This window comes from Tasmannia lanceolata, unplaced genomic scaffold (genome assembly GCF_043159265.1).
Source record: "Tasmannia lanceolata isolate RefF3 unplaced genomic scaffold, GAP_Taslan_0.1 ptg000018l, whole genome shotgun sequence".
Taxonomy (NCBI): domain Eukaryota; kingdom Viridiplantae; phylum Streptophyta; class Magnoliopsida; order Canellales; family Winteraceae; genus Tasmannia; species Tasmannia lanceolata.
In genome coordinates this window covers 59,785,590-59,857,678 of record NW_027518695.1, presented here as the reverse complement: position 1 = coordinate 59,857,678, position 72,089 = coordinate 59,785,590, and the positions used below count along the sequence as shown (strand labels likewise).

Below are 72,089 nucleotides of genomic sequence, written 5' to 3'. Positions count from 1 at the left end.
CTCCCAAATCCAGCAGATACCAAACCTATCCAGAATGAGGCCCCAAATCTCCCTTGCAACCTTGCAATGAATAAACAGATGATCAATAGATTCACCATCTTCCATACAAAGCGAACAATAATCTACCAGCCACATTCCCATTCTTCTAAGAAATTCAATGGTCTGAATCCTCCCCCAGCAGACTGCCCAACCAAAAAAGGAAACTGATGGAGGCCGAAGGAATTTCCAAACATTAGCTGCGAGAGGAGAGCCTGAAGCATGCACCAACCAAGAGTAAAATGACTTCACAGAGAAGAAGCCGGATGGATCCCAGATCCAAATTCTTTTATCCACCCCACTTCTTTTTATATAGCAATTCTCAATCAAAAAAAGTAACCGAGAAATGGAGTTTAACTCCCTGTAAAAAAAATTCCTTCTGAAGCTAGGCTTCCAAACCACCTGGGTGTCCACCCTCTCAAAACAATCACACACCAACACATCTTTCTTCAAAGCTGCCGAGAACAAATCAGGAAAAAGAGTCTTCAAGGGTTCCTCAGAGCACCAAGCATCCACCCAAAATTTTATACGATCCCCTTTGTAAACTTTAAACTAAATCCCCTCCTCAAATCTTTGCTTGAACCTCAAAATGTTTCGCCAAACAGTCCCACATTTTTTACTATATGAATCGTCCGAGAACCAATTCCCATTTAAAAAGCCATATTTGCTACCAATCACCTTTACCCACAAAGAAGATTGTTCCATACCAAAACGCCAAAGCCACTTCCTAACAATGCACGGTTGAACTCTCTCAACTTTCTTATCCCCAGACCACCATTCTTTATCGGCATACAAACGTTTTCCCACTTCACTAAGGGTATACCACCCTTACTATCGGTACCTCCCCAAAGAAATCTTCTTTGAATCTGTTCTATTCTCAACACTACACTAACCGGGCAGTTGAACAAAGATAAGTAATACACTGGTATATTAGCTAACACTGCTTTGACCAAGATGAGTCTCCCCCCTTAGAAACAGGATTTCTCTTCCAAGTTTCCAACCGACTTTCTATCCTTTCCACTATAGGAGTCCAGAGCGCTTTTCCAGGTTTTCCCACCCCCAATGGAAGCCCTAAATACAAGGAAGGCAGGGAATCCAGCCAACACCCCATCACCTTAGCAAACTCCTCAGCTTCGGAAGGGGGAAGATTAATAGCAAGCAAGCTAGATTTCCTAAAATTTGATCTTTGACCAGTAACCAATTCATAGCATCTTAGAGTAGCCTTCAAATTTAATATCATCTTCCTATCAGGGGCACAGAAAAGAATGGTATCGTCAGCAAATTGCAGAAGAGAAACTTCCACTCTATCACATCCAATAACAAAACCTTCCAGCAGACCCGAGCAACAACCTTTACTCATCAACCTACTAAGAGTTTCCGCAATGATAACAAAAAGAAAAGGAGAAAGGGGATCCCCTTGCCTTAAACCCCGAGAAGACTTGAAAAAACCTTTTGGAGAACCATTTACCAAGATGGAAAACCACGAAAAGGAAACACACTTTCTCATCCAACCTCTCCACCGATTTCCAAAACCCATTCTTCCAAGCAGAAAATCTAAGCAATCCCAATCCACTCTATCATAAGCTTTTTCCATGTCTAACATACATAGCACACCTCCAGCTTCACTTTTCGAGTAAGATTCAATAACTTCATTTGCGATTAAAGAACAATCCAAAATTTGCCTCTTACTGACAAACGCACTTTGACTATCCGAGATAATATGGGGTAGGACCACTTTAATTCTATCAGCTAACACCTTAGCCAATAGCTTGTACAAGCACCCCACCAAGCTTATTGGCCGAAAATCAGTCACCTTAGTAGCACCTTTGATCTGGGGTATTAAAGTTATAAAAGTAGCCCCTGGGCCTCGGTCAAGAGTCAACCCCTCATAGAAGTCTCTAAAGAATCTTAGAATATCACATTTCACAACCGGCCAGCAAACTTGGAAGAAAGTTAGGCAAAAACCATCGGGTCCAGGAGCTTTATCTTTAGGCATCGAAAAAAGACCTCTTTCAACTTCCTCTTCTGCAAACGGTTGTTCCAAATTTGAGCTAACCTCCAGATTCAAACTCTTAAACTCCACTTCTTCAGCAATAGGGCGAAGAACTCCTTCTGAAGCATACAGAGCAGAATAAAAGTCTACTATGGCTGAAGATACCTCTTCCTTAGAGCTAATTAAAGCACTATTTACTCAAATAGACTCAATTCTGTTCGACCTCCCTCGAGCACTAGCCATCGCATGAAAATAAGCAGTATTCTTATCACCCTCCACCAACCATTTTACCCTTGATTTTTGCCTCCAAGATATTTCCTCCTGCAGCAATAGCCCTTTGTGTTCCTGTTTAACATTCCCTAACTCCTGCTAATCTTCCTCAGACCTTAAACCACACTCATCCAAAGCGATTAATTCTGTTATCCTATTTGCCAACCAAAACTTTCTACTATTTACCTGCTGATTTTGCTCCTTAGACCATTCTTTTAACTTGATTTTAACAAATCTAAGCTTTTTTCCAATCACCACATCCGCCGGGCCCTCAAAACTGCATGAAGACCACCAACTCCCCAATCTATCCTCCATCTGGGGGAAACTAAGCCAAGCCAACTCAAATCGAAAAGGTGGAGGACTCCACGACTCAAGATGAGGGTCAAGAAGAAAGGGACAGTGATCCGAAACCGAATGCACCAATGCTTTCTGAGAGCTGTCAGAAACTAAATTCAGCCACCCTGAGCACATAATAAATCTATCCAGACGACTCCGACTAGGACCTCTGGACCACGTGAAGGAAGCACCCGCTAAAGGAAAATCGATTAGCTCAAACTTTGTCACAAAATCAGCAAAGGCTTTGATCTGAGAATTGGTTCTTACACAACCTAATCTTTCTCCTACTTTCATAATCTCATTGAAATCACCCCAATGCACCACGGCAGAGAACAAGCATCTCTGACCTTCTCCAGTTCCTCCCAAAACAAAGCCTTTTCCACTTGAAGAACCGGACCATAAACTCCAGAGAACAACCACATCGAATTATCTGCCTCCTTTTTCAAAGCAATCAACAGAGAATACCTTCCTATCCATTCCTCCTGCTTTTTCCAAACGTTCTCATTCCAAGCTACAAGAATACCACCTGAGGCACCATTAGATCCTACAAAGGAAAACTCCCACTCAGTCCGAATCCCCAACCCTCTAAGATCTCCCCTATTAACTGACTCCATTTTGGTTTCTTGCAAGCAGATGAGATCCGGCTTAATCTTCTTAACCAGCTCCTTAACTTGAATTCTTTTGTCCTGATGGTTTAGGCCATTGACACTCCAAGATACAATCTTCATTATAAATCTAACTTGGCAGACGGCTTCCCCTTCCTCCCGCTAGGTTTTCTTTTTTGCATATCACTAGAAACCCCGTCCCCTACCAAATCATTACCAAAGTTAATGTCCATCCTCAGCTTCTCAAGTTCCCTGATCTTCCTCCTTGAAGACTCGATAGGACCCTTACGCAAAGACTCTTGTTCCTTTGAATCCCTTAACTCAACGCTTTTAATGTCAGATATGAAATCCTCCTCTGACCTAGCATAAACCAATCCCAGATTCTTGCTAACTCCCAGAATATGAGACACCAAACCATCAATGTCCTCCATATTAACGACCTCCCCGACTTCATCCCCAGATAACCCTTCCACCGTCTCCGAACGAGCCTTCAAAGGCTTTATTTGAATATCTTATGAAACACTATTTGATTCCGCATCCAGTTTTTCTGGGCTACTTGCTACTTTACCCCCAAAAACCACCACAAGTGAAGAATCGCCAATAGTTCCCCAATTGGAACTTCGACTTTCTCCAGAAAGGGCTTCAGAGGCTGCTTTGGAGAAACAGGCATGACACCGTCTGTATTCATTTCCATATTTGCAGATAAAATTATTCCTTTGTCGCGACAAGATCTCTTCTTTCTACAGTAACTTAGGCCCGACTTTGGCTTAGGACAGCCCTCGATCCTTCTTAGCTCCCTAGCCTCAGATGGATAATTATACCGAACCATAATTCCTTTAAACTTATTTACCATTTCCGAAAGACAAACCTGCTCCACTGATTTGTCTAAAAAATACTTCCGAGATTCAAAGAGACCACCCCTACTTGCTTAAAAACCCAAGGATCAATACATTCTCTTATCACCACAGCCCTGGACGCCGAGCACACACTAAAACGGAAAAATTCCAGGGACTCCGAGGTACCCTCAATGAGCAGAACATCATCCCTCTATAGTCTATCCACCTCCACAGAGATATCCTCCTCTGAAACTGATTCAAAATCTAGATGCCTAACCACATCCGCCAGTTCTTCAGAAAGATCTTCAAGCTCCGTGCTACAACCGTGGGATAATGTCTTTGATCTTAAAGACTTTACCTCAGGCGAGAACGAAAGACAAGCAACAGGAAAAAGGGCATTCCATTCCACTTGTAAAGAGTAACTGATTAGACAGGAATGGAATTGAGATCCCAATACTCGAGTAACCCTCAGGGGATTCCAAAGCACCCCATACGCCACACCGACCCACAGGCCCAAAAATAGATGGAGAGGGTCCACCCCTAACCCTCTCCGGAAGATGGGCCACCTCCCTTCGTCCGGAAACCACTGAGGGCGATTGGGAGCCCACCATCCCAGGCCCACCACCACCAAGCTCCTGATCCACTTCCCGAAAAGGATTAAGGATTTCTTCAATAGAGCCCACCTCCCGCAGCCCATTCGGACTTATACTTAGATCCATCTCCCGATGAAATTTAAAAAAGTCCTCTGAAGAAGATCTTGGAGAAAGCGCCTCATAAATATCCATATAGCTGTTAATACGGCAAGTGGGGTCCACTAGATCTGATGAGACAGGCCTAAAGTCACACACACTCCGCCATCTGTACTCTATGGGAGACAGGCTATTTTGAAATTCAAAATTTCCGCCAGATGTTAGAGGGCTATCATGCCCCCCATGTAGCGCAGGATAGCATTCAATGCTAACGTAAACTTCTTCTTCTACTCTGGGCACCTCTGCAACCTAAGAATCATCATCATTCAAAAACCCCTCCTCCGACCCACCACCCAGACCCTCGCTACTATGACCTCCTTCCGAAGCTCCCACCTCAAAAAAAACATCATCGTCCAAACCCTTGCCCGATAAACTGTCCTCATCTACAACCACATTCCCCACCTCCTCCACCATCCTTACGCTCACCCACCTAACTGCACCATCCAGAGAGACTTGGATAGGTACTTCCTTATTTATCACCCCAACTGTAGAAATAAGCACTTTTGCAAGAGAGTACCCCTCCCCAGCCTAGCACGACTGGTCCAACTCCACCACTCTTCCAACTTTCTCCCCAATTCTACTAAAATTTTCCTCACACCAAACCTGAGGTGGCACAGCTTCAACACTCCACCAGTGTGCACTCCCTTCACGACTAAATTTTTCCCCACAAAGTAAAAGTTCAAGAAAAGGAGAATTAATTGCCTCTGTCCAGACATTAATTAGATTTTGTCTGTCAGCTCCTATCTGGGCAGAGATCAGAACCTCCATTGCTGATATTTTGTGAACAATAACTTCACAATTAATATCCTTCCTGCTACTCAACCAATTTTCCAACGCTTTTAAATCACCTGACCACCCTTGTTTGATCCTTCCCCAAAAACCTAAATCAACATTACTTATAGACTTCAGAGGAACAGCTTCCAGGTTATAAGATACCCCCTCCGATGAGAGAGGATCCACTCAATCAACACCTAGATTTTGAGAAGGCTCTTCCCGATCTACTTCCATCCCAACGAAGTTTTCTGCCACCGGAGTTACCCTTCCTTGGTGAGGGGGGAAATTAAAATCAAAACCTGACCATATTTTCTTACACTCCCAGCAAACCTTTCTTCTCTGAAAATTCCTAAAACCACATCTACAACATCTCCAGTCCCCAAAGGCTTCTTGCATTCTTCGCCTCGCTACCCTTTCAATTCTTTTAGTTCTCTTGTCCTTCACCAAAGACCAGTGGTTCTCAGTGGGGGTTCTGTAGACAAGATTACCTCCTAAAGGGACCGCATTTGCTCCAGTGGCTCTTTGGATAGGATTTCCTCCTAAAGGGATCAAGTTTGCACCAGTGGCCACCCCTACGGGAACCCAACCTTCTACTCGAAACCCTCCAGGACCAGCAAAAGATCTAAGTCCACCTCTCCTCATAAAGAAAAAGCCACACAACCACTCCTCGAATCAAAAAAAATGTGCAGGTCACTAGATAGGAGAAATCCACCAGACTCCGGCTCCGATATCCACGATGACACCGAGACGGAAAATGAAACAGAAGAGGAGTACGATGAGCCCTACGTGTACGACGTAGAAACCTCTACATCAGAAACTTCAGCAACCGGGTCGGAGATGGAAGAAATCGAGGCTGTAATGGAGAGAACTAGGGAAGGTGACCAAGCCACACCGAGTAGAACTCGCCTGAGAAGAACCCCCTCTCCACTTCCACCCAACTCCGAATCTCTCCGAGCCGCTTACCAGGCACCCATCAATCGCCGAAGAAGAAGATCACCACGCCCTCTAAGTCCCATGGCATTCATAGATCTTTCTACAGATTCTTCCTCAGATTAAGCTCTCTTTTTTTTAGGTTCAGATAATCATTGACTTTGTGCTGAGTCAACGATGGGAGTGGCTAAGTCAACTTACTGGTTATTTATGAAAATTATTGCTTTGGTGATTTTTTGGGCAAAAAGTCTTCCTCAGTTTCAATTTGTTTCAGCTTTTGATCTATGGGAAGGTTGGAGAATTGTGTGTTGGGAAGGGGTGAGGAGAGAGAAGATAGTTCAAAGATGGGAGGCTTCTCCTGAAGGGTATTTGAAAATAAACTTTGACGGGTCTAGTTTGGGTAATCCGGGTTCGGCAGGTATTCGTGGACTTGCTAGGAATTCTGCAGAGATGGTGTCTTGGGCTTTTGCTGGCCCAATTGGTAGAAGCGACTCATCTAAAGCGGCTTTCCAAGGTATACATCGTCTGAGTAGGGATATGTTCGATAAGGTGGTTGTGGAAGGTGATTCTTCTAACGTAATCAGTTGGCTATCTGGGAAGATTGCACCTCCGTGGCGCTTTCTTAGCTTCTTTGAGGAAATCGCCGACCTTGTTTCAGGTTCATCCATAGTGTTTAAATTTGTTAGAAGATCAGCCAATGGTGAAGCTGATTCCCTTGTGAGATCGGGGGTCCATAAAGAGGGTTTGGAATGGTTTGATCATCTCCCTCCGTGAAATGTATTTCTAGTCTATTTTGATGTAATTTTTCTTTTCATTGTATTTTTTGGACCATCTCGGTTCCATTCTTCCAATATATTGCCATTTAAAAAGAAAAAAAAGAGAGCTAATGATACCAAAAATATAAAGATATAAAGAAGTCCAGAGATTAAAAGGACTATCTTTTTTTTCTTTTTTTTTTTGCAATCTAATCAAATGAAGAAATGCTACAATAATCAAATACCAATTGAAAATTAAAAGATCCATCTATACCATACAGAAAGTTCAACAGCAGGATAAATCTAAATAATATGGTTTTTCGGTAAATTAGATGTAACTAAATCCTAAAGGAAAATGATATTCCACCCCCCTCTTAAGTGGATAAAATCCCCCCCCCCCATTGTTTATGTGAGAACAGTTCACTGGATGAGGATAAATTCACCCCCTTTAACGTTTTTGTTTGCCTTGAAAACTTAACGAAAAACTTTAAAAGGGGGATTATGATTAATATAGAGGGATATCAACCTAAATTGAAAGTGCCTCTTGATAAAAATTGAACAGGGTTGGTCCTTTTTTCTTCTTTTTTTTTATGGGTAAGATGGGTTAGGAATACCCCTATTAGTGCGTTAATTACATCCGAATGTACAGAACTCTAGAGGAGTCATCAACAATGATTTCAAAAAAAGGTTAGGGAAAGAGATGAACAGGTAGAGTGTCTCCTTTGCAAGGTCAATCTTGTTTGCATAGGTAAAAAATCAAATATAATCTATATCAAATATTAAGAAAGGTGCTTACCTCTTGGAAAAGGAGAAGAAGAACTCTGGCTTCTATTACTAATGCTGGTACTTCTGAGAAATGAAGAGAAAGTGAAAGGCTATTAGTAGTGGCCTAGAAATTGGATGATTTCAAAATCAAGTGAATAGGCATAATGGAAAGTTGAAGTATCGACCATCTCGGTCCCCTTTTAACTACAATAAAATTGGCTACCATTGAAAAAAAAAATCAATCATGTCTACAATCAACTTCTAGAACACTTTTTTTTTTCTCAGTCCCCTGTTTTTCTTCTTGTCACCAACTCTGAAGGTTATCTAATAGAGTGCAGGAGTTAGCAAATAAAGTCAAGCTACAATGCAGATAAGTAGTAGCATGCAGAAACCGACAACCAAAATATAAAGGATGCCAAGATAGATCCGTAGGTTCGCAAATGATGTAGTCTCTAATTATTATACTAATGCATGCGATGAAAATTATCTTCTGGCACTGATGATGAGACAGTGGTTGTAGAGGGTATCTCAGGCCTAACAAAACACAAACTGCATGAAGGGCTTACATCAAGGATAAACTCAGTTGTGGTATGGAAGCCGCAGTTCCGTCGTCACTTTTTTGATAGAGAGTTGAACTCTGTTCTTCAATTAATGGCCTTGCTCGAAGGATGTTATATTAAGAAGAGTGGGATTGACTTCCGAATATGGCATGGGTGCTCATCCGGAATTTTCTCTGTTCAATCGTTTTATCGTCAGCTGGTGAGTAGTGAAGTAGAGGTTCCTTTTGCATCGATATGGAGGTTTTCTTGCCCCCCAAGGATATCCTTCTTTGCGTGGTCAGTTTGTCGTGGTCGTATCCAAACAATAGATTTCCTGAGGCAAAGAGGGATGATTTTGGTCAACCATTGCCCTTTATGCTATTCGGCGGGTGAATCCGTGAATCCATAAACCATCTATTCATTCACTGTAAGTTTGCTCGAGATATCTGGGGTTCTGTTCTCTCTCGCTTTGGGGTATCTTGGGCTCTTCCTTACTCCATCTCTGATTTCATTAAAAGTTGGGAATGGTGCCCCTGGCAAAGGAAGGGTAAGCTGCTCTGGAAGATGTGTTTGGTGGCTTCATAGTGGTTCATTTGGAAGGAACGCAACTCCCGAATGTTTGAGGGCGTAGCGAAATCGTCTTCTTGGGTATTTATATCTATCATCTCCGCGGTTATCTCTTGGGCTAGATGCCTTCCTTTGTTTCATTTCGTCTTTCCATATGCTCTTTGGGAAGGATGGCTGACTATTTGCAATAAGGGGTCTTCCAAACTTAAAATTTCTCAACGCTGGCTCCCTCCTCCTGATGGAATGATAAAGCTGAATTTTGATGGATCCTCTATTGGCAATCCTGGGGACGCAGGCATTGGGGGATTATGCCGTAATTCCAAGGGGGATGTTCTCTGGGCGTTCTCGGGCCCCATTGGAGTGGCGGATTCGTCTGAAGCGGAAGTAAGAGCTGCTCATTGTGGGCTCAAACTGTTGGATCCGTCTGTCTTTGATAAGGTGATAGTGGAAGGGGACTCCTCTAATGTCATTCTCTGGCTTCGGGGGGAGGCCTCTCCTCCGTGGCGGTTTTTATCTCTTTTTGATGAACTAAATGATTTAGCTCTTCTCTCGGCTATATCCTTTAGGCACGTGAGGAGAGCAGCTAATTCAGAGGCTGACTCTCTCGCTCGGAGTGGTGTATTTCGCTCTAGCCTGGAGCAGTTTGATTATTTACCTCCTTGATATTGTATTTTGTTTTTTTCTTTATGTATCCTGATCGAACCAGCTCGGTTCTTAATATATTCTTTTACCGTCTCAAAAAAAAAAAATCATGGAGAAAATTTGTAGTCAAACATGAACACATTTTCAAAAGTATCATAAGCAAAGAAGCAACAAATAATGATCATGGTATACAGACCCATGTTTTATTCCAGTTATTTTACTTCACTTTTTTTTTCCAAAACCACAAAATTCGATTTACAATTCCTCTCACAAATTTCTTTTGAAATCCACAAAAACCTTTGATCTTGGCATGCATATCAACAATAAATTAGAAATAACGAACAAAAAAAATCCACCGGATTTTCTTTCTTCTCCAAATTAAGAGGGAAATAATATGGTTATGATTAGTATAGAGGGATATCCACATAAATTGAAGGTGCCTCTTGATAAAAATTGATCAAGGTTGGTTCTTCTTCTTTTTTCTGTGGTGTAAGCCATACTGTAGTTTTTGAAAAGTACTGGAGACCAATTAAAAAACAACTAAATTGACTACTATAAAAACTGAAGTCACATTTAGAGTTCCTTGCCAATGAAGTTATTTATAATTCAAACACATATTCTGTTTCACAAAGCTTATCTGCTGTTCAAGTCCTTGTGTATCCTAATTACTACTAACCACATATTTTGGTGAGAAGGTTTCTCTCCATGCCACAATTTTGTATGATTATAAATGATTACAAATTCTCTGCTGTTCATATGGTGGACCATGCCACAGATTGGATGACCTCACTGGTTCAACCAATTGCCTTCAAAAGAGTGGTTGATGACAAATCACAAACAATCTACCGTTATGGGTCACAATGAAGTTTTTTATAAATCTCACTTTCGCACAAATAAAAAAGGAAAGGAACACTTTATATCTTTCTATATTATGTAAGATGAAACGGGGGAGAAGGATTTAGGGGTGAAAGTAGACTATACCTAAAACAAATTGAGGAAGATAAATTACCGTCACTTCCTTACCTCTGCAAGTGCCAAAACCTTGAATAGAAGATGCAGTTTCTCTCTTCGAGCAATCAATGGGATAGTAGGAATGATGGAATGGTGGAGAAGTCAAAGAGATTGGAGAGAATTAGAAAGGAATTGGAACGAAGAAGGGAAGAGAAAACGTTTTGGCTGCCCTATTATTTTGGAAATAAATCAGGGATGAAATGGAAGGGAAGAGAAAACGTTTGGGCTGCCCTATTACTTTGGAAATAATCTGTTTGGTTGCTTGTTTTGGGGGGGATTGTCGGAGTTTCAAATGCATGAGATCTCCCCAAAGCATGTTTGGTTGTCATTTACACATTTGACTGCTAGACAACTTCTAGACATCATTATTGGTTTATATCCTAGGTGTCGCCTACGTGGAGGAGATGTTCCCTCCATAATCTTCTCCCCTTTTTTCACCAAAATGGAGAAATTTGTTAGGGGAATTAAGAGAAATTCTTGTCAAAATCTCTCTCTCTCTCTCTCTCTCTCTCTCTCTCTCTCTCTCTTACTTTTCTCTCTCTTCCACTTATATTTTGATAATGACGCCCTACATCTTCCGCTAATTTCCTCGCGCAACCAAACACTACTCGCAAATCTCCCTCCTAATATTCTCCCCATCTTCCATTCTTGTCTAATTCTCTTTTGACTTATTTTTCTCCTATTCTCCCAGCCATCTACGAGCAACCAAATTTTGGTGCTACGTACACATATGACATATCCCGTCATATATGGTAACATTTAATTATAAAGGCCATATTTTTAAAGGATACTAAAAACATTTGGTAACGTTTTGGAAGGAGATTTAATGGGACATTTGGGAACATTTTGGAATGAGATTTAATGGGATTTTCGGAATAAGAAAGGGCTCGAATCGTTAACTAATCGGCATCAGTGCTATCGAATCGGTTTGTATAGGGCTTTTGGACGGAAGTTTTTGCAAAGCAAAATTCCACGTTAGAAATTAAATGCCAAGTAGATTCGATGGGGAAGGGGAGGGCCGCTACATCAGCGGTGAATAGTAAACCCCCCTTCCTCTTTATATAGATATAGATACTAGTTGCAGACCCGTGCGATGCACGGGGCGGACCCAAAAAAAAAGATTTGTAATTTTTTGTTCAAAAAAAAAAAAAAAAACATTCATAAAATAGAAAATTTCAACGGAAGATACCATAAGAAATCCATCCAAAGAAGCAAGGACATATATCTTGAACAAAAAATAATGAATAATTGAAATATATAACAAATTTAAGCCCAAAAACAAAGGAATTCATGATATTTCTCCAAACAAATCATGAATCTGAAACCAAATTAGAAATTAATTAGCTGAAAGGGGAAAATAAAAATGCTACTAAGGCATTAAAAAAACCTGAACGCTTGAAAGAAACAGGTTGCAATATTTTGCTATTATAGAGGCTAAGATTCATTGATATAACAGAAAAAGTTGACGTATAATTTCTAATCAACCATTCGGTGTTAAAAAACAAAGTCATACAGTAGCTGATCAACTTTTCAATCACTTTATTTTCAATCAAATAGCGGGATCCACTATTTTATGGGCCACCATGTAAATATGTTTTGCCTGGAAAATCATTTCCATATAATCAATTTCCGTACAGATTAGAACGGAGGCTATGGTGTAACCATAGGATGATCCAAACAGTCCATTTGACTGGCTACCATGTAAATATGTTTTGCCTGAAAATCATTTCCATAATAATCAATTTCAATTTCTATACAGATTAGATTGGAGGGCTAATAAGGAAAAAAATTAAAGAAGCGGAAAAACTTTTAGAAAGTAGAAAAGCAGAGAAGTGTAATTCTCAATGGAAATTCTCAATTTGGAAATGCAGGTTGTGATGAAAAAAGATGAACAAAACTTAAAATGTGAAATTAAGTGGGGATCCAATCATTTTAAGAAAATATGATTAGAATATTGAAATGTTGCAGCGAATCTTTATTTTACCTTTGATGTTGGATCCAACGGATACATCCGATGAAGATTGTCCTTTGGCATGTATCTTTTAGTTTTTTTTTTTGTGGCTTGAAATTTCATTTTTTGTGGCTTGAAATTAAAAGGACTGAAGTAGGGGTGCAAGTTTGGCCCTGTCAGCCCTGACCCGCCCTGATATATTTAATAATAAAAAAAACATCTCCTACACTATTTTTTTTTGAAGAAGATCTCCTACACTATTTCGGTTCAAATATTCAAGCTGCTCCACCGTAGATTGAAAAATGTAGTTTGGGGGTGGTTATTAGTTGTGATTTTGTGTTATTGACAAAGAATAAAATTGCAGCAGATATTCCATCTTTTATTCATTTTCGTTTTTTAATCCTGGATTTATTTCTCAGTTTTAGGCATTTCATCTAAGAGCAACCGATGTTCTTTCTTGTTTCTATTACATGATTGGGTGTGTTTAAGTTGGTGTCTCATGGCCTCTGGATCTGACATCAAAATTAGGTAGAAAGAATCGTTGCAACATTTCCGACATCTTCAATCTCCTATCTCCAATTCTTGAAGGTGATGCCCCTTTTTCAGTTCTTATTCACGGCTGACTAGGCATATATCGTTTGCTATTTTGTGAAAAAACAGCTCGATGCTTCTTTCTAGGGCTGCAACAGGGTCGGGTTTTTCAAAACCCTAGCCAAACCCTGTATCCCATTATCTCGGGCCTGACCCACCCTGACCCTGAGTCAGGGCTGAAGAACCTCAACCCATGGCCCGCCCTATAGGGCTGGCCCTAATTGGGCCGGGACAGCCCTAATTGACCCTAGTGCAAATACCTGTTAACTTGTTAAGCGTGCCAAAAATAAAGCAACCACTTATCATATAGAACAAAATGATCAATAAACAGAGAAAGGGAACAAAATAAGACAATATGAATTCAACAACATGACGGGTAACAGAGACAATTAATAATAATAATCTAAAGAAACATCAATCCAAGATAATAGAAAACATTAGCAAAAGAAACATGCATAGATGGTTCAATTCTATAATAGAAAACTTAGGGTCGGGTCGGGTCAGGGTACCCAAGGCATTAACCCAGAATCCAACCCGACCTAAGTCAGGGTCTAAAAAAATGAACCCTGACCCACCCTCAGGGTTGGAAAATCCAGCCCTGATCCTGTTCGGAGATATGGTTATATTTTCCAATTGGATGTATGATTCCCATCAGCACCCCAATTCAATGTACCTGGCAAAAGTCCCTGCCTCATTCACATCCATTTCTCTGGCAATCCAAACAGGGCCTTTTAAAAAATCAACAAAGATACAACATGAAAGCAGGAGAGCAAGCCCCCTCACATCTGTAGAGGAGGCAAACAAAAGACCAAACAAGGTGGCCAAGGGACAAACAAAAAAGCAGATGCAACACAACAAAATAGAAAAAACCGAACAACAACGATATAAGGAGACCAAAAGAACACAACACAGCCTAGACCAGGCAACCAAATACAAGCAGCACCAGAAACAACACAGCAGGCCAAATCTCAAGATTTCAAACCTCCCGGAATGAGCCCACGAAATGGGACCCGGGTTCCAGGGGAAGAGATAGAAATCCAAACAGGGCCTTGTGTGTGAAAATAAATAATAAATAAATAAAAAAGATTGCAACTTGATGCTACTAAATACCCCTCTTCAAGACTTATATGCATGAAGTGAAATTAAACGACCCTTGCAGCACACTTTTCCAACAATGAACAATCATCTCTAACCCAAAATCAAAAGTTGTCGAATTCACATAAGTCCCTTCCAAATTTGTTTGGCATAGGACACTTGTTTGTCAATGAAGCGGAATGAATTAGCCACATATATTGAAGAATTGAAGAAAATGTTAAGAGCACTGTATATTTCTTTACATAAAACCAAAGGCGGCCCCCAATGAATTTATAAATAGAAAATTTCTAAATCGATGAGAGAGAGAGAGAGAGAGAGAGAGAGAGAGAGAGAGAGAGAGTTTAGAAAAGATCTCCTGTGTAGCAAATACCATGGCATATGGGGGAAGCGAATTTGCCATTTTCGCCAGACCGTAGAACAATACCGAAACAAATTAGCAAAACTTAATGGGATAGGAAACAAATGGGTGAAAAGGGTAATAAATAACGAAAAACTCCTAGAAAAGGAAGGTGGTTTTGGGCAATTTAATTGGGCTGTTACACTGTCGTATGGGAAATTAAAAGAGTAACTAAAATATTTGTTTTTAAAGGCGTAAAAGAAGAGGAAAATCCCGTAATTATAGCAGTATTAGAATCCGCCGGATGTGGAAATGTTATCGTCAAGGAAACCCAAACGTTTACTCCTTCTAATGTGAGTTGGAGGGCGCTTGGGGAATGCAGCCACCTAAGAAATTTACTGATGGGCTACAAAAATTCAGCTTTTGCACAGCACAACCCTAGAGTCTCACAGTAATCTAATATAATCTCATCTAATAGTGCTAATGGTGGTTTGGAATACGAAGAGGAGTTGTAAGTGGGTCGTTTCGTTTTTTAGATAATATTACATACTGGTTTTAAGTCTTTTTTAAAAACGGTTATGTATAGATTTTATGAAACTTGTGGGACCAACTGTGTGATGCACAGTTAGCATGGTTCAAAATTTCGACCGAAATCCGAAATTTGGGACCGAAATTTCGGATTTCGGTGGAGACAGACACCGAAACGGTCATTTATTCAGGTCGAAATTTCAGAATTTCGGTTTTTCCAAAATTTGACCCAAAAAAACTTTTTTTTTTAATATTAATAATATTTTGCCAAAATTACGGAAATTTCGGCCGAAATTTAATATTAAATAAAATATTAGTTTCGGGTTTGGTACCAGATTTCGACCGAAATTTCAAATTTTCGACCAAATTTCGAAATTTCAAGGTCCGAAACCGGTACCGAAACCGAAATTTTAAACCTCGACAGTTATAAGAAACAAATATTAGTAGTAAATAGAAAGGAAACTACCTGATGGAACCAAAGCCTGTTTATTTCAATATAAAATGGGAGTAAAACAATTTTTTTGCCCATTTGGAAGGGAAAAACATTTCCAACAATGAATTTATGACTCTTAACTTATAGAAAAAATTCAAAGTAGGAAACAGATGAACATTAGAAGAAAGATATACTCTATCGTATAGACTTCTATTTTCCTCGAGAAAATCTTTATCCTACAAATAACTAATAGGGTTTTTCCTACATTAGCACAGTAGAATGTTGACAAAAAATATTACTCCAGAAAGAAAACAAATATTTAGTTGAAAGCATAGTGAAAATAAAATTGCTAGCCAATAATATAAGCTTATTTTCCCCATCAGAGATGTCAAGCTTATGTATCAAAATCTCAAGTAACAATCGTAAAACTTCATCTAGAATATCTTGTGAAAAGCAAAAACAGAAACATTGCAAATGAACATATAATAACAAAGCAACAAAATGTAATTCAACAAATCATGAGCCTATAGCTCAATAGCTGTCATAATCCCTGATTTACACAATTACTTAGAAGTAAAAAATGTTGATAGGTTGAAAATTTTATAGAAGTAAAAAAAAATGAAAGATGGACTAGAAAAATAAAGCAACCATGTAAAAAATTGCAAGTATCCTTCCACAGCCTTGCGTGTTTCTGGCCTGTATTTTTAGGTCACGATCTTATTGGATGTGATGATTTCAAGTATTCAGTGAAACATGTCGATAGGTTGAAAATCTTATAGAAGTTTTAAAAAAAAAATGAAAGAAGGACTAAAAAATAAAGTAGCCATGTAAAAAATTGCAAGTATCCTTCCACAGCCTTGCGGCCCTGCAAAAGAAGAAAAATAAATAATGATTAGATTGGTAAAAAAAAACCAGAAGATGGCACGAAGAAGATATCAGATATGGAGTTCGAACAATCGAACCCATTGATTGGGTTTCTCCATTTCAGAGAAAACAATGGAACAAAAAGGAAAACAGCGTCATGTTTCAATCCTTATGACTATTGACCTCTAAGCCTCTAATTTACCTGTCTTTTTATACACATATACTCAACCATCTATACCCATTGATGGAGAGAGATCGAGTAAGGTTTTGCTTTTAGATTGAGGAAATGAAGACTGTGTCCTTTGAAGTCAGCAGTGGCAAATCCGAGGCCAGGGATCCACGACTCGAAAATCTCCGGCGAATCTGTTGAAAGGTGAGTATTTGGAGATGGGGCTGTTGAAAGAGAAGAAGAAAATGTCTAAATATGTAAAGAGACAGACAGCAAGTTTTGTGCAAATGGAAAATGAGAAGGGAAATTGGAATTCAAAAAAGGGGAAATGGAAGGAGTCTATGCAATACTGGCAAATAAGCAAAAAATGAAAGATTTGGAAACGTTATGCGGTTTTCGGAATCCCATTTACAAAATATTATGCCGTTACGACCGACTTTTATTTACTTCTGATTTGGGAGAAGGAACTGTGATTCTATAGTTGACGTTTGGGGAAGATCATCGTTGCCTAAAATATTGGAAAAACGTACTTGCAGTTCATTTTTATAACTAAATGATCTTTACATATATAGATGAAAAGTTAAACGGGATGGAGAGAGGCTGACATGTGGCACCACCACCGCTTAAGGATTCCGCTTTATATATACTAGTAAAGACCCGCCGATGCACGATGCACGGGGCGGCATGAAAATTTATATATTTTTCGAGTGACCCAAGAATTAATTCAAATACAAACTGAAAATGTATTTAGTATAAGACCGAAAAGAGAAAACATTGTTATACGGCTCTTCATCATTTTGGGCTTGAGAACTCCTACATCCAGGATAGAACGACCCATACTTAGTTGTTAAACACATAAATATAATCAAATTGAAGAAAGGAAATAAATAAAACTTCACAATTCCTCAGCCGACGAATGAAGCACACCTAAACCAATCCTTGAGATGGATTTCACAAAAGTTAAGATTAGGATTTATAAAATCCCCTTTGATGTTACCCAAATCTCTGCAAATCCAAGTCCCAAGTCATTCGTTCCTATAATCAATTGAGAAAAGAATAAGAAGAATCAAGGGAATGTTAGATAGAGAAAGTAGGGTTTGTAGAAACCCCCAAAACCCTAGAATCCTAAAGTAAAATTAAAAAAAAAAAAGGGTTTTGGGACACACACCCAAAATCATTGTGGGGAGATGAAAGCCCAAGAAACCCAAACAAAATCTCCACAAAATTGGAAAGCCCTAACAAAATTTAATGAAAAACCCAAGAAATCTTAGAAAAACTGAGAAAGAACACAAATGTGTTGGATAGTGTTTTACCGATTCGCAAGATCTTCAAATTCGGTGTTTGAGATGCAGAGACGTTGGAGAGAGAGAAGGGAACTGAGAGACGTAATAAAATATCTCCGACGATGAGAGGTTTTTTTTATTGTCTTTTAGACACGTATCGGAAGAGATAAGGCTGATGATGTATACACAGAAGCTGCGTGTACAGCGACGTGGCATCTAATCTCGGTGCAAAATGCGCATGGCAAATGTTGGTAGCAAACGAAAAAAAAAGGTAATCATTACACATCAAAGCCATCCTCGGTGAAAAGATGGCACGGCAAATGTTGCAAAAAAATAATCATTACACAGAAAAAAAATTAGCTAAAGTATAAAGTTTTCAATGAAAAATTATGTACAAATGGTTACAAAGTTTTTAAACTACAAAAAACATGTATTAATATATGACAATTACGGGGAAAAAGTCAAAAATCTTTGACAATAGTAATGAGGGTAATATGACAATGAGTATTAAAGCTCTTCTTCTCTTTCAAAATATCTGCAGGAGAAGTCTTCTATTTAAAAATATCTACAAGAGAAGACGAAAGAGAAATATCTCTGAGGGAGGAATTGGGATGGGTGGGACACGTGGAGAAATCAAAATTTGTTGGAGGGCTGAACCGTAAAGAAGCAGACAAAAAGCAGCTGGGGGAGGAAGGGACGATGACACGCGGCAGGGGTGAACAGTAAAAAAAGCTTCCGGCTTATTATAGTAGATACTAGTGGGACCAACCGTGCAATGCACGGGATTTATATCCAAAAGAAAATGTGAGAAATTGAAAGTTCACAAGTTTTCATTTAGTGTTAAGTATGTAAGGATATTATTATAATCATTTTATAAAATATATTTAAAAATTGTATTAAAAAACTGTATGATAATTATAATTTTATTAAAGTTAAATTGACGAAAAATGGATTCTTTTTTTTTTTTTGAGTAAAATGGGTTCTTTACATGGCCATTGATCCACCTAACCCAGCGAAATATAATTTCGAAGCACAAGCTCCTCTTATTCCAGAAAGGTAGCCATGATTCCCCACAACCAATGAAAGGCTTACATGAATCAGAGAAGGTAAAAGGAAGAGGGAAATTTCCCATTCTCGTGCTTTCTCTATTTGAATTGGAAATGTAATTAACATGAAATGGAGATCATAATTCCACCCTCTTTCATAGAAGGGAAGACCAAAGGAATGTAGCAGATATCACTTTCTCAAAAAAATGATGTGGTGGCTACTTGAAAAATGAAAATTTATATCATCTCCAAAAACTAAATCTTCAATTTCACTGAATAGAAAATAAACAAAATGGTTGTTCTCCTTCTAATCAAAGAGTAAGCTATTCTCGACAACATTCAATAGAAAATACTGCTGTTAATGAAAAAAATAAGGAAAAAAGAAAGTGACGGAAGAAAATAGAGAATTTCCAATAACCTTATGGAAATGGGAAATGACTCTTCTATTTAGCGAAAATGGCCCCTTTCTTCTACAATTTCGGCGATAAATTAGCTCTAAAATCCTTCTTTCCTCCAATTTTGGGTATCGGATTAAAGACATTCATAGCAGTGTCAAAAAAAATAAAAAAAATTGCTTGCCGGATTGTGTGAGCCTTTGTACATTATTTGCAAAATTGTTTGCCGGATTTGGGCAAGAGAATGAAACGGGGGGATGGGAAGAAGATAGCAGGGTAAGATGGGGAAAATAAAGGAGAGTGAGATGGGAAGGGCTAGCGAATATTGCTCTTCGGTTGCCGTTGGATCTGGTTGGGGAGGTGGCGATGGGAAGACGTTCCAAAGACAGAGGTTGGTGGAGAGGGCTTGAAAGCTTCATCAAGCTCAAGGAGACCCTTAATCATTCCCAGAGAAATGAAAGCTATACAGGACGGATGAGAGAGAGAGAGAGAGAGAGAGAGAGGTGCTTGGATATGAATATGTGTTCATTTTTCAAATTAAATGGGCGAGAAAAACTAAAACAAAATTATGTCATGCATAGCGGAAATTAAGTGCATTAGTGGAAACATCCGTTACAATTGGAAACGTTTGAGTGTGGAATTGGTAAGGGCTAGGTTTTTAATAAATGCCAATAAATTCTGGAATCGGGATACACGAATCACAATTCATAAGTTTTTGAAATAAGAGTAAGGGCACGTTTGGAATAAATTGCCAAAATTTCCTTTCAATTTCTAACATGCAACCTAGGAAATTCTGATGCCACGTTGGAAATAGGGTGCCAAGTAGATTCGAGGGAGGAAGGGGAGGGCTGCCACATCAGCAGTGAACAGTAAACCCCCCTTCTTCTTTATATATATATATATATATATATATATATATATATATATATATATATGAGCATGCATTTACGGCGCTCGAGCGCAGAAAAAGGGTGGGGCCACATTTTGGGTGGGATCCGAAGCATTCATTTGATGGACCCTTTCATGGGTAGTGTGGCCACCAAAAATCAGCTCCGTTGAATTACCTTAGGTTGTCCATTTGTGGGGCAAAAAATGCACAGATTTGTGGACAAACAGTATCTGTCCATTTTTTGCCCCACAAATGGACACCCTAAGGTGATCTAATGGAGCTGATTTTTGGTAGCCCCCCCCATCCATGATGAATGCCTAGGATCAACCCCCCCCCCCACCAGTGGCCCCACCCCCTGTTTCTGTGCTTGAGCGCAGCAACCCTTCTCTCTCTCTCTCTCTCTCTCTCTATATATATATATATATATATATATATATATATATATATAGGAAACTGTTGATGCGCTTAAGCTCACCAAACTTATGGTGCGCTTAAGCGCCCAATCACATGGGGGCCCACTTTGTTAGGATGGTCCAAAGCATTCATTTGAAATGCCCTTACATAGATGGGGGGTGTACCAAAAATTAGCTCCATAGAATCATCCTAACCCATCCATTTTTGGAGGTCAAAATGGAGATACATCGTTTGTCTACAAATCTGCCCAATTTTGTCCTCCACAAATGGAGGGGTTAGGATGATCCTATGGAGCTGATTTTTGGTACACCCCTATCTATGATAGGACCTTGCAAATGAATAGTTTGGATCACCACAGAAAATGTGGGACCCATGTGATTGAGCGCTTAAGCGCACGATAAGCTTGGTGAGCTTAAGCGCACCAACAGTTTCCTCATATACATATATGGGGAAACGTTTTCTGCGCGATACCTCAGATAAGTTATCTGAGCAAGAGCTCAAAATAAGCTGCACGTAGATTTGAGGGAGGAAGGCGAGGGCTGCGACGTAAGCGGTGAACAATATGGGGAAACATTTTCTGCTCGATACCTCGGATAAGTTATAGAGCTCAAAAAAACATATGGGCCCACATTGTTTGACTGATCCAAAGCATTCATTTGGATCGTCCAAAGATAGATAGAGTGTGCACAAAAAATCTGCTCAACAGGATTATCCTAACCCTTCAATTTGTGGAGGTTAAAGTAGATGGGTATAAACCTCCACAAATCTGTCCATTTTTAACCTCCAAAAATCGAAGGGTTAGGATGATCCTATGGAGCTGATTTTTTGGGCACACCCTATCTATGTAAGGGCCTATCAAATGAATGCTTTGGATCATCCAAACAATGTGGGCCCACATATTTTTTGAGCTCTTTTGAGCTCTTGCTTAGATAACTTATCTGAGGTATCGCGCAGAAAACGTTTCCCCTATATGTGTGTGTGTGTGTGTGTGCGTCTGTGTGAGTGTGTAGGACTAGTGGTACCATCCGTGCGATGCTCGGTTTTTTAAATTGAATAAAAAGGGTGATATATAAATAAAACAACAAATTGAAGGAAAAAAGGAAAGATAATGTATATATATCATTTTCACAGTGTTGCCTCAATTGAAGGGGTATGGATATTTCAACAGATTTTTTGGGACTGATTTTAGGGAGTTTTTTTCGGGAGGAGAGAGAGAGAGAGAGAGGAGTGGATGGTTTCTACATATATTTTTGGGGCTGATTTTTAGGGGTGAAGTGATTTTTTGGGATCGATTTAGAAAATAGGGACGTGACTAAAAATCAATATGGTATCGAGAAGGGGCGAATTTATAATCGTCCTATTTTTATTGGCCGAATCTAAATGTAGAAAATGACATACAGAGGTAGTAAATTCAAAACCCAATTAGGAAAACAAAAAACATATATTAGATATGGTATAAAGTGCCCAAAAAAACATCAGTAATTTTGTGCCAGCAGATAATTATGAGAAAATGGTGTAAATGATGTTGATTGTGCAGGAAGGAACTGAATGCAGAAAAAGTCCATCTAAAACACAGATGGATAAAATACAAAATAATCATAGCACAATAAAAGAGTACCTGTGTCTGATAATAATGGTGGATCCAAAGCGAAAGAAATGAGAAGGAGCAGATATGGGATTGACGAAGGGTAGAGGCAAGGAAGATGGTGTGGACGACTCTAGATTAGAATATTGAAGTTGAAATAGAAAGATTTAATGCTGGAATGTATTTAATTTGGTAGAGGAGAGGAGGCATTTCTGAAAAGACATAATGTTTGAGAGATAGAGATAGAAATGCAAAGAGAGGGAGAGAGTGATGAAAGTGTATGGATATTTCGAGAGGTTTTTTTTTTTTTTTTTGAGATATATATATATATATATATATATATATATATATGAGAAAAGTGTACCTACACATACGTGTTGCTAACTTAGCTACACCGACGACTTAAAATACAGTCGGCCCCATATTGTTTGGGTGATGCAAACCATTCATTTGATGGGCCCTCACATAGATAGGGTGTTCCCAAAAAATCAGCTCCTTAGGATCATCTCAACCCTACGATTTGTGGGGGCAAAAATGGACGTGTAAAAACCTTCACAAATCTGTCCATTTTTACCTCCACAGTTTGAAGGGTTGGGATCATCCAATGGAGCTGATTTTTTGAGCACACCCTATCAATGTGAGGGCCTATCAAATGAATTGTTTGGATCACCCAAACAATGTGGGTCTACTATATTTTAAACCGTCGGTGTAGGTAAGTTAGCTACACGTATGTGTAGCTTCACTTAACTCTCTCTCTCTCTCTCTCTCTCTCTCTCTCTCTATATATATATATATATATATATATATATATATATATCTATATATATAGAGGTGTGTTTTTGGCTGATTTTTAGGGATTCAAACGATTTAGAAGGGCCTATGAAAGGGTGTGTTTTTGGTTGATTTGTAGGGATCTATAAAGGACCTAATTTTTAGCGGTGCGAACTGCGAACGCAATCTTTAAAAAAATTAACACATACGGAGAAGGGACGTATGGGAAAAATACAGAGAAAACGTGATTGGAATGGTGTCCAGTTAAGGAGAGCTTTCAAAGATTAAGTGAAACGTAGAACCTAATTTTTAGGGGTGTATTTTTAGCGTTAAAGAAGGGCTGATTTGGCATCTCTTCGGGAGGATGGGTGCTTTTGGAAAACAAACCGTGAAACGGTACATTGAAACATCCATTATTATCCGTTGTTAAGGAGATTAGAGGCTGAGTTGGCAAAAGAGGGGATGTCCACATCAGCAAAAATGGTTGAAAGTCAATCATCTTTAATATAATAGATATATAACGTTTTCTACGCGATACCTTAGATAAGTTATCTGAGCAAGAGCTCAAAAAAACATATGGGCCCACATTGTTTGGATGATCCAAAGCATTCATTCGGATAGTCCAAAGATAGATAGAGTGTGCACAAAAAAATCTGCTCCACAAGATTATCCTAACCCTTCGATTTGTGGAGGTTAAAGTGGATGGTTATAAACCTCCACAAATCTGTCCATTTTTAACCTCCAAAAATCTAAGGGAGAGGATGGTCCTATGGAGCTGATTTTTTGGGCACACCCTATCTATGTAAGGGCCTATCAAATGAATGCTTTGGATCATCCAAACAATGTGGGCCCACATGATATTTTGAGCTCTTGGTCAGATAACTTATCTGAGGTATCGCGCAGAAAACGTTTCCCCATATATATATATATATATATATATATATATATATATGTATAGACACACACACACACACACACACTAGTGGGACAACCCGTGCGATGCACGGAGGGAAAAGTTATTTTAGATCGAAAATAATGAAAGTTGAATGAATGAAGAACAAAATATATGAGTTATGTATTATGAGGTTTATAAGCAGGACATTTGGGAAAAGTCTTTCTTTTCAAAACTTTCAAATAAATTCTTGCAATATAAACAGGGAATTAAGGATGCCTAAAATCTGATCAAGATCAAATGTGTCGGCGATGACGTGGAATACTTCTGAAACTTGGGTTGCACCTTAAAAGCAAAATGCATGTCCCCATCGGTAAGTTGGTTCCAATGATGTGGTTCCTAAGACCCGGACATCAATTCTTGCCAGAGAAGTTGGTTAGCACCATTGTATTAGGTCTTAACACCGCCGCCCCAGAGGTTTCTTATTAAGTTCAACCGCTGCCAGAAACTCAGCTTCACTCTCCTCGTCTATCACTTTCTCCCGCAAGTGTTAAAAAAAAGAACCAAAGGACCAAATGATTTCTGGTCTAAAAGAACACCAAAATTCATGAAACATCACCTAACTTCAACAAAAACTGTGGTTGATGCCCCTAATCCCATCCCATCCCATCAGATGATTCCAGGTCCCCTATTAAACAACCAAAGCTATCTTACCTAAGCTTAAAACATCAAACATAATGGTTGCATCCTTTTTTTTCTACGATAGTTTGAAGTTTACTTTTACTAAAATGCATGCTCAGCATGAATAACAGGAAGGAGAGAGAGAGAGAGAGAGAGAGAGAGAGAGAGAGAGAGAGAGAGATTTACTTCACCTTGAATATGATAGCCATAAATTGAATTTTCAGGCTACTGATAGCTTAAAAAAAGTGAAAACAAAACCCATGACCAAAACAAAACAAAAAATGGCATTGAAATCCACCTAATCTATGACTTACCCAAATTCAATTGTCTCCTCGTTTTCAATCAATGTTCAGCAAGCACTTTGGCCACATCTTTCAAACTGCACCCCCAAGATCTCATCCCTGTACATTTCATATGTGCATAAATCTAGTGAATAGGCACTGTATGGTGTGGAACATTGAAACCATATTTACAATGGAATGAAAAGTAAACCCAAAAATATAAACAGAGCAAACAAAAAATGCTATTTACCACTCAAAACTAAAAAGAACAGAACAATCCAAGTTTCTCAATCCTTACCCACATTAATCCCACAAGTAAGAAGAACAAAAAACAGGCAACTGAGAAGTGTATTAAAAATAGCCATAGCCTAGCTATACAATGTTTTATCGTAAAAACAGCCTTCCGTTCACACATGATCCACGTATTAGAGGAGGGCATAAACGAATCTTCAAGACTAAAGGCCTTTCTATCAAGATCTCAATGATTTACGGATGGAAATAGGCAGAGAGAGAGAGAGAGAGAGAGTAGGGCTCTGTTTCTTTACACCCTTTTTGCGCTCATTCCTGCAAAAAAATGTCTTAAAATCTCAATTTCTCTCTTTACTCTCTCTCTGAGTAAAGAATTGGAAAACCAGCAAAACCCCAAAAAAAAACGGGAGAGTTCAAGTCTTGGAAATCTATTTGATAAATTGCCTTCAACAAATTTACATTCAACAAACGATGATAATTTGGTAAGTTATAGGCTAGAAGAAACCGATCCAATTAAATATTGGACAAATTTGCGGGCGCTGGTCTAGAAAGCAAAGCAATGGGCAATAAAAGAAGGAAAAATATACATTAACCATAAAAAGAAGGAGAAATATAAATAGGACGCCCAATAGAGAGGGCAACCCAGACTAAACACCAAACACTTATCACAAATAATCATTGGATAAATAAAAGTATCGGTCTCTTGGGTTTTTTTGCTTGCCATTAAGAAACCATCTTCAACTCAAATTGTAACTCTGCATAGCGAATCAGCCTACAAATCAAAATCAGGGGAAAAAATCATAAAAAAAGGATTAAGAGTGAATCAGCCGACAAATCAAAATAAGGGGAAAAAATCATAAAAAAAGGGATTGAGAGCAAGAGCCAGAGTTCAGCTTTGAAACCATAAAAAAAGTGATTGAGATCAAGAGAGAATACATAGGACTGTGAAATGGGTGTGTTTATCACCCATGTTCTGGTCGTTCTTGCACGGCCGGTTTTCTGGCTGCCATAAAATGAAAGAAAGATGGCCATTGTAATTGGGAATAGATATCAAATGGAAGAAAGATTAAGAAATTACCTTTCTATGATGTTCTTCAAACCCGAAATGCTAAAGAAATGCTATCTTCTCCTAGAAAAATTCTTGGAATATTAATAGAAAGAAAAAGGAACATTTCTATCTCTGTTTGATAAAGAAAACGAAATTGAAAACCAAAATCAGAGTCTTAAATAAATACCTCAAATAGCTAGGGTTTAAAGTCATCCGGACAGGCTGATGACCGACGATTCGTAGATAGCAGAGATTACGTAAAACTCTTTAACAGGAGGGATATAAGAGAGGTTTCTGCTGGATAGTCACAAAAGATCAAAAACGAAGATTCTACTTTGATGTTGTAGATAAACAGAGACAAAAACAGATCTACCGAAATAAAAAGAACGAACTTAAAGAAACAGACCAAAGATGGGCAAGAAGATAGGAGGAAATCCCTTAATTCTAGCTTACTTAGAATTCTCAGGGAAAGTGGGAACGTTAGCGTTGAAAGTTGTGAAGAGAAATAATTATAGGCTTTTGGAAAACGAAAAGAGAGAATAGAAGGTGGGGACGCTGTGATGGGGATACCAACCGAAATCGAGAGAGAGAGAGAGAGAGAGAGAGAGAGACTCGTCAGAAAATATCCAAAATCTCGGGCCGAGATTTTAGGCCTATCGCGTGCAATATTTGTTTCGACTCTATTTTCTCTCACTCTCTACATGTGAAGGCGAATGGGAGGCTGACACGTAAGGCAAGGGAAACTGAAAAAAATAAGCAAAAACTAAAAAAATATATTTGAGGACGCAGGGGAGGCTGACACGTAGGCATGAACAGTAACTTGACCTTTCCTCGTTATTATAATAGATTTCCTCCTATTATATATATATATATATATATATATATATATATATATAGACACACACACACACTAGGGATCCCAACTTCGTATATATATTCTAGGGATCCCATATTCTATCTTCCTTATACGTGTGTCTCTTCCTCGCTTCTATATTAAAGGAAACGGAGAGAAACCATTCCTCGCTTATATATTAAAGGAAACGGAGAGAAACCAGAGCCGATCTCTGCACCAAGGACCAGATCTGAAACCCACTCTGTCTCGAATAAGGCTTCCTTGCAGGGTAATTCTCTCTCTCTCTCTCTTTCTCTCTCTCTCTCTCTCTCTTTAATGTTTCTCAATACATGTTTGTGGCCCACTTATTTGGGTTTTTATTGTGTATATTTAGGAATTTTGGTCATTTCATATAACTCGGGAAGTCGTTCTCCTTAGGTTGCAGGTCCTCTTCCTCTCCTTTCCTCTGTTTAGTTACTTTTATCTTCTTTCCCCCTCATTTTGCACAACTTTTCACGGTTTGGTTTGCTTTCTTTTTTCTTCTTCTTTTTTTCCCAGGTTGCTAGAGTATTGGTCCCTTTGCCAATGGAAATTAGAAGGTGAAGAACACAAACATTACTCCATGCAGCCCTTTGCTCTTGCTAATCTGCTCTATTCAAACTAATTCATGTTGATTCTCTTAGCCTTCATCCCAAAGTCCTATTTTCAGATCGAACTACCTCCATATATAGTAACAGAGCAATGAAATGGAAAACCAAACATCCTGGTAGGCCCTCGGATCAGGGCCCACCGGCTGGCGACTCTGCTAGGGAGTTCTTGAAAAATTGCCTAACTCTGTTAAAAATGCCATTATTATTAATTTTGAAGAAATTTGGGCCAAAATCAAGTTAAATGGGAACTTATCGTTAGAAAACCAGGGGCCCAAAATAAGTACGTAAATAAAACAAGGGCTTACACACCACTTGCATCCTTGCATATATATTCCTACTTTGTGGTTATTTCTGCTGTGGTTTGTTGTGGATGGGATATCAGATGACCTATTCAGGATACTATGAGTAGGAGCCGTGAGGGCTATATCCGCCTTCTAGCGCTACCGCACTAGTAGTATACTCAACAGTTGGACACTTCGTGTGTAAAACGGACATAGTTCGTATGCTGGGCGACAGTCACGGCATACAAGTAACTATGCACCCGGCCAAGTGGACCTCAGCCTTACCCCCTTTATATATTGCATTGTTACTTTGTTTCCATATAAAGACGAACATGTGTTACTTACACATGTGAAACCTAGAGTTAGGAACCTTGTCTCATTTATAGACTATGGTAGCTTACCTCGTGTGGCTACAACACGGTCTTATTACACTCATTAGTCTGTCATGAGTCAAGACTTCCCTGACTCCGTTAGATTAGTCTAGGGATTGTGCCCCTAGTCAGGTTATATATATATATATATATATATATATATATATATATATATATATATATAGAGGAAACTTATATATATATATATATATATATTGATTATTAGATTAGGGCCTACTTATTTAGTGAGGTCCCCTTATCTAATCCAAATCAATTATATCATGTCATCTTTTTGGTCTAGACCTGGTCAGTGGTTTCTACCTGCCACCCTCATGGCCATGGCTTATCTTTTAATCCGTGATGGTAAATTTGATCCATATATTTGATTAGACTAGGACCTACTCATTTGGTGAGGTCTCCTGGTCTAACCTTATCTGTGATATCAGTCCATCCTTCAGATTTAGACCTGGTCAGTAGTTTCTACTTTCTACTCTTATGACCATGGTCTATCTCTTGAATCCATTGATGATAAATTCTACACCCATATTCCTTGATTATTATATTAGAACCTACTTTTTAGTAGGGATTCCTTGTCTAAGTTGATCAGATATATTTGTCCATCATTCTGATTTTAGATCCGGTCCATGACCTTACTTTGTTATTTTTATGACCTTGGTCTATCATATGAGCCATTGATTATCAATTTGATCCATGTTCGCTTATCATCTACCTTTTTACCCTTGGATCATCTCGAAATCAAAGATGAAAAATCCGATCTTACTTGTATCCTTTGAGTACATGATTTATTACAAATATCATTCTTCTAAATCTTCATATTTAGGGTTGACATTATTCTCATCATATTTACCTTCCTTGATTATCAGGTGATCCATCATGTCTAATGCGAATTTGAAAAAATGGAAGGATGATGAAAGAGGGTACCGCCTTGTAGAAAACCGTGCCGGTCATAACCTTGATGCATTTCAAAGTCTACCCTATATCAAAATAGACTGGAATTTCCTCAAAGCAGCTGTTGAATTTTGGCAACCCGATCTTCACGTCTTCCGCTTTGGCAAGCAAGAAATGTGTCCGATCTTTGAGGATCGGTGTCATTTATTGTCCTATGACTCTAAAGGTCCTCTTGTCAAGCTCGAATCTAAGTTGGGTTACCACACTAGTTTTAAGAAATTATTTCCCACTTCACCTAAGCATGTTGAGTTCTTCTTAAATGAAAAGGATTTATCAGTTCCTCAATTGGTCACAGTTTTTTCAAATTTGGGGAAATACACTCACGAACACCAAACCAGTCGCATTCATGCCTTAGTCCTTTGTGTTTATGCTAGGTGGCTCCTTTCTCACCAAACTGACAATACTTCCCCTTCGCTCTTAGATTTTGTTGACCAAATTTCCAGGGGAAGTAATCCAGTACCAACTATCCTCGCGGAAACCCTTAATGGATTGGATGACATTGCCAATAAGGTCTGTACTTCTTTCAAGGGTTCTCCAGCCCTTCTATATGTTTGGCTTTGTTTAAAACTCTGAATCTTTATACCTCGAACTCATAAAGATCCTGTTTTATCCAAGCGTAAGTCATGGGAGCATAAAACTTTCAATTTCACCAAAGCAGATGGGTTAATTGGTTAAGCTCCCTTCAGGCTGACCAAATCACTTGGAGGTTCTTCCTCGGTCATTGGGGTCTAATTCAAACCCGAGATAGTAGGTGTATTCAATTCCTCGGTCTGGACAAGACTTCCTTCTATATCCCGGATCGAATTTTTCTTCAGTATGAAGGACTCCAGACCGAATGTCCAAATGGGGGCCTTCAAACTGAATTTTATCTCTCTACACCAGTCCGTCCTCTCGAAAAATCCAATCGTCCTATTGCCAAAAGTATCTGTGAAGACTGGGACCATAAATCTGAAGTAACCTTGGTTTCTTTGCGAGAGAAGACTCCTAGAGGAAGCATTGGAGGAGCAGTACCTGGGGGAGGAGTACGTGGAAGAGTATCCCCAGGTTATTATCAATGGCTGCTGGAGGATATTGAAGGTCGTAAACAGAAGAAGGCGAGACTTGACGAAATAGAGGATTGAGAGTCTCATCTATCATATGTCATAAACATCTTGATATTCAGAGTTTCATTGTTTTGACATAATATCTTTTCATTTTATCAGTTTTTATCTTTGTAATCAGATCAAATGACATAATATCTTTTCATTTTATCAGTTTTTATCTTTGTAATCAGATCAAATATTATCAATGAAGTGTGTTTGCGTTTCCTTTATCTCTATTTTTATCAGAAATAGCGAATATTGCTCTTCGTTTGCCGTTGGATCTGGTTGGGGAGGTGGCGATGGGAAGACGTTCCAAAGACAGAGGTTGGTGGAGAGGGCTTGAAAGCTTCATCAAGCTGAAGGAGACCCTTAATCATCCCCAGAGAAATGAAAGCTATACAGGACAGATGAGAGAGAGAGAGAGAGAGAGAGAGAGAGAGAGAGAGGTGCTTGGATATGAATATGTGTTCATTTTTCAAATTAAATGGGCGAGAAAAACTAAAACAAAATTATGTCATGCATAGCGGAAATTAAGTGCACTAGTGGAAACGTCCGTTACAATTGGAAACGTTTGAGTGTGGAATTGGTAAGGGCTAAGGTTTTTAATAAATGCCAATAAATTCTGGAATCGGGATACACGAATCACAATTCATAAGTTTTTGAAATAAGAGTAAGGGCGCGTGTAGACACCCAATTTTGACCGTGCCCTAATCCTTTCAGTTTGAATAAAATCCTATCAAACCAATGTTTTAAAACTCCAAATTTCACCTCAAGATAGGTTAGGTTCCTAGCAAGGTCCCTACAAAATTTCATCAAAATCCAAGCCCATTTGCCTAGTAAACGAGCCTTGTTAGTGTGGTAATGTAAATGCATCTAAGGGGGGTGAATTATCCGAGAACGGTTTGGAACCGATTTGGAATGGGACACGATAGAACCGCGCACTTATCAGTTTTTCGCGCAACCGCGCGCTCATCACAAATGGTAGTGTCATTATCATCACCTAAAAAAAAAAAAAAGCTTATAAATACCGATTTCAGATCATTTCTTAAAAGAAAAATTCTGAGAGATAGAAGAAAAAAAATCTCGCTCAAACCCATTTTCCGATCAACCTTTTTCTCATCTTCTCCGTCAATCTCCGGCCATTCTCCGGCCAATCTACGGCCAAATTTCGATCATCCTTCAGCCATTAGCTCTTGTTTTACATCTTTTTCAACTAGGAAACGTTAGGTCCTTGCTATTTTCTTCCAAATCTCATTACAGAAACTTTTTTAGACTTGAGACCCTAACCCCGGCCTAACTCCGGTAGAATTCCGGTCAAGAGATCTCTCTAGTTCTTTCCTCTTTTTTTCTTTAGATCTGTCCATTAAAACCGTGGATCTGTTCATCAAAACCCTAGAAATCTCAGATTTGCTTTCCTCCGTTGCTTAATCTCTCAGATCTGTTTTAGAAGCCCTAATTTTTTCGATTTTCTAGGATTGAAACACTACCTCATTTGTTCATCTTATTTTTCTCCAATCATAATCATCTTCTCCGGTCAGCTTTTCCAGTGAATGCACCGAAGCTCTAGATAAATTTTGATTTTCTTTACTTCAGCTTTTGTCGAAGATTTCATTAGATCTATTAGATTTTACATCTCAAGCAATCTCTGGAAAGAGAATGCATATCTAAAAGATTATTTTGAAGAGAAGAACAAGATCAGATTTCAAATTTCTCAAGCAAAAGTTTGAAAGCTCTGTTACAGGTAAGTCTCATTATTCCTTAAATTTGCAATAAAGATTAATTTAATTCTCTGAAAGATAGTGAGAAATGCTTTAGATTTTTTTTTTTTTTTTTTGGATTGCTGATTCTGAATATATCATAAATTAATCGCTCATAAAGTCCATGAATAAAAGGTTAATCTCTATTGATTTCGTGGCTAATTAACTAGTAAGAAATAACATTATTGGCTCATGTTTTGTTATTTTGAGGATATTTCTCGTTTGATGCTTGTAATTCTACTGACATGAGTCCTTCTAGTTCAGCAAATTTAGAGCATATATTTATAGGTTGTATTACTGGTGGCTTCTCAGTATTTTATTTCTATGATGTGAATGCTTTATTTACAGATTGTGTGATGTGTTTTAGTTTTAGATTCATAAAAAAGAAGAAGAACTAGTATGTGTATTTTATGTCAGCTAGTTGAGAATCTAATTGCATAGATACTCATAGCATGAATTTTAATCATTGTATTAGCAAGGGGGCAAAGTTTTAAATTATGATAAGGATGAGATTTATGTTATTTAGATTCAATGTCTGTCTTTGGGGTCAGTATTATCGCCAACTGTGGAGGTTATTAGCTCACCTCACTTATTTTTAAATGAGCAGTTCCTAGAAATCTTCTTGGATTCAAATGTCTATCTTTCATTAGTTTCTTCAGTGAGTGATCATTGTCATGATTTGATTACTGTAAAGCAGATTGGTGTAGGTATCTAAATATTATAATGTCACTGTTCAATTCTTAGACAATTTTACACATATATTCGATGATTGTTGGAATCTTGTTCATTTAGATATGTAGTTGACCTTATTTGAATAGAAGATGATTGAGTTATGTGTGTTCTTAAGTGTAACAGTATATTTAGCGTTATTTTTTAGGGATTTAAGATTTCCATTTATTGTTTACTGGTTTCAAAGGAGAGTGCATTTTAAAGGCAGTTTGATGCAAGATTTGAATTAGGAAAAACACTTGAATTTTGATATGAAGTTTGTGCCAACCTGGTTTATATGCTACCAAGAAGGATGCCTATATCAGTGTTATGTTTCTTTCAGAGTTTCAAAGTGGAATTAATATCTTAACAGAATGTTGGGCATGCAGATGAATACGATATAGAATGAAGATTTAATGATTTAGACCTTTGAGTTTACTAAACTTTTAACTGACAGATTTGTGAGCTTCTATGAATGTCAGTTTGTATGATATACAATTTGTGATTTATCTGCACATGTCTTTAGTCTGACAGCCTAAAGACATGTCACGACTCAAATCTATCTTTGATTTATTCTTGAATGAAAGCATAGAGCCAGTCTGTTAAGCTGATCCTAATTACCATCATTTTAAAATTTTTTGGGTTTCCTACTGTATGAAAGCATGCCTAGCTGATTCATTTTAAGGGCATATTTTGACACTTCGGTTGAAACTTGGATGTTCATTGGAAAATGATTAGAATCCCATAGATAATGTCAGAAGTTTGTCATTTTAGAACATGTTCACAATCTATTTTTGCATGATTTTGACCCAATACCTTTCACTCAACCTATGTTTTATACTTGTCAACCACTAGATGGTAGGGATCCTTGGGTCTTAGTTTTTTTTTAAGTTCCTAATTTCGAAAGCAATATCATCCACTGCTTTTATAGTTGATTCACTTCTCTTGCAATTATCAATCCATTAGTTTTGAGACCTTATATGATTTTCTTGTGTCAACTAGTGTTGCTTTCCCTGCCATGCTTATAATGGAGCAAACTGAAATAAACCATTACCTTTCTAAAAGTGTTAAATGAGTTAGAAAAAGGCAGTCTCAGATTGTACAATTTTTGAAACAGGACAATATCCAGTTTTATTTTATTTTATTTTATGCTTCTCATAATTGATGCTACTTTGACTCTCTTCCTTTCAGTCTGTTTCTTTCTTCAGAAGTTGGTTATTTTATTATCAGTGAAGGGTGTTAATTTCATAGCTAAATTCACTATAGTCCTTCATGTTTTTATTTTAGTTTTCTTTATTTTGGATCCAAACCTGTTTTGCCTACTGTTGTTGTGTTCCTAGTTCAGATACTCATATTGCAGATGATGCTCTTTGTTCTCCATGCATAAATTAAGAATCATAAAGGTTATAAATTTTTTTTTTTTTTCAAATCATACTTCAATTGACTCTTTCTTTCCTGTTTGTTTTCACACCCACATATTCATCTACTACAATTCCCCATTCAATTATATCATTGGCAATTCATCCACCATAAACTTTTTTGTTTTTTTTAATTTTTTTTTTTGGGTTGTAGAGAAAGAAAAGGGAGGTTTGGTTCAACTATGTACCCTTCAGTGTTTGGCTTGAAATTAAACTCTCATTTTTTATCATATTATTTAATCTCTACTGTTACTGGTTAGAGAACTTAGACGTTTTTTTTTTAATGCTTAAATTGCTAGTATTAATAGCTCAAGGAATTCCAAAGCTTATCTTTGTTAGTTTGAATCTTATTTTTCTTTTGAACATATGGTTTGTATTGTGTAGTTAAACTGTATGAGTGAAATTAATCTCTGATGGAAGGTTTATTATTATTCATTTAGTTATGGTCTTCCTAAAATAGGGAGAGAAGTAATGCTTTTGTGGATTTTATATTATCAGTTCTCCTATTCTCAGATTACACTATACATAGCAGGAGTTCATTTGGATCTGTTCTTATCAAAGAGACGCATAACATAGTTGTCCAACTAAAATATTTTGTGATTTGTTTGTTTGTGGTTTGTAAGTAGTTTCATGATTGATGCGTTACATTTGTGTACAGGTTCAAAGGATTTTTTTTAAGTTATAGGCTTTAGTCAGAGTTGTTGAATGCCCTGGATGAACTGTGAAATAGTTATCACACCCTATGCATATGAGTGTAGATAAAGAATGGTTTATATGAGTATGAGTTTTGATCAAATTTGGCCGGTCCTTCTTGTCTGCTTGATGTACAAACACCTTTATAAAGTGGAGATTTGCATGTTGTTATGTAAAGAGTCAAGTAGCAGTGTTTGATGATTCCAATAAGATTTGGCTCATGATGAATTTTGGTGATTATTGACTGGTGATCACTAACGCCCATTAGGTGCAGTTAAAAAAAAAATGTGTTTTCAATAGTAGAAATGATGTTTTAATTTAAGCTAAATTCTTTTATTGTATCCTCAGGTTTTTTCTGTTCATTATACATATAATAAAGGATGGGAGAGAGGTTCATTAACTTCTTCTACTAATGTCATTTTATGTGTAGGCTTATTATGTATGGGAACTAATTTTAACTAGTTAACATAAAACCTTAAACCAGTTAGCCATAACCTGAAATGAAAACCATTAGCAGCCTTCATTTGGTTGTTGGAACAAGGCAGTATTCATGATTGGTGGAATAATTTGCTCTATTTATTTTGTCTTAATAATTTTGATTAAGTATTTGATTTCTATTTTACATGTTTATCAAAATAATCACTTGTATTCAATGGTGATTCTATTTAGCTTTATGACAGTAATTAAATGTTACTGATTAGATTTACTAAGTTGAAGGTTATGTCTGAATATGTATAAATATCCTTTGATCAATTACTTGTTATATCATATGACATATGTTATGAAGATCTGTTCTATCGGATTCAATGCTAATCATTTTTCAAATAATTGTGAAGGTATTTTTAAATCAGAATATAGCATAAGGATGTTATGGTATTCTAAAAATAGTTTATTTTCCTTTTTACCTCTTAAGAAATTAGAAAATAGAGACTAGAGTAATACTAATTTGTTCTATGATAAAGAATAATCTACAGGAATTCCCGTCACTTCCAGGGCGATGAAGGCGTTAGCCCAAGCCCATCCATAGGGGACTTGCTTAGTCCAAGTAGTACTCCCCTCTTTTATTCAAAAGATTTACCTAAATCTTTTAGATGTATATCCCTCAAGGCTATAGGAGTTTTATCATTGAAATGGCGATAGCCCAAGCCCATCCATAGGGGACCTTCTTAGTCCAAATAGCCCTCCCTTCGTTTACTTTTAAGACTTGCCCAGTCTTTTGGATACCCTTAAGCATTGTCATCTAGAGCTCTCTTTTGGGAAACAGGCTATGTCTCGGCAGAAAAATTAAACCTCTTCTAGGAGACAAGCTATGTCTCATGTAGAAATGTCCTACCCATTGTAGGGAGACAAGCTATGTCTCAACAAACAGAGTTAAATCCTGTGGAGACAACCTTTGTCTCATTAGCAAGTCATATATATGAGACTGTCCTAGCCTCAAATAGAACATCCCCAACTAGTTGAAGACCACCTCAGTCTATTAGTTGCCTCTCCTTGCATCATTGTTAGGGCAATGATAAGGATACTTGGAGCCTCATCTCTGTGTTTAAGAGATTTGCCTAGTCTCACTAACACCCTTCTTATCTTCTCTTCTTTTTGGAGACAGGCTTTGTCTCATTGGCCCTACTTATCCTTTTCTTTTAGGGAGACATGCTTTGTCTTATTAAGAGGTTATTCTCATTTAGATTCGCCCAGTCTCATTTTTCTTGTTTACCTCTTTTCCTTTTAGGAGACGGGTTTTGTCTCATTAGTTTTTCTTTCTTGGAGGCTAGCTCAGTTTTCTCAGAGCTTCACCTTTCTTGGGATTCCTTCCTTTCTATCATTTTATTTGAGGCACCGAATTACTTGTTTAAGACGACCCTTAGGCTAAAAGGGTTTTGTCTTTTTTCATCTGACACTTCTCCAGGCTATGGATCACAGGAGTGTTCTTTTTCTTTCTGGTTGTCTCTTTATTTCCCTTTGGCTAAAAGGGTTAAAACTCTTTAAAAATCCCAAATATTAGAAACTTGAAACATCAAAAACATTTCAAAAACACTTGAAACATCAAAAACATCTGAAAATCCAAAAATCTCAAAAATCTTGAGTCTTTAGGAGTAGTTAGGAAATTCTTTTCGAACTACGTTGGCTTGATCCTCTTCCACGAGGTACGTAGTGCAGCTTGAGATTCTTATCTCAGGTCCAGCCAAACCTTTGTAAATAAATCATTTACCCATTTTAAGAAAAAATACCAAAAATCTTCAAAACCTTGTTTTCAATAAGATCTTCCTCTAGAGTTAGGAGTTTGTCCTAGTTAAAGAGTTTTTGAGTTTTTGAGTTTGTCTTTGATGTGTTGTGTGGTTTGTTTGTGTTTGTGTTAGAGTTAGGAGTTTGTCCTAGAGTTATAGGAGCGCCTCCATCCAGTCAGTTGGCGATTCATATCGCCGAATGATGATTAAGTCTTGGATACGCTAGTGATCCCATTGTTTCCCTTAGGGCGTACAACTTAGTTACACATAGATTATAGGAACCACCTGCATTAGCTTAGAGCTAACCTGCATTTAGTTAGGGCATATAGGGTGTCCTAAAATCTACAATCCATTGGAATTTAAATAATCACACAAGAAGCTTTAAGAACTAGTCCGGTCTTTTAGATCGAGTCTAGGATAGAGGTCTAGATGTCTTAGGCATCATAGCTTAGAATAGGTGCGAAGAACTACGTTGCCTTGATTCTCGTGGAGGTGGGGATACGTAGGCTTCTTTGGATGAACATCAGATCATCTAAAGACTCGGGCCTAGGTATAGATTAGAGTTTTAGGGTTGTATGGTATCGAGTCGTTTTCTATGTTTTGCAGTGTTTTCTTACTTTATTGCGCAGACCTTATACTTTTTTGGTGTGTCATGCTTGTGTTTGTTCATCAGAATTTAGACACCAATTTAGGTTTGACATTCATAACCTAGTTATTCTTAGGTGACACTTTTATTTCTTTTATGTGTGTTTATTATTCCTCCGAGACATGCATGATTAGATAGACGTCTTCTCGGAGATTTGTGTTCCCATTTCATATGATTCTCGTCCAAAACTCTTCAAAATTATTAAATAAATGGCATAAGAGACCAGGTGTTTGCACTTGGGCGGATGAGGTGCTCTTTAGACCTTCCGAATTCGTAACCAGGCACGAACCCTCTTTTATATTTCTGGTTATCCGTGGCAACAGAGCATAGTATGGGATCCTTGGCCCACTTCCTTGGATGGCGACTCTTCTTTGTTTAAGGTACGCCTCGAATCTGGGCTAGTCCCCGAATCGAGAGGTATCTCACCTTTGAATCGCCACTCATGCTGTGAGAGGCACATTCTTTCGAGAGTTCCTTGGTAGAGCTCTCCATTCACGTGGATGATCCATTTGAGATAGTTAGCGTGTGGGGCTCGTCCCTCACCGCTGCCTCTCTCCCGGATCGGGGTCCACAGGCTGGCGACTCTGCTGGGGAATTCTCTTTCGAGATATTGCCTAACTCTGTTAAAATGCCATTTGTTACTAATTTTGAAGAATTTTGGGCTAAAATCATTATAAATGGGAATTCAATCGCTTAGAATCCAGGGGCACCAGATGGGTGTTTAAAACAAGGGATCCACACACTACACATCATACATCATTTTATTTTTTATTGATTTTCTTATTATTAGCTCCATGGGATAGATATAATGCGTACCTCATGGGATATCACTATCCAGATGGTGCCGTTGTATCTATTACCAAGCTATGCGCCAGTGCTGCAGTCGTAAACACTAGGCGTACTTGTGTTTACAGCAGCCGATGAGCAATGAAGCATACTATGTATAACACTAGGCGTACTTGTGTTATACATTTTAAGTATGGATCATAAGCATAGTACCTGATATATTGAGTCCGGAGCTCTACTTTCATTTTACATATATTATGTACATGGATATATTTGTTAATTTAGTGGAACCCAATTAGGATTTGCATGTGCTTATATATATATATATTGCATTCATATAAGGACGAACATGTGTTGCTTATACATGTTGGAGCCTAGATTTAGGAGCCTTGTCCTATTCATTGATTATTGTAGCTCACCGTATATGGCTACAACGCAGTCCTAGTACACTCACATGTCTGTCTTGAGTCAAGTGTCTTGACTTTGTGGGATTATATTTATGGCTGGTGCCCCTGGTTAGGATATATATGTATATATCTATATATTGATTATCAGATTGAGGGCCTACTCTTTAGTAGGGTTTCCTTGTCTAATCTAATCAGTTGTGTCAGTCCATTTTTCAGATCTAGACCCGACCAGTGGCTTTTACTTGCCCCTCTTATGGTCGTGGCCTCTCTGTTGTTCTATTTATTGAGATTATGTCCCTATATCTGTTGATTATAAGATCAGGACCTACTTTCTAGTAGAAATTTCTGACTTGGATCAATCAGTCATGTCTATGCATCTCTCAGATCTAAACCTAGCTAGTGACTTCTACTTGTCACCCTCATAGCTAAGGTTTATTCTTTGACTCGGTGATCATAAAATTCATTTGTTTTTTATCCCTCAGATTGAAGCTTCATTTATCCATTCTTTAGCTGGGTCATATATTATTCAGATTGTTTTTCTTCTTTCGTCTTTAGATATGATCGACAGTTTGTCTGCTGTCTTTATGGTCATATTCTATTATTGATTTCTTTGATCGTTCAATTTTGACATCCATCTTCCAGATTTAGATCCGGTCTATGATCTACTTTTGTCATTTTGTGACCGTGGTCTCGTTTCTGAGTTTCTGATCATCTTTGATCAGTAGTGGAACATTCGATGTCATCTATAATATCCTTCTTATGCTTGATCGTTAAGTTCATTTTTATTCTTTATTTATTCGAAGTTATCTTCATTCCCTCATTATCTCGTCCTATCTTTGTGTCAGGTCTGATTATGGCAAACCTTTTGTTGGACAACTGGATAGCCGATACCATTAAAGCTCTTCCGCGTGAGCAGTCGCAGAGAAATATGGCTGATCATTTCATCAATTCGTTCACCTATTTGAACAGTCGGGATATAAATTGGAAGTTTCTCCAAGCAGCTGCTAGACTTTGGGATCCTGTTCTTCATGTTTTCCGATTTGGCCGTTTTGAACTTTGTCCCATATTTGAAGATTGGTGTACCATGCTAGAGCTCCCATCTGAGGGACTCTGGATCAAACCTTCAAGGATAGAATCTCCTCATGGTCTGTTTTGTAAACTGTTCAAAAATGAGACTGTGGATTCTCTGCCATGTTTAACGGATACGTGCGTAAAAATTCAAGACCTTATTAAACTTTTTTCGAAAAACGTCGATCCTACTAACTCTCGTTTTCAGGATTGCCGACGTAATGCTTTGATTTTTATGGTCTTCGCACGTCATGTTCTTCGCAGAAATTCTCATGTCGCATCTTTGATACTATTGGGAGTGGTAGATCAGATCAATGAGGGGAGGAATCCTATCCCTACCATGTTAGCAGAGACCTTCTTGGGACTAGATCTTATTGCTTCCCAAGAGATCAAGGACAATTTCAATGGATGTGTCAAGTTATTGTATGTCTGGCTTGGTGAAAAACTTCAAATTCTTCAGCGACAAAACCAAAATCCATATACCCTGAAGAATTTCCATACATGGAAACCAATAGCCCATCAACCTCAGTCCATCGATGAATGGCACAATTGGTTGCAACATGTAGAGGAGAGTCAGTTTCGCTGGGTAAGTCATTCATGTTTCCATATTTTTACATGCACTTACCCGCATTCATTTGTTTACCTCATGGGTACCGAGAAATCTTCCTTTTATGCACCCATGCGAATTCTCCACCAGATTACGGGAATTCCGTGTCCTCCCGGAATCATAGTCCCTCCTCTTTGTGAAGATCTCACTCCTGATCTCGTTCGATCCATTGTGGCTGCTTGGGGAAACAAAAATGTAGAAAGAAGGTTAGGTTTATCTCGCAAATTCCGACGTGGAGAAATATCGGAAAAGCCCGCAAGCAAAAGAGTTCGGATTGAGGAACCTTGAAGATCCGTATCATGTTTTGTTATTCTGATTTTTGCATTTCTCATTTTTGTGAGTCTGTTATCCAGTTGTGATTAGAGATTAATATTTTTCATCCTTTGTAATCACAATTCGAATTTTATTAATGAAAGTGTGTTTTTGTCTCTTTTGTCATTATTTGATCAAAATAGTTTATCTCGATTATCAAAATTTTAATCTAGTGTTTATATTTCCATATCAGGATTCTTGATTGAGCAGCCATTGCTCCTAAGAAAATCCTCGTTTCAAAATCAACCTGGTCCCGTCAGTCCGCTGATTCCAGGCTGAGTCGTTTTTCTTCCTCACCAATTTCTTTTACCTCCCCTGCATTACCTTTCTCCAATATCCAAGAAATCCCTTCGCCCGTTCAATTTACTCCAGAACAGATGGCTGAATCTGCAAACGCTATAGCTGAGATGAGTGAGATGATGAAGGCTATGCTTCAACAGATGAATAACATGAATGAGGAGATAGCCCGTCTGAAAAATGATAGAGAATCTACCTCTAAGGAGCATGTAGCTCAGCACCCTTCAGCTATACCCCCTCCCCCTCCTGCAATGGCCAGGCCTGCAGTTTTGAATGTCGAAGACGATTTCGAAGATGGGCAGTATGCAGAAGAGAATTATCATCCTAATATAGATAGAGCCAATGAGGGCAAAGCGATAGCGGACAGAATGGATAAGCTGGCCCAGGAGATGGAAAACATAAAATTTCAAGGCCCGAAAAAGTTAAACATGGCTGATTTTATGTTATATCCAGGAGTCACATTGCCCCCTAGATTCAAAGTTCCGGACATGGATAAATATGATGGGACCGGGTGTCCTAAGAGCCATTTGATGTCAGTTCTTCCACTTCTACAACAACATGGTTTATCTCCAGAGCAAGTTGCTCTTCTATTCCCTAGATCCCTTGTTGGAACAGCTAAGAAATGGTTCCTGAGCCTAAAGTCAGAAGAGATCAGAACTCTAGAGAATATTGCAAATAGGTTTGTCGAACAATTCTCCATGGAGGAGGGGATCGATGTGACCAAAAGAGATCTCAAGGCTTTGAAGCAGGGCCATAATGAAACTTTTACTTCCTTCATCCGCAGATGGAGAAGGAAAGCAGCGCAAATGACTCATCGTCTTTCAGATGAGGATCAAATCAAGATTGTGGTGAAAAATCTGTCGCCGCAATATTATCATCATATGGCTATTCAGTATTTCCTTGATTTCAATCATCTCATTAAGACTGGGACCCAGATAGAAGATGCATTGGCTAAAGGCCTAAGATCAAGAATTCCATCTGATGTCAGAGAAGGGAAGCGACCTGTGATAGCGCCGAAAGAAGTACATAATGTTAATTATGTCAGACCTTCACCCGGGGTAGTCACTGAAGTGAGAAGGCCGCCGATGGAGCAGAAACCTCCTCGTCATTTTGATCCTCTTCCCTATTCTTTGTCCGTAGCTTTGAAGAAGCTGTTAAAAGACAGGAAGATCAAGCTGCCTGACATTAAGCCTCCTCCCAACCCATTGCCGAGATCTTGGAGAGAGGATCAGTTCTGTGATTATCATCGCAACACTGGCCATATTACTGATAGGTGTTTAGCTTTGAAACACCAAATTCAGAACATGATCGATAGGAAGGAACTGTCAATCGAGTTACCAAATGTAACTAGAAACCCCCTTCCTACGCATGCAATGCCGCCTCCATCCTCGGTCAATGTCATTTGCGCCGAGGAGTCTGTCATTGATCCGGCTTCCTTCATATGTGCTGTGGAATCCGAAGAACCCTATGTCTGGAAATTTGAAGAAGAAAATCAGTGGGCAAAATCTGAAAGGCCATATGTTTTATCCTGGAATGACCCTGATGTGGCTGGGCCATCAAACCAGTCACATGTTTTCCAGTGTGAAGAGGAGGAGAAAAATTCTGAATCTCTATATGTCTTAAGGGTGAGTGATGATGAGGAAGAAGAGATAAAAACCCCTTACATCCTTAGAATGGAAGATGAAGATTTGTTGCTCCTGAACGATCAATGTGATGAACTCCGCCACGTCACACGGGGTGGACGAGTCTTCAAACCAGCTGAGCTTAGAGTTGAAAATCCCGCTGAAGTTGCAAGAGGGGTTGACAGTCAGAGGCAGAAACAAAGACTTGATGAAGAGGAAGATAACCTACTGAATCAGCTTAAGAAAACCCAAGCTAATGTTTCAATTTGGGGTTTACTGATGGCATCGCCGAAGCACAGACAGGGTGTACTTCGTGAATTGAACTCGTCCCAGGTATCAGTTGAGATCACTCCTGACGAGCTGGTCGGTTTGGTGGCCATGACCAAGGCTTCAAAAGCCTTATCTTTCTCAGATGAGGACTTGCCTTCAGAAGGAAAGGATCATACTCGTCCTCTCAAGATTACCCTGCTTTGCAATCAGAAGAAAGTATCAGAAGTACTGGTAGACAATGGGTCAGCTTTGAACGTGTGTCCTTTGAGCACTGCCACTACTCTGGGTTTTGGGCCTGAAGACTTCATTCCGTCTGAGCAAGGCATACTGGCATATGATGGGACTCGAAGAGATGTTATTGGAACATTGGCTACTGAGATTGTCATTGGAGGAGAAACTTTTGACATTGAATTTCAGGTGTTAGATATCAAGACTTCTTTTTGTCTGTTGCTTGGCCGACCTTGGTTGCATAAGGTTGGAGTTATCCCTTCCACACTTCATCAAAAATTGAAATTCATTCGAAACAATCGGGTGATCACTGTCAAAGGAGATCCCGAGCCAGAAGTTGGACAAATATCTCAAGAGCTTGTTACTGAAAACACAAGAGATATCAGTCTGACAGGATTTTCAATGGAAGTTTCGGCTATCACCATGAAAGAAGCTATGAGTGAAGAAATTATGTTTCTCTCTAGCACCAATACTCGGGTAGTCAAGATGATGCGCCGATTTGGGTATCTCCCAGGGGCAGGTTTGGGAAAGAATATGCAGGGTCCGACTGAGCGGCCCGAGTTGAAAACATCTGATGGGTTGTTTGGGTTGGGATATAAGCCGACTCGCAAGGAGGTGCAGGAAATGAGAGCCTACATGTTTAAATGGGCAGAATGTCGCCGCAAAGGTTTAGAGTTTCCAATGGGACCTTTCAGCAAAGTCATGAATGGTAGATTCCGAAAAGAGGGAGCTGATTGCCCTTATTATGGTTTCTCAGAGCCATGGTATGATGAGAATGGGACCAAGCTGCCGGGTCTTGAGATTTTCTTTGCAGATGAGCTGCCAGCAGAATTTTACAGTAAGCAGATTACAGAGGCAGTAGTGACAGAGGAACCAGACTCAGACTGGGTTGAAAATTTTGAGCCAGAATTCCTAGATTCTTTGTTTCAAACTGAGGCACCAGTCATTGCTATGATTGGAAGAGACGCACCTTTTCTGAACCCAGAGGACTATATCACCCCAGCCGAGGGACCTCTGGATAACTGGACCTCACAGGTTATACCCCAAGTAATCCCTCAGTACATTCCAGTCCCTTCAAAAGAGTCAGTTATTTCAAAGTATGTGTCAGTTTCTGAGTCCATCCCAGAGTCTGTCATTTCTAACTTTTCTTTTGATGCAGGTACTGTAGAAGTCGGGTCTACCTCTGGAGTGGGTGACGAGTCTGTCCTTGGTGGTGTCGAGTCCGAGTCTGAGGGCGTATTCATTGATTCTTTGGCTGTACATGTTTCTCGTCGCGTCGATACTGATGTCGGCTTATTTTTTCATTCTGTTTCAAAGTCTGTAACGCCTGATGTGGGCAAGTCATCTGATGTAATCATTCATTCTGATGAAATAAAAGATTCTTTTGCTTACATTCCTGTACTTGTCTCTTCTACTGATCCTGCTTCTAAACCTGATCAAGTAACTAATAATGATAATCAAGACTCCCCCTCTAATGAGGTAGTCGACAAAACTCCCCTTGAAATCAAGCATATGATTCAACAAGAGGAGAGTCGCCGCGCTAAACCACTTGAAGAGGAAATTGAAACCGTAAATATAGGTGATGAAACCTTAATTCGGGAAATACGAATTGGCAAAATTTTATCTCCTGAGGAGCGTGAAGAATTAATCACCTTGCTAAAAGAGTTTAAGGAGGTTTTTGCTTGGTCTTACGACGACATGCCAGGATTGAGTGAGGACATTGTCCAACACAAATTACCTCTAATCCCTGGCATCAAGCCTAAGAAGCAAAAACTCCGGAAGCTTAAAACAGAATGGGAGTTGAAAGTTCATGACGAGGTTAAGAAACTACTGGAAGTGAAATTCATTGAAGTAGTCGAGTACCCTGAATGGCTTGCAAATATTGTACCTGTGCCCAAGAAAGATGGAAAAGTCAGGATGTGTGTCGATTTCAGAGATCTGAACAAGGCAAGTCCAAAAGATGATTTTCCGCTTCCGAATATTGATCTCCTGGTTGACAATACCGCTGGACATGCACTCTTATCCTTTATGGATGGATTCTCAGGGTATAACCAGATCAAAATGGCGCCTGAGGACATGATGAAGACGGCATTTATTACTCAGTGGGGGACATATTGCTACAGAGTGATGCCATTTGGTCTCAAGAATGCTGGTGCCACCTATCAGAGGGCCGCGACTACTCTTCTTCATGACATGATTCATAAGGAGGTCGAGGTCTATGTAGATGACATGATTGTCAAAGGCAGGACTCGGCCAGAGCATACAGTCGCTTTGAGAAAGTTCTTTGAGCGAATCCGAAAGTTTCAGCTTCGCTTGAACCCTAATAAATGTGTATTTGGGGTCACGTCAGGGAAGTTGCTTGGATTCATGGTCAGTGAAAGAGGAATCGAAGTAGACCCTCAGAAGATCAAGGCTATCCAAGAAATGCAACCACCAAAGACAGAAAAGCAGATTCGTGGATTCCTTGGCAAAGTGCAATACTTGAGGAGATTCATATCTCATTTAACTATGACATGTGAACCCATCTTCAAGTTATTGAAAAAGAATTCCTCCAAGAAATGGAATGAAGAATGTCAGGAAGCGTTTGAAAAGGTCAAGCAGTGCTTGTCTTTGCCTCCTGTCTTATCCCCGGTCATTCCTGGTCAACCGTTGTTGATGTATTTGTCCATCACAGATACAGCAATGGGTTGTATGCTTGCTCAGCAGGAGGCAGGGTCTAAGAAAGAAAAACCCATCTACTACATCAGTAAGAAAATGTTGGAATATGAAATCAAGTACACTGTCTTGGAAAAGACGTGTTTAGCATTGGTCTGGGCGACTCAAAGGCTTAGACATTATCTTCTGTCGAACAAGATATTTTTGCTCTCACGGATGGATCCGTTAAAGTATTTGTTCGAAAAACCCGCTCTTACTGGAAGAACGGCTAGATGGTTGCTATTATTGTCTGAGTTTGACATCACTTATGTCACTCAGAAATCAATTAAGGGGCGGGTCATCGCTGAGCAGCTAGCTGATGCTCCTATTGAGGAGAATGCTTTTCTGAAGGCTGATTTTCCTGATGAGGAGATCATGGACATTGAAGAAGAGACTCCGAGTTCCAAGTGGCTTATGTATTTTGACGGAGCTGTCAATAATCACGGTCAAGGAATAGGGGCAGTTTTGGTATCTCCAAAGAAGGAGTACATTCCATTATCCATCAAGTTGCAATTTGAGTGCACCAATAACATGGCTGAATATGAAGCATGCATCGCAGGACTTGAGGCAGCATTAGCTTTGCGAATTCAAGACATCGATGTATTTGGAGATTCAATCCTGATCATTTGTCAAATAAATGGGGATTGGAAGACAAAAGAGGCGAGGTTGATCTCATATCATACTTATCTCGAATCTCTGGTCAAAAAGTTCAGGAATGTCACCTTCACTCATCTGTCGAGGACAAGAAATCACTTTGCTGATGCTTTAGCCACCCTGGCATCAATGTTGGACATTTCTGCTACAATGGAGGTTCAACCTTTAGCTGTAAGGTTGCAATGGGCTCCAGCACATGTGAATGCCATTGAAATATCTGCCAGGTGTCCAGATGGAAAGCCATGGTATACAGATATCAGAAATTTCATTTCAGGCAAGGGGCATCCGCCTGAAGCTTCCAGCAAAGAGAGGAAAACTCTTCAGAAGTTCGCTGCCAACTTCATCATTTGTGGTGAAGAGTTGTACAGAAGGTCATTTGACGGTATTCAGCTTCTGTGTGTTGATGAAGATCAGGCTGCAGAGCTCATAGAACAAACACATGAAGGTGTTTGTGGTCCTCACATGAATGGAAAAATGCTGTCAAGGAAAATCCTTAGACTTGGTTTCTATTGGCCCTCAATGGAAACAGATTGTTTCGCATTCGTGAAGAAATGTCATAAATGCCAAGTATATGCGAATCTTATTCATGTGCCTCCGTCGGAGCTGCATTCTATGACCTCGCCGTGGCCGTTCTCAGTATGGGGAATTGATATCATTGGCAAAGTCTATCCCAAATCGTCAAGTGGGCACGAGTACATCTTGGTGGCCATTGATTATTTCACGAAATGGATAGAAGCTGCTTCATATGCTTCCATAACTTCCAATACAGTTGCGAAGTTCATCCGTGCGAATATCATTTGCAGATATGGAGTACCTCATGAATTGATTTCTGATAATGGATCTCATTTCAAGAAAGAGGTAGTGCACCTGTGCGAAGAGTTTAAAATCAAGCATCATAAGTCATCTCCTTACAGACCGCAGACAAACGGGGCTGTAGAGGCAGCGAATAAGAATATCAAGGTCATAATCAGTAAGATGACCGAGACTTATAAGGACTGGTCGAACAAACTTCCTTTTGCTTTATGGGCTTACAGGACATCGATCAGATCCTCTACAGGTGTAACTCCATATTCTCTAGTGTATGGAATGGAAGCAGTCCTCCCTGTTGAAGTGAGAATCCCGTCCCTAAGAGTTATGATGGAAGCGAATCTGTCAGAGTCTGAGTGGGCAAGAGCTAGACATCAGGAATTACAAATGATTGATGAAAAGAGGTTGAGAGCCTTGTATCATATCCAAGGGTATCAGAGAAGAATCGAAAGAGCCTTCAATAAGAAAGTCAAGGTCCGAGAGTTGAAGCCAGGAGATCTCGTCTTGAAGTCTTACAGGGCACCGGTGTTTGATCCCAGAGGGAAGTTCAGACCAAATTGGTCTGGTCCTTATATTGTTGATGAAGTCCTGCCTGGAAAAGCCGTAAGACTCCTCAATGAAAATGGAGAAAAATTAACAGAACCCACAAACCTGGACCAACTAAAGAAGTATTATGCTTAAATACACCAGGAGGTCGTCTTTGATCGATCAGAGCTTAAAAGCCAACAACCTCAAAGTCAAAAATCATTTGCAAACACTTTGAGCCTAAAAATAAAAACATTCTTTCTTTGATAAACTTAAACCAAGGGCATCTTTTATGACTTGCGTCATAAAAGATATTGAACCTGAACTACGTCATGACCTGATCCCTCTTTACAGGGTACGTAGGTAGCCTGATCAATTCGGGTTCGGTCAAATCCTTCAAGACTTTCAAATCTTCAAAAAAAAAAAGAGAAACAAAACAAACAAATTTTGAAACCCAAAGGGGCGAACTACGCGGGCCTGATTCCCATTTCTTTGGGGATACGTAGGCAGTCTGGAGGGCCAGATTCGGTCAAATACATGAAAACTTACCAAATGTTAACCTGTTTGAACCCAAGCCTACCTAAAAGTCCTTCTGGTGTACTTAGGCCCAGGTTTGTAGAGAAACAGAAAGAAAATAAAAAAAATAATGGAGTCTTAGACCCGCTAGACTGAAAACCCGCAAGGGCGGTCTAGGCAAAAGTTAGGGTCATTCGCCCGCTAAGCTGAAAACCCGAAAGGGCGGCTTAGGCAAAAATTAGGGTGCTGAGCCTGCTAGATGGAAAATCTTCAAGGGCAGACAGTCCAGGCAAAAATTAAGGCATGCGGTCCGCTAAATCGAAAACCTGAAAAGGCGAGTTGGTCATGGCAGTGACTTCATAAAGGACAAACCCTCTGAAAGCCAACAAGACTTTCATTTCTTTGGCGGTACTACTCTAAAGTCTGAGTAAGCGCTGGCAGAGATTCTTCTGATGCTCTCTAAGCTAAAGGGGTTAAGACTAAGCAATCCAAAGGGATAATAACCATGACAGAAATACCGGAAAGAGGAATGAAACGCCCTTAAATACGGTTTTCAGAAGATTCTAAGAGTGGTAGACTGTACCATTTTCAAACACTTATCAGACTAAGAAGCAGATTCAGTCTCTCTTAGAGTTTAAGTCGTGTCATCATCGAAGTTCTTGATATCATTGTCTAAGTCATTTCTTTGTCAAGTCAAGGTCAAGCTTCAAAGTCGAGTGTGGGTAGTCTTGTGTATTTAGTATCCCTCTCAAAGCTGGGGTGATAAGAGAAAAAATGTGCAGTTATACTTCCTCGAAGGTGATATAAAGTCGAGCAAGAGTTCAGAAGAGCGGCAAGTTCTCAGACTCATTCGAAGCATTAGCAGTTGGCAGAAGTGAAAGAAAGATGTCAATCAGATTTAGTCTGTTGAATATGAGAAAAAATTTGTAACCTCAAGTATTCAATGAAATGAAAAATTTTGACCATTTCCCTATATGTTGCTCTCTTATGAATTTTGTCATGGAAGTAAAAACATACTAGGGGCATCTTTTATAACCTGAGCAATCAGGTCATAAAAGATATCAATTTAGCAATGGCTTTTGAGATGGCTATTCTCGACAATTGAAGACAGGAGGAACTTGAGCATTCTCCAGTCAAGTGCTTTTCAGTAAAGTCCGTACTTGTGAAAATTAGTTTTCTTCAAAATAGTTCTCAAAATAATTTTTAATTGCAATTCTATTTTGTTGAAAATGGAGGAGGGTTTACCCAAAATCCTTTCAAGTCTTTCAAGTTTTGTTCTCAACAGAGAACGCGAACTCTTTATTTTTCTCGGCAAAAGATCAATCAATCCCCAGTTAAGTCAGTCAAAATCCTCTTCTAATTTTGAATCCAATCCATTTTTCTTAAATCATCCAGCATTTTGCTTTCTACAGCATTTATCCTCGCTTTGCCTTCCATGGCATTCTAAGTCCGTTTTCACACGGCATTCAAGTCATTCAAGTCCGTTTTCACACGGCATTCAAAAGTCTATTTTCACATGGCATTTCAAGTCCATTTTCACATGGCGTTCTAAGTCCGTTTTTACACGGCATTCAAGTCATTCAAGTCCGTTTTCACACGGCATTCAAGGTATTCAAGTCCGTTTTTACATGGCATTCAAGTCATTCAAGTCCGTTTTCACACGGCATTCAAGTCCGTTTTCACACGGCATTCAAGGCATTCAAAAGTCCATTTTCACATGGCATTCTAAGTCCGTTTTTACACGGCATTCAAGTCATTCAAGTTCGTTTTCACACGGCATTCAAAAGTCTATTTTCACATGGCATTCTAAGTCCGTTTTCACACGGCATTCAAGTCATTCAAGTCCGTTTTCACACGGCATTCAAAAGTCCATTTTCACATGGCATTTTAAGTCCGTTTTCACACGGCATTCAGATCATTCAAAGTCCGTTTCCACGCGGCATTCAAGTCTGTTTCTACACGGCATTCAAATCCACATTCTCTTCAAATTTCAAGATCATTCAAATTTATCCTTTAATGTTTTGCAAGAGAGGCTATCTCGCCCATATATCAATTGTTGAATTACGAGTTGAAGAGAGGCTATTTCACCAGTGTTTACAGAGTCAGAGTCCGGTGAAAAGCTATTTCACCCATGTACTTTGTGAGTATCATTTTCAAAAATCCAAAAATCCAAAATTTTTAAACCCCTTAATCTTGGGCCAGTCAAAATGTGTTGTCTGTTCAGCTTTGACATTCGCGTGACAAGCACGCTCTGCCAAAGAGGGGCATCTGTAGACACCCAATTTTGACCGTGCCCTAATCCTTTCAGTTTGAATAAAATCCTATCAAACCAATGTTTTAAAACTCCAAATTTCACCTCAAGATAGGTTAGGGTCCTAGCAAGGTCCCTACAAAATTTCATCAAAATCCAAGCCCATTTGCCTAGTAAACGAGCCTTGTTAGTGTGGTAATGTAAATGCATCTAAGGGGGGTGAATTATCCGAGAACGGTTTGGAACCGATTTGGAATGGGACACGATAGAACCGCGCACTTATCAGTTTTTCGCGCAACCGCGCGCTCATCACAAATGGTAGTGTCATTATCATCACCTAAAAAAAAAAAAAAGCTTAAAAATACCGATTTCAGATCATTTCTTAAAAGAAAAATTCTGAGAGATAGAAGAAAAAAAATCTCGCTCAAACCCATTTTCCGATCAACCTTTTTCTCATCTTCTCCGTCAATCTCCGGCCATTCTCCGGCCAATCTACGGCCAAATTTCGATCATCCTTCAGCCATTAGCTCTTGTTTTACATCTTTTTCAACTAGGAAACGTTAGGTCCTTGCTATTTTCTTCCAAATCTCATTACAGAAACTTTTTTAGACTTGAGACCCTAACCCCGGCCTAACTCCGGTAGAATTCCGGTCAAGAGATCTCTCTAGTTCTTTCCTCTTTTTTTCTTTAGATCTGTCCATTAAAACCGTGGATCTGTTCATCAAAACCCTAGAAATCTCAGATTTGCTTTCCTCCGTTGCTTAATCTCTCAGATCTGTTTTAGAAGCCCTAATTTTTTCGATTTTCTAGGATTGAAACACTACCTCATTTGTTCATCTTATTTTTCTCCAATCATAATCATCTTCTCCGGTCAGCTTTTCCAGTGAATGCACCGAAGCTCTAGATAAATTTTGATTTTCTTTACTTCAGCTTTTGTCGAAGATTTCATTAGATCTATTAGATTTTACATCTCAAGCAATCTCTGGAAAGAGAATGCATATCTAAAAGATTATTTTGAAGAGAAGAACAAGATCAGATTTCAAATTTCTCAAGCAAAAGTTTGAAAGCTCTGTTACAGGTAAGTCTCATTATTCCTTAAATTTGCAATAAAGATTAATTTAATTCTCTGAAAGATAGTGAGAAATGCTTTAGATTTTTTTTTTTTTTTTTTGGATTGCTGATTCTGAATATATCATAAATTAATCGCTCATAAAGTCCATGAATAAAAGGTTAATCTCTATTGATTTCGTGGCTAATTAACTAGTAAGAAATAACATTATTGGCTCATGTTTTGTTATTTTGAGGATATTTCTCGTTTGATGCTTGTAATTCTACTGACATGAGTCCTTCTAGTTCAGCAAATTTAGAGCATATATTTATAGGTTGTATTACTGGTGGCTTCTCAGTATTTTATTTCTATGATGTGAATGCTTTATTTACAGATTGTGTGATGTGTTTTAGTTTTAGATTCATAAAAAAGAAGAAGAACTAGTATGTGTATTTTATGTCAGCTAGTTGAGAATCTAATTGCATAGATACTCATAGCATGAATTTTAATCATTGTATTAGCAAGGGGGCAAAGTTTTAAATTATGATAAGGATGAGATTTATGTTATTTAGATTCAATGTCTGTCTTTGGGGTCAGTATTATCGCCAACTGTGGAGGTTATTAGCTCACCTCACTTATTTTTAAATGAGCAGTTCCTAGAAATCTTCTTGGATTCAAATGTCTATCTTTCATTAGTTTCTTCAGTGAGTGATCATTGTCATGATTTGATTACTGTAAAGCAGATTGGTGTAGGTATCTAAATATTATAATGTCACTGTTCAATTCTTAGACAATTTTACACATATATTCGATGATTGTTGGAATCTTGTTCATTTAGATATGTAGTTGACCTTATTTGAATAGAAGATGATTGAGTTATGTGTGTTCTTAAGTGTAACAGTATATTTAGCGTTATTTTTTAGGGATTTAAGATTTCCATTTATTGTTTACTGGTTTCAAAGGAGAGTGCATTTTAAAGGCAGTTTGATGCAAGATTTGAATTAGGAAAAACACTTGAATTTTGATATGAAGTTTGTGCCAACCTGGTTTATATGCTACCAAGAAGGATGCCTATATCAGTGTTATGTTTCTTTCAGAGTTTCAAAGTGGAATTAATATCTTAACAGAATGTTGGGCATGCAGATGAATACGATATAGAATGAAGATTTAATGATTTAGACCTTTGAGTTTACTAAACTTTTAACTGACAGATTTGTGAGCTTCTATGAATGTCAGTTTGTATGATATACAATTTGTGATTTATCTGCACATGTCTTTAGTCTGACAGCCTAAAGACATGTCACGACTCAAATCTATCTTTGATTTATTCTTGAATGAAAGCATAGAGCCAGTCTGTTAAGCTGATCCTAATTACCATCATTTTAAAATTTTTTTGGGTTTCCTACTGTATGAAAGCATGCCTAGCTGATTCATTTTAAGGGCATATTTTGACACTTCGGTTGAAACTTGGATGTTCATTGGAAAATGATTAGAATCCCATAGATAATGTCAGAAGTTTGTCATTTTAGAACATGTTCACAATCTATTTTTGCATGATTTTGACCCAATACCTTTCACTCAACCTATGTTTTATACTTGTCAACCACTAGATGGTAGGGATCCTTGGGTCTTAGTTTTTTTTTAAGTTCCTAATTTCGAAAGCAATATCATCCACTGCTTTTATAGTTGATTCACTTCTCTTGCAATTATCAATCCATTAGTTTTGAGACCTTATATGATTTTCTTGTGTCAACTAGTGTTGCTTTCCCTGCCATGCTTATAATGGAGCAAACTGAAATAAACCATTACCTTTCTAAAAGTGTTAAATGAGTTAGAAAAAGGCAGTCTCAGATTGTACAATTTTTGAAACAGGACAATATCCAGTTTTATTTTATTTTATTTTATGCTTCTCATAATTGATGCTACTTTGACTCTCTTCCTTTCAGTCTGTTTCTTTCTTCAGAAGTTGGTTATTTTATTATCAGTGAAGGGTGTTAATTTCATAGCTAAATTCACTATAGTCCTTCATGTTTTTATTTTAGTTTTCTTTATTTTGGATCCAAACCTGTTTTGCCTACTGTTGTTGTGTTCCTAGTTCAGATACTCATATTGCAGATGATGCTCTTTGTTCTCCATGCATAAATTAAGAATCATAAAGGTTATAAATTTTTTTTTTTTTTCAAATCATACTTCAATTGACTCTTTCTTTCCTGTTTGTTTTCACACCCACATATTCATCTACTACAATTCCCCATTCAATTATATCATTGGCAATTCATCCACCATAAACTTTTTTGTTTTTTTTAATTTTTTTTTTTGGGTTGTAGAGAAAGAAAAGGGAGGTTTGGTTCAACTATGTACCCTTCAGTGTTTGGCTTGAAATTAAACTCTCATTTTTTATCATATTATTTAATCTCTACTGTTACTGGTTAGAGAACTTAGACGTTTTTTTTTTAATGCTTAAATTGCTAGTATTAATAGCTCAAGGAATTCCAAAGCTTATCTTTGTTAGTTTGAATCTTATTTTTCTTTTGAACATATGGTTTGTATTGTGTAGTTAAACTGTATGAGTGAAATTAATCTCTGATGGAAGGTTTATTATTATTCATTTAGTTATGGTCTTCCTAAAATAGGGAGAGAAGTAATGCTTTTGTGGATTTTATATTATCAGTTCTCCTATTCTCAGATTACACTATACATAGCAGGAGTTCATTTGGATCTGTTCTTATCAAAGAGACGCATAACATAGTTGTCCAACTAAAATATTTTGTGATTTGTTTGTTTGTGGTTTGTAAGTAGTTTCATGATTGATGCGTTACATTTGTGTACAGGTTCAAAGGATTTTTTTTAAGTTATAGGCTTTAGTCAGAGTTGTTGAATGCCCTGGATGAACTGTGAAATAGTTATCACACCCTATGCATATGAGTGTAGATAAAGAATGGTTTATATGAGTATGAGTTTTGATCAAATTTGGCCGGTCCTTCTTGTCTGCTTGATGTACAAACACCTTTATAAAGTGGAGATTTGCATGTTGTTATGTAAAGAGTCAAGTAGCAGTGTTTGATGATTCCAATAAGATTTGGCTCATGATGAATTTTGGTGATTATTGACTGGTGATCACTAACGCCCATTAGGTGCAGTTAAAAAAAAAATGTGTTTTCAATAGTAGAAATGATGTTTTAATTTAAGCTAAATTCTTTTATTGTATCCTCAGGTTTTTTCTGTTCATTATACATATAATAAAGGATGGGAGAGAGGTTCATTAACTTCTTCTACTAATGTCATTTTATGTGTAGGCTTATTATGTATGGGAACTAATTTTAACTAGTTAACATAAAACCTTAAACCAGTTAGCCATAACCTGAAATGAAAACCATTAGCAGCCTTCATTTGGTTGTTGGAACAAGGCAGTATTCATGATTGGTGGAATAATTTGCTCTATTTATTTTGTCTTAATAATTTTGATTAAGTATTTGATTTCTATTTTACATGTTTATCAAAATAATCACTTGTATTCAATGGTGATTCTATTTAGCTTTATGACAGTAATTAAATGTTACTGATTAGATTTACTAAGTTGAAGGTTATGTCTGAATATGTATAAATATCCTTTGATCAATTACTTGTTATATCATATGACATATGTTATGAAGATCTGTTCTATCGGATTCAATGCTAATCATTTTTCAAATAATTGTGAAGGTATTTTTAAATCAGAATATAGCATAAGGATGTTATGGTATTCTAAAAATAGTTTATTTTCCTTTTTACCTCTTAAGAAATTAGAAAATAGAGACTAGAGTAATACTAATTTGTTCTATGATAAAGAATAATCTACAGGAATTCCCGTCACTTCCAGGGCGATGAAGGCGTTAGCCCAAGCCCATCCATAGGGGACTTGCTTAGTCCAAGTAGTACTCCCCTCTTTTATTCAAAAGATTTACCTAAATCTTTTAGATGTATATCCCTCAAGGCTATAGGAGTTTTATCATTGAAATGGCGATAGCCCAAGCCCATCCATAGGGGACCTTCTTAGTCCAAATAGCCCTCCCTTCGTTTACTTTTAAGACTTGCCCAGTCTTTTGGATACCCTTAAGCATTGTCATCTAGAGCTCTCTTTTGGGAAACAGGCTATGTCTCGGCAGAAAAATTAAACCTCTTCTAGGAGACAAGCTATGTCTCATGTAGAAATGTCCTACCCATTGTAGGGAGACAAGCTATGTCTCAACAAACAGAGTTAAATCCTGTGGAGACAACCTTTGTCTCATTAGCAAGTCATATATATGAGGCTGTCCTAGCCTCAAATAGAACATCCCCAACTAGTTGAAGACCACCTCAGTCTATTAGTTGCCTCTCCTTGCATCATTGTTAGGGCAATGATAAGGATACTTGGAGCCTCATCTCTGTGTTTAAGAGATTTGCCTAGTCTCACTAACACCCTTCTTATCTTCTCTTCTTTTTGGAGACAGGCTTTGTCTCATTGGCCCTACTTATCCTTTTCTTTTAGGGAGACATGCTTTGTCTTATTAAGAGGTTATTCTCATTTAGATTCGCCCAGTCTCATTTTTCTTGTTTACCTCTTTTCCTTTTAGGAGACGGGTTTTGTCTCATTAGTTTTTCTTTCTTGGAGGCTAGCTCAGTTTTCTCAGAGCTTCACCTTTCTTGGGATTCCTTCCTTTCTATCATTTTATTTGAGGCACCGAATTACTTGTTTAAGACGACCCTTAGGCTAAAAGGGTTTTGTCTTTTTTCATCTGACACTTCTCCAGGCTATGGATCACAGGAGTGTTCTTTTTCTTTCTGGTTGTCTCTTTATTTCCCTTTGGCTAAAAGGGTTAAAACTCTTTAAAAATCCCAAATATTAGAAACTTGAAACATCAAAAACATTTCAAAAACACTTGAAACATCAAAAACATCTGAAAATCCAAAAATCTCAAAAATCTTGAGTCTTTAGGAGTAGTTAGGAAATTCTTTTCGAACTACGTTGGCTTGATCCTCTTCCACGAGGTACGTAGTGCAGCTTGAGATTCTTATCTCAGGTCCAGCCAAACCTTTGTAAATAAATCATTTACCCATTTTAAGAAAAAATACCAAAAATCTTCAAAACCTTGTTTTCAATAAGATCTTCCTCTAGAGTTAGGAGTTTGTCCTAGTTAAAGAGTTTTAGAGTTTTTGAGTTTGTCTTTGATGTGTTGTGTGGTTTGTTTGTGTTTGTGTTAGAGTTAGGAGTTTGTCCTAGAGTTATAGGAGCGCCTCCATCCAGTCAGTTGGCGATTCATATCGCCGAATGATGATTAAGTCTTGGATACGCTAGTGATCCCATTGTTTCCCTTAGGGCGTACAGCTTAGTTACACATAGATTATAGGAACCACCTGCATTAGCTTAGAGCTAACCTGCATTTAGTTAGGGCATATAGGGTGTCCTAAAATCTACAATCCATTGGAATTTAAATAATCACACAAGAAGCTTTAAGAACTAGTCCGGTCTTTTAGATCGAGTCTAGGATAGAGGTCTAGATGTCTTAGGCATCATAGCTTAGAATAGGTGCGAAGAACTACGTTGCCTTGATTCTCGTGGAGGTGGGGATACGTAGGCTTCTTTGGATGAACATCAGATCATCTAAAGACTCGGGCCTAGGTATAGATTAGAGTTTTAGGGTTGTATGGTATCGAGTCGTTTTCTATGTTTTGCAGTGTTTTCTTACTTTATTGCGCAGACCTTATACTTTTTTGGTGTGTCATGCTTGTGTTTGTTCATCAGAATTTAGACACCAATTTAGGTTTGACATTCATAACCTAGTTATTCTTAGGTGACACTTTTATTTCTTTTATGTGTGTTTATTATTCCTCCGAGACATGCATGATTAGATAGACGTCTTCTCGGAGATTTGTGTTCCCATTTCATATGATTCTCGTCCAAAACTCTTCAAAATTATTAAATAAATGGCATAAGAGACCAGGTGTTTGCACTTGGGCGGATGAGGTGCTCTTTAGACCTTCCGAATTCGTAACCAGGCACGAACCCTCTTTTATATTTCTGGTTATCCGTGGCAACAGAGCATAGTATGGGATCCTTGGCCCACTTCCTTGGATGGCGACTCTTCTTTGTTTAAGGTACGCCTCGAATCTGGGCTAGTCCCCGAATCGAGAGGTATCTCACCTTTGAATCGCCACTCATGCTGTGAGAGGCACATTCTTTCGAGAGTTCCTTGGTAGAGCTCTCCATTCACGTGGATGATCCATTTGAGATAGTTAGCGTGTGGGGCTCGTCCCTCACCGCTGCCTCTCTCCCGGATCGGGGTCCACAGCGCGTTTGGAATAAATTGCCAAAATTTCCTTTCAATTTCTAACATGCAACGTAGGAAATTCTGATGCCACGTTGGAAATAGGGTGCCAAGTAGATTCGAGGGAGGAAGGGGAGGGCTGCCACATCAGCAGTGAGTAGTAAACCCCCCTTCCTCTTTATTATTATTATTATATATATATATATATATATATATATATATGAGCATGCATTTACTGTGCTCGAGCGCAGAAAAAGGGTGGGGCAACATTTTGAGTGGGATCCGAAGCATTCATTTGATGGGCCCTTTCATGGGTAGTGTGGCCACCAAAAATCAGCTCCATTGAATCACCTTAGGGTGTCCATTTGTGGGGCAAAATGGACAAACAGTATCTGTCCATTTTTTGGATGATGGTAAGAGCATGAGGGAGAAGGGTGTTGTTATGAGGAGAAAGATAAGGCGGGTAAAATAATTATAAAGTTCGTAAAGAGGAAGATGAAGGGATTGGGTTGTCGTTGAGGAAGATTAAGTGGGAGATGGGAGGGAATAGGAAACGGTGTATGATGAAGGACATTATGCAATTAATGGGAATCCTTCCAACGCTTCTAATTTGGTTTGGATTCAAGGGGTAATTAACAAATTTTATTAGGGATAAGTTTCTCAATTAAATTCTATTTAAAACCATTATTGAAAAAACGGAAAAATTCACCTAATTATAGCAGTATTAAAATCTGCTAGGGAATTGGGAACGTTGGCCTGAAGGAAATCTATGTAGATATAGATTGCTTAATTTAAGGGATTGAAGGAAATCTACTTAATTTAAGGGATTTTGCAAATGGAAAGAGGGGGAAGAGAAAACGTAAATGGATGCTTAATTTATGGAAATAAATTAGGGATGAATCGTGATCTTTCGAAAAGTTGTTTTATAATATCCGGTGAAAATGCGTGCCACGTAGGAAAATAAGTTGACACGTAGATTTGAGGGAGGAAGGAGAGGGCTGCCACGTAAGCGGTGAACAGTATGGGGAAACATTTTCTGCGCGATACCTCAGATAAGTTATCTGAGCGAGAGCTCAAAAAAACATATGGGCCCACATTGTTTGGATGATCCAAAGCATTCATTTGGATCGTCCAAAGATAGATAGAGTGTTGCACAAAAAATCTGCTCCACAGGATTATCCTAACCCTTCAATTTGTGGAGGTTAAAGTGGATGGGTATAAACCTCCACAAATCTATCCATTTTTAACCTCCAAAAATCGAAGGGTTAGGATGGTCCTATGGAGCTGATTTTTTGGGCACACCCTATCTATGTAAGGGCCTATCAAATGAATGCTTTGGATCATCCAAACAATGTGGGCCCACATGATTTTTTGAGCTCTTGCTTAGATAACTTATCTGAGGTATCGCACAGAAAACGTTTCCCCTATATGTGTGGGCGTGTGTGTGAGTGTGTAGGACTAGTGGTACCATCCATGCGATGCTCGGTTTTTTAAATTGAATAAAAAGGGTGATATATAAATAAAACAACAAATTGAAGGAAAAAAGGAAAGATAATGTGTATATATATATATCATTTTCACAGAGTTGCCTTAATTGAAGGGGTGTGGATGTTTCAACAGATTTTTTGGGACTGATTTTAGGGAGTTTTTTTCGGGAAGAGAGAGAGAGAGAGGGGAGTGGATGGTATCAATTTAGGGGTGAAGTGATTTTTTGGGATCGATTTAGAAAATAGGGACGTGACTAAAAATCAATATGGTATCGAGAAGGGGCGAATTTATAATCGTCCTATTTTTATTGGCCGAATCTAAATGTAGATAATTATGACAAAATGGTGTAAATGATGTTGATTGTGCAAGAAGGAACTGAATGCAGAAAAAGTCCATCTAAAACACAGATGGATAAAATACAAAATAAACATAGCACAATAAAAGAATACCTGTGTCTAATAACAATGGTGGATCCGAAGCGAAAGAAATGAGAATGAGCAGATATGGGATTGACGAAGGGTAGAGGCAAGGAACATGGTGTGGAGGACTCTAGATTAGAATATTGAAGTTGAAATAGAAAGATGCAATGCTGAAATGTATTTAATTTGGTAGAGGAGAGGAGGCATTTCTGAAAATATATAATGTTTGAGAGATAGAGATAGAAATGCAAAGAGAGGGAGAGAGTGATGAAGGAGTATGGATATTTCGAGGGGTTTTTTTTGAGATATATATATATATATATATATATATATATATATATATATATATATATAGAGAGAGAGAGAGAGAGAGAGAGAACGGTTCCTACACATATGTGTGGAGAGTTCTCTACACATTAGCTTAAAATACAGTGGGGGCCCACATTGTTTGGGTGATCCAAGCCATCCATTTTAAAGGCCCTCACATAGATAGGGTGTCTACAAAAAATCAGATCCATAGGATCATCCCAACCCTACGATTTGTGGAGGTAAAATGGATGTCTTTAAACCTTCACAAATTAGTCCATTTTTTGCCTCCACAGTTCGAATGGTTAGGATGATCCTAGGGATCTGATTTTTTATGGACACCCTATCTATGTGAGGGCCTTAAAAATGAATTGTTTGGATCACCCAAATAATGTGGCCCCCACTGTATTTTAAGCTAGTGTGTAGATAACTTATCTACACATATGTGTAGGAACCGTTTTCTCATATATATATATATATATATATATATATATATATATATATATATATATATATATATATATAGAGGGGTGTGTTTTTGGCTGATTTTTAGGGATTCAAACGATTTAGAAGGGCCTAACAAAGGGTGTGTTTTTGGTTGATTTGTAGGGATCTATAAAGGACCTAATTTTTAGCGGTGCGAACTGCGAACGCAATCTTTAAAAAAATTAACACATACGGAGAAGGGGCGTATGGGAAAAATACAGATAAGACGTGATTGGAATGGTGTCCAGTTAAGGACAGCTTTCAAGGATCAAGTGAAACGTAGAACCTAATTTTTAAGGGTGTATTTTTAGCGTTAAAGAAGGGCTGATTTGGCATCTCTTCGGGAGGATGGGTGCTTTTGGAAAACAAACTGTGAAACGGTACATTGTGACATCCATTATTATCCGTTGTTAAGGAGATTAGAGGCTCAGTTGGCAAAAGAGAGGATGTCCACATCAGCAAAAATGGTTGAAAGTCAATCATCTTTAATATAATAGATATATAACGTTTTCTGTGCGATACCTTAAATAAGTTATCTGAGCAAGAGCTCAAAAAAACATATGAGCCCACATTGTTTGGATGATCCAAAGCATTCATTTGGATAGTCCAAAGACAGATAGAGTGTGCACAAAAAAATCTGCTCCACAGGATTATCCTAACCCTTCGATTTGTGGAGGTTAAAGTGGATGGGTATAAACCTCCACAAATCTGTCCATTTTTAACTTCCAAAAATCTAAGGGTTAGGATGGTCCTATGGAGCTGATTTTTTGGGCACACCCTATCTATGTAAGGGCCTATCAAATGAATGCTTTGGATCATCCAAACAATGTGGGCCCACATGATTTTTTGAGCTCTTGCTCAGATAACTTATCTGAGGTATCACGCAGAAAACGTTTCCCATATATATATAAGGAAAAGGATTGTACGCTCGACCGTACCTAAAGTTAGGTACGGTAGAGTGCCAAATCACATGGGTCCCCCATTTTTGGTAGGCATCTAAACCATTCATTTGCAAGGCCCCATCATAGATAGGGTGCATACCAAAAATCAGCACCATTGAATCATCCTAACCCCTCCAAAACTGGAGGCCAAAATGGGCAGATTTGTGGACAAACACTGTCTGTCCATTTGGCCTCCACAAATGGATGGGTTAGGATGACCCTATGGAGCTGATTTTTGGTATGCACCCTATCTATGATGGGGCCTTGCAAAAGAATGGTTTAGATGCTCACCAAAAATGTGGGACCCATGTGATTTGGCACTCTACCGTACCTAACTTTAGGTACGGTCGAGCGTACAATCTTATTCCTCATATATATATATATATATATATATAGAGGAAACTGTTGGTGAGCTTAAGCTCACCAAACTTATGGTGAGCTAGCTTGCCCAATCACATGGGGGCCCACTTTGTCCGGATGATCCAAACCATTCATTTGAAAGTCCCTTACATAGATGGGGGGTGTACCAAAAATCAGCTCCATAGGATCATCCTAACCCCTCCATTTGTGGAGGACAAAAATGGACAGACACAAATCTGCCCCATTTTTGCCCTCCACAAATGGAGGGGTTAGGATGATCCTATGGAGCTGATTTTTGGTACACCCCCTATTTATGATAAGGCCTTGGAAATGAATGGTTTGGATCACTCCCCAAAATGTGGGACCCATGCGATTGGGCAAGCTAGCTCACCATAAGTTTGGTGAGCTTAAGCTTATATATATATATATATATATATATATATAGGAAAGAGAAGGTACTCCCTGGAGTAGATAACTTATCTACTCCCTACCTAAAAATAGCAGTTGGGGCCACATTGTTTGGGTGATCCAAAGCATTCATTTGATGCGCCCTCGCATAGATAGGGTGTGCCCAAAAAATCAGCTCGATAGGATCATCCTAACCATATGAACTGTGGAGGCAAAAATGGACGTGTATAAGCTTGCACAAATCTGTCCATTTTTTGCCTCCACAGTTCGTAGGGTTAGGATGATCCTATCGAGCTGATTTTTTGGGCACACCCTATCTATGTGAGGGCGCATCAAATGGATGCTTTGGATCACCCAAACAATGTGGCCCCAACTGTTATTTTAAGGTAGGGAGTAGATAAGTTATCTACTCCAAGGAGTACCTTCTCTTTTCTCATATATATATATATATATATATATATATATATATATATATATATATATATATATATATATACTAGTAGGACAACCCGTGCGCACGGGAGGGAAAAGTTATTTTAGATCGAAAATAATGAAAGTTGAATGAATGAAGAACAAAATATATGAGTTATGTATTATGAGTTTTATAAGCAGGACATTTGGGAAAAGTCTTTCTTTTCAAATAAATTCTTGCAATATAAACAGGGAATTAAGGATGCCTAAAATCTGATTAAGATCAAATGTGTCGGCGATGACGTGGAATACTTCTGAAACTTGGGTTGCACCTTAAACGCAAAATGCATGTCCCCAACGGTAAGTTGGTTCCAATGATGTGGTTCCTAAGACCCGGACATCAATTCTTGCCAGAGAAGTTGGTTAGCACCATTGTATTAAGTCTTAACACCGCCGCCCCAGAGGTTTCTTATTAAGTTCAACCGCTGCCAGAAACTCAGCTTCACTCTCCTCGTCTATCACTTTCTCCCTCAAGTGTTAAAAAAAAAAGAACCAAAGGACCAAATGATTTCTGGTCTAAAAGAACACCAAAATTCATGAAACATCACCTAACTTCAACAAAAACTGTGGTTGATGCCCCTAATCCCATCTCATCCTATCCCATCAGATGATTCCAGGTCCCCTATTAAACAACCAAAGCTATCTTACATAAGCTTAAAACATTAAACATAATGGTTGCATCCTTTTTTTTCTACGATAGTTTGAAGTTTACTTTTACTAAAATGCATGCTCAGCAAGAATCACAGGAAGGAGAGAGAGAGAGAGAGAGAGAGAGAGAGAGAGAGAGAGAGAGAGAGAGAGAGATTTACTTCACCTTGAATACCATAGCCACAAATAGAATTTTCAGGCTACTGATAGCTTAAAAAAGTGAAAACAAAACCCATGACCAAAACAAAACAAAAAATGGCATTGAAATCCACCTAATCTATGACTTACCCAAATTCAATTGTCTCCTCGTTTTCAATCAATGTTCAGCAAGCACTTTGGCCACATCTTTCAAACTGCACCCCCAAGATCTCATCCCTGTACATTTCATATGTGCATAAATCTAGTGAATAGGCACTGTATGGTGTGGAACATTGAAACCATATTTACAATGGAATGAAAAGTAAACCCAAAAATATAAACAGAGCAAACAAAAAATGCTATTTACCACTCAAAACTAAAAAGAACAGAACAATCCAAGTTTCTCAATCCTTACCCACATTAATCCCACAAGTAAGAAGAACAAAAAACAGGCAACTGAGAAGTGTATTAAAAATAGCCATAGCCTAGCAATACAATGTTTTATCATAAAAACAGCCATCCGTTCACACACGATCCACGTATTAGAGGAGGGCAGAAACGAATCTTCAAGACTCAATGGTTTACGGATGGAAATAGGCAGAGAGAGAGAGAGAGAGAGAGAGAGAGAGAGAGAGATAGAGAGTAGGGCTCTGTTTCTTTACACTCTTTTTGCGCTCATTCCTGCAAAAAAATGTCTTAAAATCTCAATTTCTCTCTTTACTCTCTCTGAGTAAAGAATTGGAAAGCCAGCAAAACCCCAAAGAAAAACGGGAGAGTTCAAGTTTTGGAAATCTATTTGAAAAATTGCCTTCAACAAATTTACATTCAACAAACGATGATAATTTGGTAAGTTATAGGCTAGAAGAAACCGATCCAATTAAATATTGGACAAATTTGCGGGCGCTGGTCTAGAAAGCAAAGCAATGGGCATTAAAAGAAGGAAAAATATACATTAACCATAAAAAGAAGGAGAAATATAAATAGGAAGCCCAATAGAGAGAGCAACCCAGACTAAACACCAAACACTTATCACAAATAATCATTGGATAAATAAAAGTATCAGTCTCTTGGGTCTTTTTGCTTGCCATTAAGAAACCATCTTCAACTCAAATTGTAACTCTGCATAGTGAATCAGCCGACAAATCAAAATCAGAGGAAAAAATCATAAAAAAGGGATAAAGAGCGAATCAGCCGACAAATCAAAATCAGGGGAAAAAATCATAAAAAAAGGGATTGAGAGCAAGAGCCAGAGTTCAGCTTTGAAACCATAAAAAAAGTGATTGAGATCAAGAGAGAATACATAGGACTGTGAAATGGGTGTGTTTATCACCCATGTTCTGGTCGTTCTTGCGCGGCCGGTTTTCTGGCGGCCATAAAATGAAAGAAAGATGGACATAGTAATTGGGAATAGATATCAAATGGAAGAAAGATTAAGAAATTCCCTTTCTGTGATGTTCTTCAAACCCGAAATGCTAAAGAAATGCTATCTTCTCCTAGAAAAATTCTTGGAATATTAATAGAAAGAAAAAGGAACATTTCTATCTCTGTTTGATGAAGAAAACGAAATTGAAAACCAAAATCAGAGTCTTAAATAAATACCTTAAATAGCTAGGGTTTCAAGCCATCCGGACAGGCTGATGACCGACGATTCATAGACAGCAGAGATTACGTAAAACTCTTTAACAAGAGGGATATAAGAGAGGCTTCTGCTGGATCGTCACAAAAGATCAAAAACAAAGATTCTATTTTGATGTTGTATATAAACAGAGACAAAAACAGATCTACCGAATTAAAAAGAACGAACTTAAAGAAACAGACCAAAGATGGGCAAGAAGATAGGAGTAAATCCCTTAATTCTAGCTTACTTAGAATTCTCAGGGAAAGTGGGAACGTTAGCGTCGAAAGTTGTGAAGAGAAATAATTATAGGCTTTTGGAAAACGAAAAGAGAGAATAGAAGGTGGGGACGCTGAGATGGGGATACCAACCGAAATAGAGAGAGAGAGAGAGAGAGAGAGAGAGAGAGAGACTCGTGAGAAAATATCCGCCGAGATTTTAGGCCTATCGCGTGCAATATTTGTTTCGACTCTATTTTCTCTCACCCTCTACATGTGAAGGCAAATGGGAGGCTGACACGTAAGCCAAGGGAAAATGAAAAAAAAAAGCAAAAACCAAAAAAATATATGCGAGGGCGCAGGGGAGGCTGACACGTAGGCATGAACAGTAACTTGACCTTTCCTCGTTATTACAATAGATTTCCTCCTTATTATATATATATATATATATATATATATATATATATATATATATATATATATATGGGGAAAGTGACTGTGAGCGGCCCCTCATATAAGCTTATATGAGGTGATCGCTAAAAACATGGCGGGCCCACATTTTTGGGGTGATCCGAGCCGGTCATTTGATAGGCCCTGACGTAGATAAGGGGTGCCCAAAAAATCAGCTCCATAGGATCATCCCAACCCTTCGTACTGTGAAGACGAAAGAGGGGAAAATGGACGGGTAAGTGGGCAAATTTATACCCACCCATTTCCCCCTCTTTCACCTCCACAGTTAGTAGGGTTGGGATGATCCTATGGAGCTGATTTTTTGGGCACCCTCTATCTACGTCAAGGCCTATCAAATGACCGGCTCGGATCACCCCAAAAATGTGGGCCCACCATGTTTTTAAGCAGTCACCTCATATAAGCTTATATGAGGGGCCGCTCACAATCACTTTCCCCTATATATATATATATATATATATATATATAGACACAAACACTAGGGATCCCAACTTCGTATATATATTCTAGGGATCCCATATTCTATCTTCCTTATACGTGTCTCTCTTCCTCGCTTATATATTAAAGGAAACGGAGAGAAACCAGAGCCGATCTCTGCACCAAGGACCAGATCTGAAACCCACTCTGTCTCGAATAAGGCTTCCTTGCAGGGTAATTCTCTCTCTCTCTCTCTCTCTCTCTCTCTCTCTCTCTCTCTCTTTAATGTTTCTCAATACATGTTTGTGGCCCACTTATTTGGGTTTCTATTCTGTATATTTTGGAATTTTGGTCATTTCATATAACTCAGGAAGTCGTTCTCCTAATGTTGCAGGTCCTCTTCCTCTCCTTTCCTCTGTTTAGTTACGTTTATCTTCTTTCCCCCTCATTTTGCACAACTTTTCTCGGTTTGGTTTGCTTTCTTTTTTCTTCTTCTTTTTTTCCCAGGTTGCCAGAGTATTGGTCCCGTTGCCAATGGAAATTAGAAGGTGAAGAACACAAACATTACTCCATGCAGCCCTTTGCTCTTATCAATCTGCTCTATTCAAACTAATTCATGTTGATTCTCTTAGCCTTCATCCCAAAGTCCTATTTTCATATCGAATTACCTCCATATATAGTAACAGAGCAATGAAATGAAAAACCAAACGTCCTGGTAGGCTCTCGGATCAGGGTCCACCGACTAGCGACTCTGCTAGGGAGTTCTTGAAACATTACCTAACTCTGTTAAAAATGCCATTATTATTAATTTTGAAGAAATTTGGGCCAAAATCAAGTTAAATGGGAACTTATCGTTAGAAAACCAGGGGCCCAAAATAAGTGCGTAAATAAAACAAGGGCTCACACACCACTTGCATCCCTGGATATATATTCCTGTTTTATGGTTATTTCTGCTGTGGTTTGTTGTGGATGTGATATCAGATGACTTATTCAGGATACTATGAGTAGGAGCCGTGAGGGCTATTCCCGCCTTCTAGCACTACCGCACTAGTAGTATACTCAACAGTTGGACACTTCGTGTGTAAAACGGACATAGTTCGTATGCTGGGCGACAGTCATGGCATACTGTCCGGGTGCCTTACCCCCTTTATATATTGCATTGTTACTTTGTTTGCATATAAGGACGAACATGTGATACTTACACATGTGAAACCTAGATTTAGGAACCTTGTCTCATTTATAGACTAGGGTAGCTTACCTCGTGTGGCTACAACACGGTCTTAGTACACTCATTAGTCTGTCATGAGTCAAGACTTCCCTGACTCCGTTAGATTAGACTAGGGATGGTGCCCCTGGTCAGGTTATATATATATATATTTATTGATTATTAGATTAGGGCCTACTTATTTAGTGAGGTCCCCTTATCTAATCCAAATCAATTATATCATGTCATCTTTTTGGTCTAGACCTGGTCAGTGGTTTCTACCTGCCACCCTCATGGCCATGGTTTATCTTTTAATCCGTGATGGTAAATTTGATCCATATATTTGATTAGACTAGGACCTCCTCATTTGGTGAGGTCTCCTGGTCTAACCTTATCTGTGATATCAGTCCATCCTTCAGATTTAGACCTGGTCAGTAGTTTCTACTTTCTACTCTTATGACCATGGTCTATCTCTTGAATCCATTGATGATAAATTCTACATCCATATTCCTTGATTATTAGATTAGAACCTACTTTTTAGTAGGGATTCCTTGTCTAAGTTTATCAGAAATATTTGTCCATCATTCTGATTTTAGATCTGGTCCATGACCTTACTTTGTTATTTTTATGACCTTGGTCTATCATCTGAGCCATTGATTATCAATTTGATCCATGTTCGCTTATCATCTACCTTTTTATCCTCGGATCATCTCGAAATGAAAGATGAAAAATCCGATCTTACTTGTATCCTTTGAGTACATGATTTATTACAAATATCATTCTTCTGTATCTTCATATTTAGGGTTGACATTATTCTCATCATATTTACCTTCCTTGATTATCAGGTGATCCATCATGTCTAATGCGAATTTGAAAAAATAGAAGGATGATGAAAGAGGGTACCGCCTTGTAGAAAACCGTGACGGTCATAACCTTGATGCATTTCAAAGTCTACCCTACATCAAAATAAACTGGAATTTCCTCAAAGTAGCTGTTGAATTTTGGCAACCCGATCTTCACGTCTTCTGCTTTGGCAAGCAAGAAATGTGTCCGATCTTTGAGGATTGGTGTCATTTATTGTCCTATGACTGTTAAGGTCCTCTTGTCAAGCTCGAATCTAAGTTGGGTTACCACACTAGTTTTAAGAATTGTTTCCCACTTCACCTAGGCCTGTTGAGTTCTTCTTAAATGAAAAGGGTTTATCAGTTCCTCAATTGGTCACAGTTTTTTCAAATTTGGGGAAATACACTCGCGAACACCAAACCAGTCGGATTCATGCCTTAGTCCTTTGTGTTTGTGCTAGGTGGCTCCTTTCTCACCAAACTGACAATACTTCCCCTTCGCTCTTAGATTTTGTTGACCAAATTTCCAGGGGAAGTAATCCAGTACCAACTATCCTCGCGGAAACCCTTAATGGATTGGATGACATTGCCAATAAGGTCTGTACTTCTTTCAACTCATAAAGATGTTTGGCTTTGTTCAAAACTCTGAATCTTTATACCTCCAACTCGTAAAGATCCTGTTTTATCCAAGCGTAAGTCATGGGAGCATAAAACTTTCAATTTCACCAAAGCAGATGGGTTAATTGGTTAAGCTCCCTTCAGGCTGACCAAATCACTTGGAGGTTCTTCCTCGGTCATTGGGGTCTAATTCAAACCTGAGATAGTAGGTGTATTCAATTCCTCGGTCTGGACAAGACTTCCTTCTATATCCCGGATCGAATTTTTCTTCAGTATGAAGGACTCCAGACCGAATGTCCAAATGGGGGCCTTCAAACTGAATTTTATCTCTCTACACCAGTCCGTCCTCTAGAAAAATCCAATCGTCCTATTGCCAAAAGTATCTGTGAAGACTGGGACCATAAATCTGAAGTAACCTTGGTTTCTTTGCGAGACAAGACTCCTAGAGGAAGCATTGGAGGAGCAGTGCCTGGGGGAGGAGTACGTGCAGGAGTATCCCCAGGTTATTATCAATGGCTGCTAGAGGATATTGAAGGTCGTAAACAGAAGAAGGCGAGACTAGAAGAAATAGAGGATTGAGAGTCTCATCTATCATATGTCATAAACATCTTGATATTCAGAGTTTCATTGTTTTGACAAAATATCTTTTCATTTTATCAGTTTTTATCTTTGTAATCAGATCAAATATTATCAATGAAATGTGTTTGCGTTTCCTTTATCTCTATTTTGATCAGAATATTTTATCTCACTTATCATTCATCTAATCTAATGTGTTTACTTCCATTTTAGGATTCTGAAAGATAGCAACCATCGCTCCAGTAAAAGATAACCAATTCAAACCTACTTGGTCTAGACCCTCTTCGGTATCTAGACTTGTCCGTCATTTTGACTCTCATGTTACCTCAAGTGCATCTTTATCCCCTACACTTGAGTTACCCAACTCATCCGAGTCTGACCTAATGGTTGATTCAGTCGATCCCATGATGGTCATACAAGAAATGTTGAGAAACATGTCTCAAGATATTTCGGGATTGAAAGATGAAATGGCCCAGATAAAATCCAAGAATCCTGACAAAGCCTCGACATCCAGAGGACCAATACCCCAGCAACCTCCTCGAGTTACATCCCCTGATCTGAATAGACCTCATATTCCTCTTGTAGAAATTTATCTAGATGAGGACCAATATGCTGATGAGTATTGTGCTCCAAGACCAAGTAAAGAGAAAGAGTTATTCGATATGTGTGAGAAGATAGCCCGCGAAATTGAAAACATGAAATTATAGGGGCCCAAAAGGGTTGATATCTCTGAGTTCTTTGTGACCCCTAGTGTCACACTACCACCCAAGTTTAAGGCACCAGACTATGACAGGTACAATGGGACTGGGTGCCTGAGAAATCATGTCAGGTGGTTTATCACTTGATCCCAACAACACGGGTTGAGCCGTGAGCAAATGGCCCAGCTATTTCTCATGTCTCTCATAGGAATAGCTAAGAAGTGGTTCTTGAGGTTAAAGCCCGAGGAAACTAGAACTTTGGATGATATATCGAACCGATTTGTCGAACAATTCTCTATGGAGGAAGGGATATAAGTGACGAAAAGGGACTTGAAGCAGTTGAAGCAGGGTCCCCAAGAAACCTTCACATCATTTATCAGGCGATGAAGGCGTTAGCTCTAGCCCATTATTAGAGAGACCTACCCGGTCAGAGTAGTACCCTCTTTCCTTTTCTCCCCTTTTCTTTAGATAGAAAATGTGGTCCTTAGAGTTTTTTTTAGTCCTTTAGATAACCTTAAACCTTTGGTTCTCATTCATTGCATGGGCGATGAAGGCGTTAGCCCAAGCCCATCTTTTAGGAGGACTTGCTTAAATCCTGTGTAGTATCTCTTTCTTTTTCTTCATTTTAGGAGACTTTTTAAGTCTTTCAGATATTCCTCCCCTTGTCATTGCAAGACAAGGGCGATGAAGGAGTTAGCCCAAGCCCATCTTTAGGGGACTTGCTCAGTCGTAGTAGCACTCTCCTCTTTTATTTAGTAGGCTAGCCCAGTCTTTTAGACACCTATAGAAATTAGAGCCTTTTATCATTGCAAGGGCAATGAAAGAGTCATCTAGAGCCCCCACTAGGAGATATACTTTGTCTCGTTAGGCGGTTCTCCTTTGGAGACAAGCCTTATCGTTGTTCTACTTGCATACCAATGGCGGACAATACTCGTTCCCAATCCAAGATCGATGAACAGTTTAAGCTCCACCAACAACAACTCAACGAGTTGCGCCTTCTTCAATCACAGCAGCATGAGGAGTTGGTCACGATGATCAAACAACTCCAAACCCGTCCTCCATCAACCTCTATGCAACGCTCCAATCCTGATGATCATTCATCAGGGAGCTCTAAAGAGGCACTTGTCCCTCTTAATCCACATTTTAGCAAATTCATCGTATGGATGCCCCAAAGTTTGATGGCACAAATCCGACAGGATGGGCCTTTAAAATCGAACAATTCTTAGATTATTATAGCACTCCAGGGGATATGCGACTCCAGATTACCTCATTTCACTTGGAGGGGCCTGCGCTCGCCTGGTATCAATGGGCGAAATCCAATAACCTTATTCATTCCTGGCGAGGATTTCTCGATGCGACCCACTTACGATTCAGTCCATCTCTCTATCAAGATAACAAAGGTGAGTTATCCAAGCTCCATCAAACCTCGTCTGTGGAAGACTATCAAACTCAA

General features: G+C 38.6%; 1 protein-coding gene and 1 long non-coding RNA gene across 2 annotated transcripts in view; one reads left to right on the top strand and one right to left on the bottom strand.

Annotated features, from left to right (window-relative positions):
* The window catches only part of LOC143851887 (uncharacterized), a 22,480-nt gene extending 11,410 nt beyond the window's left edge, over positions 1 to 11,070 (bottom strand). The window contains exons 1-2 of the long non-coding RNA XR_013236542.1: positions 10,821 to 11,070; positions 8,081 to 8,133 (exon numbers count right to left, since the gene is read on the bottom strand). This is a non-coding gene — a long non-coding RNA (uncharacterized LOC143851887). The remainder of the gene's footprint in view (positions 1 to 8,080; positions 8,134 to 10,820) is intronic.
* Positions 11,071 to 41,568: 30,498 nt separating this feature from the next.
* LOC143850552 (uncharacterized) lies at positions 41,569 to 69,941 on the top strand. Its single transcript, XM_077359792.1, has 4 exons — positions 41,569 to 42,132; positions 42,340 to 43,215; positions 43,372 to 43,689; positions 69,636 to 69,941. Exons 1-4 carry the CDS (start codon positions 41,569 to 41,571, stop codon positions 69,939 to 69,941), a joined length of 2,064 nt encoding a protein of 687 aa, XP_077215907.1.
* Positions 69,942 to 72,089: the final 2,148 nt, after the last annotated feature.

Excerpts from the sequence above, each read along its gene's own strand:
- LOC143850552 (XM_077359792.1), top strand. The coding sequence starts at position 41,569 with ATGAATGAGGAGATAGCCCGTCTGAAAAATGATAGAGAATCTACCTCT. Across the intron at positions 42,133-42,339 it reads CCATGGAGGAGGGGATCGAT|ACTGGGACCCAGATAGAAGA; the intron begins GTGACCAAAAGA and ends CATCTCATTAAG. Across the intron at positions 43,690-69,635 it reads GAACATTGGCTACTGAGATT|TATGAAGGACTCCAGACCGA; the intron begins GTCATTGGAGGA and ends ATTTTTCTTCAG.